The sequence below is a fragment of the Papaver somniferum genome, chromosome 7, assembly GCF_003573695.1.
Source record: "Papaver somniferum cultivar HN1 chromosome 7, ASM357369v1, whole genome shotgun sequence".
In the NCBI taxonomy this organism is placed as follows: domain Eukaryota; kingdom Viridiplantae; phylum Streptophyta; class Magnoliopsida; order Ranunculales; family Papaveraceae; genus Papaver; species Papaver somniferum.
The window spans coordinates 36,408,307-36,480,395 of NC_039364.1; the positions used below are offsets into that span (position 1 = coordinate 36,408,307).

Below are 72,089 nucleotides of genomic sequence, written 5' to 3' on the forward strand. Positions count from 1 at the left end.
CTCTATCTAACCTTTGTTTTATGTTAGCATTCCCTTCTCTCTTGTTACTCCAAGTAAATATATTCCCTTTAAAACCTAAATCCTCTAAGCCTGTATTCTGAATTAAGTTCAATATGGGTTCTATTTTTTTTACTGTTAAAGGGAAGTCCTCCCTCTCTCTTCACTATTGAAGATTATGTTTAGGTCACCTATTACTAGCTAAGGCATTGCCTTTAACTTCACTCTTTGTGTTATCTCTTCTAGGTAACCCATAGTTTATTCATGCTTTAGTGCTCCATAAAAACATGTTAAAAGCCACTCCTTAGAATAAAAATTGTTTTTAACAATGACATTGATCATGTTAAGGTTCCATTGAACCACTTCAAAGTGAATTCCATCAACCCAAACAATTGCTAGACCTCCAGCTATTCCATCTGGATCTACAATGTGGTTGTTTGGAAAGTAATCTAATATTCTTCTCACCAAGCTCCTTTGAGACTTGGTTTCAGATAAGAACAGTATGTCAGATAATTGGACTGTAATTTGACTTAAGTTGTCGGTTTTGTTAGAATTAATTCTTGTTTGGTCGTAGTCCCATATAGTTATTTATTCATGGGTCTAACCGGAAATTAGTATTATTCTTAGGTCCACAAGATGGAAAAGACCCGGCTTCCCCTCCGTGATATGTGTTAACGTCTTCTCTCTATTCGAAGTTCGAACCCACTGATTAGCATAAAACCTTCTATCTTCGTCTCGTTTTTCCTTTATCTTCTCTGTTCTAAGTGAACCCGTTACAGTGCCCAGAACAATTAGATTGCTCTTCCCAAATCCTGATTCAACTTGTTTAGCAGCATCGATGACGTTTCATGGACAACAACCAACACCAGGGCATTATAGCAGGTAAAATTCAACTACTAAAACAAATATAACAATACATATATGATATACTCTCATAAACTAAAAAGCTACACTAATTGAAACCGGAAAAAAGACTCCGAATTTTCAGTACATGACTGCCATACTGATTTAAAAACCATGCTTACGCTTACATATATAAAATCCAGTATAGTTGTTATGCACTGCTAAAAAATCCAGTACAATTGTTATATATTGTATATGTTTTATTCTAGTTTCGAACATACTGCATTGGGTAGTAGTGCGGAGATTACTAGCCTCTGATTTTTCAGTATACCAAATATACTCGCATCAAAAATTAACAACAATTTCAGAGCCAAAAGCACAAACATATACAACCAAAAGAAACATAGATGTTACACAACTATGAATATATCAGAACCGAAACCGTTTCAATTCAGTATTTCATATATGTACTGCTAGATCATATGAATTAACTGAGTAAAACTATGAACACAACAGAATTAAAAGCAATTATTTTCAGTATTATATATATGTACTTCTGATTCATAAACTAAAAACCAACTGCATGTCAAAAGTAACTTATATATCTATGAATCTAACAGAATTCATATATGTACTTATGGATGAAACCACAACAAGTGAAAAAACTAAGAATAAAACAGAATCCAAAGTAGTTCGCATCAGTATGCCACATATGTACTGCTGATTCATGAACTAAAGCAACTGCATGGAATGAATCTATAAAAAAACAACAAGTGGATCAAACAACAAGTGGTAAAACTAAGAAATAAAACAGAATCAAAAGCAGTTTGTATCAGTATGCCACATATTTCCTGTTGATTCATGAACTAAAAAACAACTGTATGTAAATAATCTATCAAAAAAACATAATCGAGAGAGTCATATTTCAGTATGGAAGATATGTACTTATGGATCAAACAACAACAAGTGATAAAATTAAGAATAAAACAGAATCAAAAGCAATTTGTATCAGTATGCAACATATGTATTGTTGGATAATCCCTCTGAAACAACAAACAAGCACGATTTTGATAAAATAAAGAAGCGAAAACAATTAGATAATCAAATCGAAAGTTCAAATATGTTAAAAACATCATAATATAACCAAAAAAATGAATAATTACGATCAAGATTCCTAAAAAACAAACCAAAACAAAAATAAACCTAAAAAATAAACAAAAACAGAAACAAGAAAGTGAAATTGTAATCAAAACGATCTAATCTTCACAGGTTCAGTTGAAGAAAAAAAACAGCAACAGAAAGAGATAGTACAAAACATACCTGTAAATCTTCAAAGAGATCTCCAAAAAAACTCTAGCTCGTAATCCAAAAGCAGCAGCAGAATTTGAGCAGAAGCAGAAAGAGAGCAGGAGAGCAGAATTCGGATCTGTAAAAAATGGTGATTTTTTTTTTGAAGAAATATATATGTATTATCAGATAATGAGTAGTCTGGATATTTTTAAAAGTGGATTATAACATCCCGCACGTGTACAGGACCAGGGGATAAAATTTTGGGTCCAATTTTCTTTTTTCTTTTTATTATGGACCACCGATTATTGGACTCTTAATGCGTGGACCTACTGGTAATTCCTACAAACATTCGATCCAGATTTGATCCAACCAGTTGGGTTTAAAATCAATCGTAAACCCGAAGAAATAACCAAAGTTATTTGAGGAGATTAAAGAAGTAACCCAAAGTTAGTTTTTCAAAAAAAAATTTATCAGAATTTTTTTTTTTTCAAATTTATTGGAGGCTGTTAAACCTGGCATTTTTAGGGGCGACCCCAAAAGAATTAGGGGGGACACTAAAAGACAAAAAAGATCACCCATACGTAAATCTAAGCTACCCCTTATCTCCGAAATTTTTAAATGACAACTATGCCCTTTCATAATCGGTAGCAAAAAACGTAATCGGTAGGTAACAGGTGAATCGGTAGGTTAAATTGAAAGACTACCTACCGATTAGTATGTGGATCTTTCGGCTAATATTCCCTTCTATAATCGGTAGATTAACCAACTCGTATGACGACCGATTATAAGTAGCCCCATATTCAACCTTGGCCAAATTCCATAGGTTTTGGCCAGCCATAACCACTTGGTTCGTGTTCTGGATGTAGCCATAATCGGAAGATAAATAGGTCACAAACACACCCAATTATAGGTATCCCCAAAATGAGTTTTTTCTAAAATCCTTTATGTAATGAATTTTGAAATCTGCTATAATTGGTAGCTTATCCAACTCATATACCTACCGATTAAAAGTAGCCCCGGATTCAACCTTGGCCATATTCCATAGGTTTTGAGGGGTGCAGAGCCAACCATAACCACTTGCTTCGTGTTTTGTATGTATCCACGGAAGCTAAATAGGTTACAAAACCTCTGATTATAGGTTGCCCCAAAATGAGTTTTTTTTTTTAAATCCTTCATGGAATGAATTTTGAAATCTGCTATAATCGGTAGCTTATCTAACTTTTATACCTACCGATTATAAGTGGCCCCAGATTCAACCTTTGCCAAATTGCATAGGTTATGAGGGTACAGAGCCAACCATAACCACTTGGTTCGTGTTTTGGATGTATCCACGGAAGCTAAATAGGTTACAAAACCTCTGATTATAGGTTGCCCCAAAATGAGTTTTTCTAAAATCCTTCATGTAATGAATTTTGAAATCTGCTATAATTGGTAGCTTATCCAACTCATATACCTACCGATTAAAAGTAGCCCCGGATTCAACCTTGGCCATATTCCATAGGTTTTGAGGGGTGCAGAGCCAACCATAACCACTTGCTTCGTGTTTTGTATGTATCCACGGAAGCTAAATAGGTTACAAAACCTCTGATTATAGGTTGCCCCAAAATGAGTTTTTTTTTTAAATCCTTCATGGAATGAATTTTGAAATCTGCTATAATCGGTAGCTTATCTAACTTTTATACCTACCGATTATAAGTGGCCCCAGATTCAACCTTTGCCAAATTGCATAGGTTATGAGGGTACAGAGCCAACCATAACCACTTGGTTCGTGTTTTGGATGTATCCACGGAAGCTAAATAGGTTACAAAACCTCTGATTATAGGTTGCCCCAAAATGAGTTTTTCTAAAATCCTTCATGTAATGAATTTTGAAATCTGCTATAATTGGTAGCTTATCCAACTCATATACCTACCGATTAAAAGTAGCCCCGGATTCAACCTTGGCCATATTCCATAGGTTTTGAGGGGTGCAGAGCCAACCATAACCACTTGCTTCGTGTTTTGTATGTATCCACGGAAGCTAAATAGGTTACAAAACCTCTGATTATAGGTTGCCCCAAAATGAGTTTTTTTTTTAAATCCTTCATGGAATGAATTTTGAAATCTGCTATAATCGGTAGCTTATCTAACTTTTATACCTACCGATTATAAGTGGCCCCAGATTCAACCTTTGCCAAATTGCATAGGTTATGAGGGTACAGAGCCAACCATAACCACTTGGTTCGTGTTTTGGATGTAGCCGTAATCGGAAGCTAAATAGGTTACGAAACCTCCGATTATAGGTTGCCCCAAAATGAGTTTTTTCTTAAATCCTTCATGGAATGAATTTTGAAATCTGTTATAAATGGTAGCTTATCTAACTTTCATACTACAGATTATAAGTGGCCCCAGATTCAACCTTTGCCAAATTGCATAGGTTTTGAGGGTACAGAGCCAACCATAACCACTTGGTTCGTGTTTTGGATGTAGCCTTAATCGGAAGCTAAATAGGTTACAAACCCTCCGATTATAGGTTGCCCCAAAATGAGTTTTTTCTAAAATCCTTCATGTAATGAATTTTGAAATATGCTATAATCGGCAGCTTATCCAACTCATATACCTACCGATTAAAATTGTAATCAGAAGCAAACTTTGTAATCGGTAGTCTAGGGTCTATATATTAGTGTTTGGAAAAAAAAACTTGGGTCATTGTAAGATAACTTCCGATTGAGTGAGAGAAGAAGAAGAAAAAAGAAGAAGAAGTGGGTATATGTTGCCAACTTCCGATTGTTGCCAACCTCCATAAACATGGATGGGTATGAAGAAGAACGTGAAGTTGTTCAAGTTCAAGGTTCACTACCGTTTAGAGATGGCGATTTGGGGTATATGTTGAATGATCCAAACTTTAATGGAGATGAAACCCTAGACGACGCTTTCATGGAAGAAAATGGAGAATCACCCGAGATCGAAGCTAACGATGCATCAAACATACATGTATGTTGTTAACAAACTCTAATACCCATGTTATCAATGTTATGTGCGTTTGTGTGTGCTTTTGATCGTGAAAATTTGATTTCTGCATGCATTGAATGCCATGAACGACTTTTAGTCGGTAGGTAATTGAGTACAATACCTACCGATTATCGACAATCGGATATCTGTTGATGTATTAATCTGGCGAATATGAAAAAAATCCCCAAATTGAAAGCTTCAATTTCCCACAATCGGAAGTTCTATACATCAACAAATGTCCGATTGTAAAACGTCGTCCCAAATACGAATTTCTCCAAAAATGAAATATTCATAAATCTTGATATTTCATAATCGTTTGTTTATGAATTTCTTTTTCCTCCGATTATTGAAGTTTTCTATACAGAAGAATTGCACATTTGTCTATTTCGCTAATCGGTAGATTATGGTCGTACTAGGCTACCGATTAAAGCATAATCGGTTTGCTTGTGTCCTAATTGATTCCCGATTAATTTATAATCAGGTATTTAGTCGATGAAATTGCTTCCGATTTATAATGCATAAGTTGTTGTTATGGTGCGTAGGCAGTTGTAGCGGTTGATGACGATTATTATTTGAGGCCTGATACTTCCATACACTATGCAAACGATTTGGTATGGTCATGAATTATCTTTTCTTTTTCCAATCATGTATGTTAGATGGTTATGCTTATTATTTTTGTTATATGCGCATTTAGATATTTGGAAGTAAGAAGGAGGCCAAGGAATGGCTTATGAACAAGGCTAAAGAGAAGATGTTCGTGGTAGTTCAGAACCGTTGCGTTAAGAAGATTCGGTTTGAAATGATATGTGAGCGAGGTGGGGTGAAGACGAATCACGAGGGAAATAATAGTAAGTATGTAAGGAAGACGGAGAGAAAGAAATATCAACCGATTATACAAGCTTTTGTAAACAGACTCAATCAATATTATAATCGGTTGTTAACTTTTCTAATTTAGCTTCTGAATGTAAGTCTGACAAAAAAACTGAAATTGTTTCCCCATAATTGGTAGATAACAACCAATCGGTAGATAACATATTACATAAACATCCGATTGTCACCAAACTTTGACAAAAAAAACTGAAATTTTTTCCCAGAATCGATAGACAACATATTGCATAAACTTCCGATTGACAACAAACTCTGACAAAAAAGATGAAAATTTTCCCAGAATCGGTAGACGAAATAATACATAAACTTCCGATTGTAACAACCAATCAATATTTATACTGTTGCCACGGACTTCAGGAATTCATAACTTCCATCATAAGTGAATTTTTCACCCTTTTCCACTAAGTACTGTCTTTTTGCGAGTGTCTCCTACATAAACAAACACAAAATAATGTCAGCTTCATTTTAGTAAGAAAGATTAGACACCCGGTGTTATTTAAAAGAAGTATGCAAATATTTACAAATTGTTGGATCGAAAAGCTTAAGTGGCTAGTGTTAAACATCCTATTTTGTACCGTTATGTAATCATTTACCCCTTTTTGGATAAGTCGGAAACGATCATGAACTTGTTGGAGTGATATTTGCTTTGGATTTCCATACTCTCGCACAAATTGGCTATATACCCTCGCCCAAAAGACTTCGGGTGTTAACCTTCCTTCTATGACATCTTCACGTCTTGTTTCATGATACCATGTTTTCACAATGACCAAATCTTCACAAACGTTGACATGCTTGTAAGTTGAGATATAGAATGAATTCACAAGAGTAGACGATGGAAAATCTATTTTTGGAATACACGATGCTATATATGTGTTGTTTGCTGCATAAATAAGAAGAGTTTACCCTCCTTATATAGATGAGAGTCCCAACGTCTCTTTTTTTTTGAAAATATGGCCGTTGATGCGTACTTTTACAAGACTGTACTGAAATTACGTACAATTATTCCATATAATCGGTAGGCAGTGGTTGAACCAAAGCAACCGATTATGAATAATCGGAAGCCAAGGACAGTTGTTCACTACCGATTATAGGTTGTTTTGTCAACAGAGTTTTCAGTTTCATTCGAGTATTATAATTGGAGGTTTATCAATATGTATTATCAACCGATTGTGTGTGGTTTTCGAGGCACGAATAGTTTCTTTTGAACGAAATAGCCGTTGGAGTATAATCGTTAGTTAGATAAAGAATTAAAACTTCCGATTTTCATAAATATTTTGAAATTCATAAAAATATCACCTACACATCATCATAATTTTACATTGAACTTCCACAATTCTATTACAAGGTATTGCGATTAGCGTCGTGGACGTGTTGGATGAATCCTAAACGGATTAAATCTTTCCATCGCCCTAAGGATTCTAAAATGAGCTTCATAACGGAAGCTTGATCTTTTCCATCTCCGCCATTCCCTGAGAGATCGTTCTATAACCTCATCATTGGTTTCACCCCTCAATCGATATTGATTCACAAGATAAGTTAAATGGACGAATTCTCCGACGTGTCCGTTTATTGAACCAATTCGGCAGAAAAGATCAGCGGAGTGACGGTTGTTTGGGTTATCGGTGTCGGCGCAGAATTTTTCGTGAATTCTCCCCAAATAACTCATACTCATTATGCCTCCTTACCTACGTTCTTCTCCTCGTATCGGTTAGAATTGAACATAGCGCCTACATAAAGATAAATCTTCTTCAATCGTGAACTCCGTAGGGTTAATGAATGGTTGGGCCATTATGTTGAAGATGATGTTGGAGAGAGTTTAAAGGTATTTGTGTTCCATAGAGGGTAAAAGGATACAATTCTTATATAGAGTTTAGAGTTCCAACGGCTCTATTTTGTTGGGGCAACTGTATAATCGGTAGTCAAATAAGGTATTTTCACTTCCGATTATACAGTTGCCCCAAATTTTGTTTTTGCAGAAATCTCATATCTTTCGAATTTGGGAACTAGAATAATCGGTAGTTAATATGACTTCCGATTATAAAGTTGCCCCAAATTTCTTCTTTGCCAAAATCACCAATTTTGGGTATTTAAGAGCTACTATAATCAGTAGTCTCATGAGGTTCTTGGTCCTATCGATATTAATCGGGAGTATAATATCGTTACTAAACTTCCGATTGCTTAATCGGGAACAAGATAACTTTCGATTATGTAAGGGCATCAACATATTCTCCGCGTTTTTTGACATCCCTTAACGTTGTGTATGGGTTGGGAATAAAAAAATCGTCCCTAATTCTTTTGCCTCGCGTTTTTAGGGGCCACCCGAAAGGATTTAGGGGCCATCAATTTATACCCAGCCAAAGACTCTAGTTAAGGGGTACCCTATATGATATTGAAGTTACATAAATGCCCTTCTGGTAAAATTGTATAAAACCAAATCAAAAAATTCTACTCATTTCAACTGTATAAGAACGCGAAGAACGCGTACCCGGCAATGTAGTCGGTGGTGGTGATTCCGATAGTCAAACAGTTCGTCAACTTCAAATGGCCCCAATTAGGTAAGAATCTATCATTTTTGGGGTTTATTTCGCTTTAATTCGTCGAATAGAGAAAAAAAAATTCTAGGGTTTTCGGTTATTTATCCAGATTCGGGCGATATTCATGCTTATTTAATTCCGAATGTAGTCGTGTTCTTCATTTCTCAAGAACATCGATAGTATTCGGGAGAAAGATTTGATAATTATCTGCCGAATATTGGTGGTCATATCTTCCTGGATACAAACTGCTAATAATCGGTAGTTTAATGATTTTTTTGGCTACCGAATATATTTAAGTAGACACACAGTATTCGGAAGAACACTCACTACCGAATGTATATATTGAAAAAATCTCAAAATTTCTGATATAGGAAAAATCCCATTTTGGGGCCAGTATTTGGGCCATCATACATTCGTAACTTTACAAAAAACCTATCCTCCGAATATTACAAGTTCAAAACAAACCACGCCATGGCTCCAGGTGGTTCCAAGGGCCAATATTGAAGGTTAGACAGCCCATATTCGGAAGTTTTGGTAACTAATTTAACTTCCGATTAGTTCAAAGACAAAATTTGAAAAGTATAAGTTTTTCCCAAATTCTGATTTTTGGGCCATCGTACATTCGGAACTTTACAAAAAACCTATCCTCCGAATATTACAAGTTCAAAACAAACCACGCCATGGCTCCAGGTGGTTCCAAGGGCCAATATTGAAGGTTAGACAGCCATATTCGGAAGTTTTGGTAACTAATTTAACTTCCGATTAATTCAAAGACAAAATTTGAAAAGTATAAGTTTTTCCCAAATTCTGATTTTTGGGCCATCGTACATTCGGAACTTTACAAAAAACCTATCCTCCGAATATTACAAGTTCAAAACAAACCACGCCATGGCTCCAGGTGGTTCCAAGGGCCAATATTGAAGGTTAGACAGCCCATATTCGGAAGTTTTGGTAACTAATTTAACTTCCGATTAATTCAAAGACAAAATTTGAAAAGTATAAGTTTTTCCCAAATTCTGATTTTAGGGCCATCGTACAGAACTTTACAAAAAACCTATCCTCCTAATATTACAAGTTCAAAAAAACCACGCCATGGCTCCAGGTGGTTCCAAGGGCCAATATTGAAGGTTAGACAGCCCATATTCGGAAGTTTTGGTAACTAATTTAACTTCCGATTAATTCAAAGACAAAATTTGAAAAGTATAAGTTTTTCCCAAATTCTGATTTTTGGGCCATCGTACATTCGGAACTTTACAAAAAAATTATCCTCTGAATATTACAAGTTCAAAACAAACCACGCCATGGCTCCAGGTGGTTCCAAGGGCCAATATTGAAGGTTAGACAGCCCATATTCGGAAGTTTTGGTAACTAATTTAACTTCCGATTAAGTTTTGGTAACTTCCAACTTAATCGGTAGATAAGAATTTAAGTTTTCCGCCGAATGTCTTATTCGAGGGTAATACGTGTATCGTTAACAACCGATTGTAGTGCACCAATGATACGAAACCTCAACGACCATATTTTCAGAAACCTCAACGGCCATATTTTCAAAAATTAGATCCGTTGGAACTCTAATCTATATAAGGAGGGTAACCCCTCTCAGTTATTATTGAGTAAAAAATCGGAATGAAAAACCTTTTCAATGGCAAGTCCATCATCAATCGACAACATACTTCGAAGATGCAAGCGAACAACTACATCAATTGCAACAATGGAAGAAGAAATACAAAAAAGGAACAAACAACCCAAAAAAATTAAACCATCGTTAGTGGCAACGGAGGAGGAGGAAGAGGAAATCAAGGCTAAGAAGCGAGGTCAAGAACAATTCCATCATAGAGAAAGATTAAAACAAGTTGAGGAAGAGACCGAATGGATAAAAAATTATTACATTGTGAAAGATCTACCCAAAGAACAGCAGGACGATCGTATATTTTGGATTAACGTTTCATTGGGTCATTTTGTTGGTAAGTACAAGAAGCCACGCCACAATTATGAACCATCGCATGTTTCTTCAAGGGTGCACCATGTTATAAAATTGTGCACTGAGTACAACCGTATTCTTGCTAGGCACAGAGACGACAGGTTTGCGGCACAAGATGCTTATTCCAAGTGGAGAGGAGAGTCGTTTCTACATTTCGAAGCCGCGTTGATTGTTGCATCTCGGACTGGGAAAAAAGAATAACATGTGATGTTTGAGTGCTGTAAATTCAAATTTTTAATATTAATCGGCGGTTTGATAAAATATGGAATTCCCGAATATGATTAATCGTATTGAAGTGTTATAATACTGTTGTTCCGATTACATAGTTTCAAAAAAAATTATAGTAACTCAGCCGATTCCTCTAAAAAAAACGATCAAACATCGTCATTATCCGAGGGGATCAATTCGAGTAACTCAGCGGGAAAGTTGTTGTCCATAACACGATCCCAATCAACCATGTTGGACTCATATTGTTTCACCCAATCCTTGCAATGGTTCATCGGGAAGTAATCGTGCCACTTACTCAACGGAGGTAACGGACAATCTTTCTTTACTCTTAAACCGATAAAATGCATTTCATTCACAAATGCCATTACGATTCTTCTACCTTTAACCGACTCGTCGCAAGACGTTCTTGTGGGTGCAAACGTCATGCTAAGTCCATACATAGGAGGAACAAAGAAATGTACCACGCAATTCAAAACGTCCGCTAGGAGATATCCAAATTTAGGCATTGTCATCCAATACTTGGATCCGATTGTCTTCAATCCCTTTCGACACTTCACACGCGCAACTAAGTCTTTGAACTCTTGTTCTTTGTCGTATCTATCTCCTCGCCTCATCATCTCCATATAAAAACCCTTGTCCTTCACTAGTTGTACCTCCATCTTATTCCTTAAATATTGGCATTGGGTGACATCTTCGATATCCGCCTCTCTAAAGTAACCCATTTGTTCCGTAGCAACGTGAAACCCACAATTTCCATCCCCATCAACCTCGTCGGTCGACAAAACAAATGGAATGATAAGTGGAGGGAGTTGTTCCAAATACTCTTTGTATATTGTATATGTGGATCGATTTGGTCTTCCATTAAGATCTCTAGGGAAACGAAGAGTACCTTTGTCCTCTTTTATAATAAGAATTTACATTGGTTGGGTTTGTTGCGAGGCGTTCATTTGATCAACAACTTCTTCAACAACATTGGGTTGACTTACTTGTCGGGTGGTTGGTCCACTTTGATCATTTCTTGGACGACCTCTTTTCTTGGGTGAATATCATTGATGTCAATCACTTCAACATACCTACCCAAATTATGACGACATGGGAGTCCAATACCTATCATATCCTTGCAAACACAAAACGTATTCTCGTCATCATAAGTTTTATATAACTTCAATTGTTTCATCATGCGATTTATTTCCCATCTTGAAACTTTATGAACAACTCCCCTTAGAATCAATTTTTCCTTAATATGTTCCATCGGGAATTGGTGTACACTAAATTGCATACATTTCCTAATCTTTACGAGATCATGATTGGTGAATTCATGGATTGCTTCTTGGATCGACACAACTCCATTTTGACTACCAATTAGTATTTTCTTTAGTCGACCATGAGACCCCTCAGCAATGCTTGTCGCCTCGTTCTTGAAGTTACGATATTCATATGTCCATGCAAACACAAACCTCTCCTTAATCGTTAACCATTGTTTTTTACAATACTCAACCGGTTTTGGGTAGTCCGTGCCGTATTCATCCTCAAATTTCTTCAATTTACATTCGTAAATTTCCTCGGTCATCGACCAAACAATTTTGTCCCATGCTTTCATGAACATTTTCCAAATTATTCCATCCTCCTTCTACTTTTCTTTCAAATAGCCTATCCTCTTCCTTACGTTCTTCCACGGTTAATTTACTAATGCGCTCATCCTCTTCCTTTGACCTCTTGGTACCCTTCCTTGGTCTTTTAGCTTGGAAATGATGATGGCAATTGGTTTTGAGATTGCATTGAATGTGCCACGTACATTGCAAGTTTTGGGCTTCCGGAAACACTACCGCTATTGCATGCATTAAGGCTTGATCGTTATCCGTTACAATAACCCTTGGAAAATTATCACCGTTATAATGAACCTCAACGTCTCCAACATCCAAATGAAACTCACATTGTTCTCATGATCCATTAAACCCCATGCAATCGTAAACGTGTTTTTTTCCGAAGTATGGCAAGCAATGTTCAACAACGGCATGTTATACTTGTTTGTCTTATAAGTAGCATCTATCAACAAAATTTGATGAAAGCATTGAGCCAATTGGATCATTTCGGGATGTGCCAAGAAAATACGAACCACTATACCATCCTTTTCTTCCCTTCTCAAGGTGTAGCCGTGTAACTCCGCTAACCACTCCGATTGTTGCATGACCGTTCTACCATCCCAATCAGTCCTTTTGATCGTAGTTAGGGCCAACTTAATTGTAGACAAAGAAGACAAGTTATCGGGATCGTCCGCCTTTATTTTACTTAAGATCGCACTCGCTTTTTGGATCCGCATAGACCTCACCGTCTGCATTTGATGTGGTTTTAACTTGGCAACCATTACATGTCCAATTAAATCCAACGGATCATCATGGTTGTGACAACCGTTATCAACTTTATACATTTTATACTCTTTACCTTTAATACCATCGGGCTTATAGAATACAATCTTAAATGGGCATCCTATCTTCTTGGTATTGCTTCGGTATTTCCTATTCGTCTTCCGTATGTACTTACTATTCTTTCCCTCGTGACTCTTTCGCGTCCCACCTCGCTCACAAATCATTTCAAATCGATTGTCACTAACATGATTATTTTGAACTACCACGCACATGTTATCTTTTGCCTTGTTCATAAGCCATTCCTTTGCCTCCTTCTTACTTCCAAATGTCTAAACGTGCATAAAACAAAACAAATCTAATAAGCATAACCATTTAACATATAAATTTTGAAAAAAAGAAAAAAGTAGTAATGAGTATACCAAATCGTTTGCATAGTATAGGGAAGTGTCAGGCCTCAAATAAAAGTCATCAACAAACTCTTCAACGGCCTGCATATGAAAGCAACAAATTATTGTACAATAATCGGAGGTTATGAAATAAGTCAAACTTCTGAATACTCTATATTCGGAATCCTATCGGTTACCCAAAACACCCGATTTATGCAAATGAATGTACACAGTTTACTGAGTGCAAAAAATGATATAATCGGAAGCTAAAATATATAGTAAACCAGCCGAATATAAATAACCGGAAGATAACTTTAATCGATAAACATCCGATTTTCAAGTTTTCGGAAATTTTATTTCGAGGCCACTGTTATATTCGGCAGTCAAAGAATGTTAAACTATTACCGATTGTAAAGGATAAGAATACTGAGTTTTGAAATTTTCTGAGGAATTCGTTTTTGGGGCCATTCGGGGGTAAATAACTCTACATAACTACCGAATGTAGATATTTTTGGAAAACCAGTTTGGGGTTTTTTCTCATCTTCGGCAGTAAACTAGTATCTTGTAACTACCGAATATACATATTTGGTACTCAGTGTGTTATATTCGTAGGTTTATTCTACAAATTATCTACCGAATCTGGGTAGTTCATGGCATTCAATGCATGCAATAATCGGTTTTTCTTGTTTACAAAAGCACACAAACGCATGCAAATCGAGTATTTGAGTTTCTTAACACAATACTTGTGTTTTACATGCATCGTTAGCTTCAATATCGGGCGATTCTCCATTTTCTTCCATGAAAGGGTCGTCTATGTTTTCCTCTCCACAAAAGTTTGGATCATTCAACATATGCCCCAAATCGTCTTCTCTAAACGGTCGTGAACCCTCAACATTTTGTTCTTCGTCATGATTCTCACCTTCTTCTTCATATCCATCCATTTTTGTAGTGATAAAATGGGTTTTCTCTTTTTTTCCTTCATCTTCTTCTCTGTAACTCTAACAACTCAAAAATGAAAAAGAAATAGAAAAAATGAAACACAAATCATTCTAATACTGCACCGACTACAATCGGAAGTCTGAGAAATATTTTGGCTTCCGATTGCAATCGGAGAATAACAATGTTATCATATCCTCCGAATATATAAGGGTAATTTCGCCATTACGAATTACGCGAGATAAGGGCTGGCTACATTTTCCCTTTGGGTGACCTTTTTTGTTTTATTGTTGGCCCCTAAAAACGCGAGGTTCTTTTGGGGTCGCCCCTAAAAATGCTAGGCTGTTAAAGTCACGTCTTGATTTTTCTGTTAGAAAAACTGAAACGAACACCAAATTTCCAGTCAATGGATCCCTGTAAACCTATTATTGGAATCATATTACCTTTTAATCTGATTATTTCTCTTCCTATTCTCCCAAACCAACACGCTGCAAAACCACAAAAGGAGAAACATAAGCTCTAGCAAGAAACTACCTAGTATTCTTGATCTCAACAAATCCTAAAGGAAAAGAAATAAAACAAACGCTCTTCAAAAATCGGCATTTTCATCCTGAGACGTCTCAATTTCGGTAAGGTTACCAAAGGATACCATAAAAGAAAGTTGTGCAAGAAAATCATCATTAGCCCCCCTAGTTAGAGAAATACTTACTAACTAAACTATCATCACCATAATCCAATTATAGTACAAATGACAAATGTGGTCCAACAATTCATCAAAATGTAATAGTAACCTTTAAGCCAATATATGATCTGTTCAGTTTTACAAACAATTCACGAGGATAAGGAGCACAAAACACAGTTATTACAAAACTAACAGCTACAAGGCTTGATCAAAGTTCTCCTTCTCATTCTTTCCTCTGAAATCTGCTAAAACAATCTCTACAAGCCAAGGAAAAAAAAAACTAGGCGTCCTCTAAAATGTACGTTGAGTACAACCTCACAACATTTGCAGATGAAGATCAGCTGCCTGCTGAGCGAGCTCCACCACCATGGCTTCGTCAAAGAACTTGTTGATGCTGACATCCTCGCTCATTCCCTGCCAAAAGAAAGAAATGAAATTCCCAATTAAGTGCTATCCTGCGAAGAGGACACCCTAACCTAATAGGTTTTTTGATAATGTGGCGTGATAATGTTAATGATGGTTATTCCAGTGAGAGGGCACAAATACTTAATGTTCAGTTAATAATTTCAATGAAAAACTAAATGCTGTTTTTAAAACAATTTATTATCAATCTACAATTACAGACATAATTATTTCAGCCAACGATGAACACTGACATGAAAATGATAAATTCAGTTTCATGGTTCAAATCAAGACCTTTATAGACAATGCAACGAAATACTCTCAGATAGAATAGAAGATAGCATACCTTCCGACGCCTTGTCTTCACCATGAACTCCCGAGCAAGGTGCTGAATGGGTGCCGGCTCAAGAGGTCTAAGCACAATACTTTTGTCAAGGGGATCACCAGGTACTATAGCCCAGTGATCGAAGACAGAGAGACAGAAAGCCTGACCTTGAGTGTGGTACCTCAAGTCAGTCTCGAATCCGAAGGACTCAATTACTGGCAGAAATGCCTAGAAAATATAAGAGAGATGGATCAAAATACGGACACTTGTGAAACAACTTTAATGGATGCATTTATATGAGAAGAAAAGAAAACAGATAACCCAAAACAGAAAGAACGGTTTACAAGCAAACAAAACAGTAGAGTTTTATAACCGACCTTTACAATATAAGCTGGCGTACCAGGCTGAGGAACATCAGCCGTAACATGACCACGTCGACGAGACAACACTGTGTAGATGGCAGATACACAATCTATTGGGGTTTGTATCTGAAACAGTACAACAAGTTGGGGCAGAAATGGTTAAGAAAAGGATTTTATAAAGAAACGGTTCAAAATGATTGATAGGATTTCACCAATTATTTTATTTTTCTGATCGGCCCAATTATTTATATTCTTATTTTTATTTTTCTTTGGAAAGTTCCCAAAATAACCAATCGTTACCTCAACATAGTATACAGGTTCCATAAGACGTGGGGTTGCCATGAGGAAAGCTGAATATGCAACCCGTCGAGCTGTTGGAATAATCTGACCAGTGCCTCGATGTAAGGGTTCAGGAGCAATCTTAGCATCAACAATCTTGAACTTCACATTTCTGATAGGTTCGTCACAGAGAGGTCCCTCACGTGCTCCCCATTGGAACCTGTAGATAAAAACATGTAGACATTATTAATAATGACAAAAAGGTTCATCCTGAAGGAAACATGGTGCAAAGTATTTTACCCTTGAACAATGGAATCTTTGACAGCATTCAACAAGTTCTTATCAACTTCACTGGGAAGGCAATCATCTAAGAGGATGTTGGGTCCCTACAGAAATAATGTCAATCACAGAACATATAAACAAAAGTCAGAATATCAGCACAAATTTGGATGTAGATCCTCCAAAATTGGTGCAAGTGCACACAGTACGTTATAAGTAACTAGAATTACAGGTTGAAATTAGCTGTGTTCTATGACAAAATAGAGACTATAACATCCACATTACCTGCTTATCTGGCCCAAAGGCCCAAACACCTCTTGCTGCAAGAATATCCCAGCTATAATTATTTGACATGAAGAAATTGGTAAGTCTCTTCCGAGGCCAATCAATGCTTACAACACCATTTTCAATATCCTCTGCCAATCCTTTCTCTAGTGGCTCAGCAATCTAAGGACAAAATAGGCAAATGTTACACAGCTGTAGAGTATATATGTCGATCTGAATCATGATAAGTGTACCAAGAGGGGTGGGGGGTGGAGAGAGTGGCTACCATGGTTATCTTGTTCTTTTTGTTGGGTGTTTCAGCGAAACATTTCATCGAAGAGGACTCCACCACTGTCTCGCAGAATGAAACGACAGGATCTGCTACCTGCACACCACCAACTAGATGTGAAACCACAAGAAGTAATTCCTAAAAGTAGAATGAACGCAAGATTTCTTTCATAAACAACAAGGAAATGTATAGGAAGTTGAGCAAGCATACCTTGACTTCCACTTCAGAATAGAGCTCCCTAAGGTCCTTCATAATGCAATCCAAATATAACTCCCCAGTACCTAATATAGTATGCTCACCGGACTCTTCAACTTTAGTGATGGCAAGAGGATAGCTTTTGCTGATCTTTCTAAGACCTTCCACCATTTTGGGCAACTCACTAGGGTTCAGAGGCTCCGTGGCTGTCTTAACCACAGGAAGGGTATTGAATCTGAGAGGCCTAAATATATATATATCTTCATCATAATCCGCATGGCAAAGGGTTGCAGTCTTCATAATCGAAGCATCAACACCTTCAATGAGTACCCAAGAACCAGCAGGAGCTTTGCTTACAGGTATCCGATAACGAGCTTGATAAACCCACAACTTCGTTATTTCTTTTACAGTCATATCCTCTTCATCATCTGGAGAATAACCTTCTCCCAGTACACGCACAGTCTGCCCAGTCTGAATTTCACCACTGTAAACTCTACCGAGAACATCAAAGACACTGCAATCTGATTTAGGGTAAAGTTTGGTCACATTAACCATTAGAGGTCCAGATGGATCACAACTTTCCATTGAGTCAAACACCGATGAATCCCGAGGCCCACTATATATATGCTCTACTTTCCTCGCTGCAGCTTCCTTGGCAGAAGGGATGTGTTGAACTAGCATATCAGTGAAACCTGTGGCAGATCCAAAAACGGAGCTACAAGCCAGTCTCAGCAAAGGCCTAACATTCAACCTGTATGCAGCATTTGGAAGCTTAACACCAAGTTCCTCAAGAGTTGCCTCCACACTCTTCTTGTGCTCTCCGATTACTTGGCTATATATTTTGTAAAGAGGTTCAAGGATGAACTGCACAAATGACCTATCTCCCCCTTTAGCAGGAGGTTTCCTCTCGAAAACCCTAGTATCAGGATGATAATATCTATCTCCCCAGAGTCGTGATGCAAATTTTGAAGCATCAAATGGAATCCCATGAAGCTTAACATACAACTTGGCAAACGATTGCAGAGTGAAGGACCAACCAGCGCTTCCACTTGCAAAACAAACATTACCAGCGGACGGATCAAGGGTCTGCACACCTCCAGCAGTTGACGAGACCGTCGTGATGTGGATATTGACCACTTCTAATATATTTTTCAATTTGTGGTAAGCATCATTTGGGGGCAGTTTAAGTTCAGTTATAAGCCTATCAACCTTGCAAAGGGGTTAAGATGACTCAAGATCAGTAAAAATTAATTCAACAAAATATTAAGCATTTTAATACATAAAAACCAAAATATGTACCTTATTGATAACGAGAACAATAGGAAGCCTGTCTTGGATTGCATGACGTATAGCCCTCTCTGTGTTTGCCTACATACGAAAATAAAGCGAGAAATTACATTCAGGAAACTACACAAAATCGCATGCCCACTATGATCAACTAATATAGGTTAACCTACTAACCATTCGCAATATAGACAGACCACATAAATGATACCCGCCAACATGGCTAACATGTGACTGCCTACTTGGCCAACAAAACATGCATCCCATACATTTTGACAAAGTAAGTACCTTACTACTGTGTCCATGTGGAGCGAAAAAAGGCCACACAGATTGATGTTTAAAAAAGAGTGTGCAGATCCTACCTCAGTATATAAAGGATCAAAAGAGTAATTTCTGCCAAAGACAGAAATGATACGAAAGAAAGTACAATAAACAAATCGTCTGCTCTTTCTAAAAAACATAAATAACGGTTGCAACAACTTCAAAAATTGGAAGTACATTCAATAGTCTTCCCTATAAGAATCATAATCGCCTCAACAAGTGACATTTTACCTAGTGCTCTCTACATTAGACCTATATGATTAGCCTTGTGATGATGCATGTAATAAAGTGTTGTTTCTTTCAGTGTTTTAGTGCAACAATTTATGTATAAAGTAACTCTTTATTAAGCTTAATTATGGCTTCACTAAGGAATATGATGATTAAGTTTTTCTGTGTACTTTCTGTTTTGGAAATACCAATGGTTCCATATCTAAGTTCGCTAATTCAAATGCTCGGATACTAGCACTGGTGCATAATCTCTATTTAGTAAATCAATGAGAAACTGTTCTGCTTGATTCAGTCACAAATAAGATAATGAAATACGCCATAATTTAAGAAAGCAATAACATCTTGGAGTCTCCCCGAAAGCATTGAAGCAAAGTATCAAAAAACAAAAATCAAGACAAACCACTTACCATAACTCCTTCAGCAGCATCAACAATTAAGACAGCTCCATCAGCAAGTCTAAGAGCAGCAGTCATTTCATCAGAGAAATTTACATGACCAGGAGTATCCATGATATTGCACAAGTAAGACTTAGCTTTACTATCCTCAAGAACAAGTGACATAGGTACAGCTTTAATCGAAATCCTTCTCTCTTGTTCATCAATCCTAGTATCAGTATACCTCATATGTTTCTCACTGTTAGAATCAAAAGTCGAAATATGATGTGTTTGTTCCACCAACATATCCATAAAAACAGTTTTACCATGTTGAATATGACCAACAAGAGCAACATTTCGAACTAATGACGGATTAGACATTAAACCTAATAGAAATTGTGTCGAAACATAAGTAGAAGAATCTTTAACACCAACTTCAAACTTAATATTTCTAACAGGTTTAACAATTGGCATTTCAAGTGGTTGTTCATCTTCATCCATAACTAGGGTTTCAACATCTTCACCATAAACTTCTTCCGCAGTCGGATAATACTTTTTATCTTCAGCGAGTACAATCTGGTTTTCCATATCAACATCATTAGAAGCTGTAATCCAACCATTAGAAGCATCTCTATTGTCTTCATCATCAGAATCAGCTTGTTCTACTTCCGAGGGTTTATCAGTAAGATCTTCATCATCTTCTCCTTCTCCATCTGATTCTCTATCAGATTCGATTTCTGGTCCAATGTAGTTCCCGAACTCATCATACAAACTATCATCCATCGCTACTTCAAACCCTAGAAATTTAGATCACACTTGCGAAAGAGATCTTAAACGAAGAAGAAGACGGGTTTTAGTAGAGAGTAGAGACAGAATTTGAAACCCTTGATAGTCAAGTCGGTGAGACTCAGTCTCTCTCTTTTTATCCCCGTGAAAAGGTGAAGGGTAGACTGGTAAAATCAGTCTTTTTGCCGAACCCTTAAAAACGGACAGGGTAGATTGGTCAAATTGGTATTCCGGGAAGGCAGAACAAGTAGTGAGAACACTGAGAAGATTAATTTCCCGGGATGGCGACACCGGCAGAGTGGATTAATGGCGATGAGAGTGCAAAAGAAATGTTATCTAGGGTTTTAACAGAACGTCCATTCTTACTAATTCCTCCTCTACATCGTGTTCCGCTACGAGTTGGTAATGTAGTTGAGATTGTTGGTCCATCTCCTTCTGCCAAAACCCAAATCTTAATGCAGGTTCTTGTTTTTCTTCATCTTTAATGGAGCTCAAAATTAGTATGGTAGAATTTTAATTAAGGTTATTTTTTGTTCAATTTGTTTAGCTTATCGGTTTTTGTTTAATTGGATTGATTTTTTTTTTTATGGTTTACTAGGCTGCAATTACTTCTATTCTTCCAAAGGAGTGGAAAGGTGTACATTATGGTGGCCTGGAGCGTAAAGTACTGTATTTCGACTTGGATTGTCGGTTTGATGTTGAACGTCTCGCGCAGTTACTAAGGCACCACATTTTGTCAGCTAATAGTAAGTTACGGTACTCCATGTATTGGCATACTTGTTTTTGTTTGTCTACTTTCACTTGTTGAAGCCCGTAATGGGTGAATTATAGGAATGTAATAATTAAGGACCAGTTTTAATTGAAAATGGAAAGTGTCAAGACAAAGTGTGTGGTTGCTATCACACATCTATAGTGAGTTCTGGTTATTAGTCAACTACATGGAATTGTTTAGATATACGAGGATGTGTGTGTTACTGCTGAATAGCTCAATGGGATGAAGTGTTTGAATAGGTCCATTTTCAGTGGTAAAATGACTGCTTCACTCAATGCTGTTGAATTTCAGCAAATAATAGAATTGCACCTCGTAAGTGTGAGTTCTAGCTTTCTATAAGTGTGGAAAGTGGAAACTATTTGTTTCAATGAAAAGCAATTATGTATCCTTTCGCAGCAAATATTCTTTTCTTCAGATCTGGTAATTATTTACGTATTAGAATAACAGGAGATAGTTGTAAGAAACTAACAATCTTCTTAAGCTTACCAAGTTTAATATAAATTTCCCCATGCACTATGTTTAGGACCAAGTAACAAAATCAGTACGGAGCTGAATGAGAATCTGCAAGAGCATGATGACACGAAGGACCAAACAGCTAATTACGATGAGGAGTTATTTCTAGCTTGCATGAAACGCTTCTTATACGTTCGTTGTTACAATAGTTTTGAGTTTTTGGCTACTCTTAAGGTAAGCATCTGCGTCACATTATTTGCACTTCCCCTTTACTAAATTTGATCTTGCCACATTTTGCAATTGTGAAATGAAATTGTATGCTGGATCGGAAAGTTTAATTGCTATGTTTAACCTCTTGAGGAGTCTGAGTGTAAAATTGATGCATTATCAAGGGTGCAGGACATTGTGGAAGAATTTTCTCTTGGAATGTCAAAAGACTGATGTAGAAAAGCTAAAAAATTTCAACTGAAGCCTAGAATAAAAGTTAGAACAATCTTGAGCTTGTTCATTAGTAACCAAACTTCGTAAACAACTGGGATGGCCTGCTGTAGCTTTTTGTAAACGTTAGGTGTTTTAAGGAATCTTAACAAAATAGCTTAGGATATCTGATTATTCGTACGAACCTTTAAGCGAGTGGGTGTGGAGGTTTTGTATCACATTCTTTAATCCAGAAAGGTAGTAGAGATGGATAAGTAAGAGTTTATTGCCTCGAAGACATGTTCTTCTGAAACGTGCCACGAGCCTTCCATTTGACTGTGGTGTTTTTCACTGATATCATACTATTATGATCCCATTATTAGCAGCATAGAGAACATTGATCGTCATGCACTTTTGTTTATTTTATTATAGACACTGCGCTATCGACTTCAAAAGGAAAGTAAAGGAAAAAGTGTTGCTGCTCATTTTTTAATGATCGACAGGTTTTCCTTTAAATCCTGAAATTCATATCATTTTTATTACTGGCTTCTCATTGATGTCTATGTACGGGTGATTATGGTTCTATGTTATTCTTTAGGTTCCAAATCTTTTGTTTTGAACTTGGCTCCTATCTCTTGGCGTATTTTATTTTTTACGAATGAAAAAGTGACACAAAATTTGAATAGATTTTAGCTTCCGGTAGAAAAAAGAACCAAGAACGAAATAGCATGCAACATGAAACTAGAAAAGGAATATATCCATTAGATGTCAAAAGCGCGGATGATTTTGTTTCAAAAAGTTGTTTTCTAGCGAAGTTGCCTTTTTTGTTCGTTGTGACAGGTGATGCCATGTAATTTCCTTAACGTGTTGCTAGTTTTTAATTTGCACTGGGTCATTTCCTGATAGTTATAGGCAGACTAAATATTTTCTTCCCCTGATAGTTTAAATACCTTTGACACCTGTCTTTGTTATGCTAATGAGCTGGGTCCAGGCTGAATACAATCCTAGAAAGTAATTAAGGATTAATCTCTAGGGATGAATTCCCCGAACGTTTCAAGTGTACTCGTGCTTTATCTAGTGTTTCTCATATCTGAAGGATATTATTCTTTCTTCTACGTTGCCAACATTTTCCTAAATCTCAAACTCACACACTAGATATTTTTAAGCAGCATCTTCCAAGGAGGTCAAAGTGGGAGATGGAAAATCCGTTTCCCCTCATTTATCTGAGGCAATGTGTTATCATCCATCTGGTTGATCGTTGTACCTATGTGAAAATTTGGATCAATTTCAAAGTAGGGGACATTGTTTGGAAGATTAATCAGAGATGTTTCCTTAAAACATTGTGTAGCTAGGATTATGTCTTTCTGTAGGATTAACTATACTGCACATATTACAAATTCCCTTGGGATTATTCGAATTTCAAAGCTATTGACTCAATGTTTTTCTTGTTCTATTCTCTAGGGATTCTCTAGGGCTTAACTAGTTAGGATATCATGATTTAGGGAATCGAATGCTACAAAAGAGGTCAATATTCTGATACTGATTGTATTCATCATCTGCCTCAGTATGAGCTGATTTTTTGTTCTGTGACTGAGAGAATCTTTTTTCTTTCCAGCATTGGTGCTTTTTATTGGGCAGACCGAGCCTCCACTCCCTTGCCAGTGGGAGGTGATAACAGGTAAAGTAAATATTTAAGTATTTCTTTCCTTTTCTTTACCGAATGCCGTTATTAAAGTTATTTCCTCCATATCTCACTGTTAATAGGTCAAGGTTTCTTGCTTACGCAGATAGCTCATAGGCATAGTGCTATAATCAATTCAACTTTCTGTGTCCCACCTAAGTGCTCTGCAATTTGCATTTGATGAGAGGCTTGAGTCTCTTCACTATACTTTTGCATTTATTATCTAACCTTCAAAGTCTTGGTCCATACTGATTTATAGATCAAAGGTTTATAGGTTTAGCTAGGTATAATACCAGATCAAGCAAGTTCTTCAATACATACTTGAACATTTGCCCTCTTGGCACTTCTGGCTCTGATAGATTCTTAACAAGCACTTATTCAAAAGCTTTTAATAAATAAAGGTAGATCCTTACTATAACGACAAGGTAGCAACAAACACAAGTCTGTTGAAGAATCTTTTCACAAACTATGGTAATATATTGAAGGAATATATTTAAGGGGAAAATATTAGATGAAATGTGCTTGTCCACACAAAAATGTGGTCATTGCTCTTGTGTTAGGGACTACTATGGCAGTTTAGGCAGGATAATGGTATATGTGAAAGGAGGATCAAGATTGGAAAACCCCTACTATTTTAGTAATTAGTATTAAGAGGATGGGATTCGCTTTGGAAGGATCAGTGTGTAAGCTAATTTTGTCTCTCTTATCAATCTTTGAAATTAAAACTAGTTGCTGAAATCAATTGAACCATTTCATTTGCTAAATTATACTCAAGTTTATCATCTACCTTCTTTTCTTTTTTGACAGAAAAAGCTTGTCTCTTCAAAGTGTGGTAGAAACTGTTGTGAAGGAAATCCAAAAGCTTCTACTGGTGCAACCTATGCTTCTTCTAGCCACCAAAGCAACCATATTAGGGGGTGGTGATTTCAAAAGGTAAGTTATGAAATATTTTAACATCTTATAGTAGCTCTATTGTTAAAATTTAGAGTTTTGGTGCTTTCCTTTTTATATTTAACATGATTATGAATCTATGATAGTCTTTAATCTTTTCCATTAAGCTTAACCGGTATACATTAATTTCTTCTTGTAACCCGTGTTATTATAATGATCCTAGAGGCTAGAGCTCTGAATTTTCTTGGCTTTAGATCGATTAGATATACCATATATGCTTCCACTTAAAATCCACAGATGTTCCTGACTATATGTTCTATTGTAAACGTTAAGTCAAGAAGGGAATAAGATTTTATAGTATTAAATTTGAACTGTTTTTCTGAAGAGGAGTTGTAATGTGCCTTTGCATGGTGTGTAGCGAATATGTTTTGATTAGTATAACTGCCCATATTTGTGGTATGCTGATTTGTTTTCTTTTTTCCACGTCTTATCCAATCATCCTTGAATCCACCTCGAAGAAGCACAAGCTTTTCATTGTAGTCTGGAATTTCCAGAATTTTGCAAGAGCCACTGATGAAATTAATCTTCTTTTCTTGAGTAGATGATCGTTGTTGTATTGGAGCTTACTCTGAAACTAAGTAGTTTTGGTATTAAGACTCTGTTTTTCTCAGTGCAACATTGTGGGATTGTGATTTCCTGAGACACTTATATGTATCTTGAATTGGGTTGTGCACATGCATGGTTTTCACTACAATTTTCAGTTGTTACTTGATCCCAGCAACCATACAAGAACAGGAACCATCAACTTAATTTCTCTTGTGTAGAAGATTCTGTGAATTGTATATTTAACTGAGCAAGACTTTGCCATATAGGTCATTTGGAAGGGCCCCACAGGATGCCTCTGATTTCAGGACTACAAGAAGTTCACAGAATCATTCTTATCGCGAATACATGCCCTCGGTTTGGCAGGTGATAGCTGCTGAATAATTAATTTGCTCTGCTGTTGTTCTGTACAGATAATTATATATGTTTACACATCGAATCCCTGAATGGTGTCAATTTATCAATTTTATGCTTTGTGTAAAGACCATCATATTTATAAAATTACAAGATTTTGTTTTGGGAAGTATACAGACTTATTATATATAAGATAATTCAATAAAAATGTGAAATACTTTTTCCTTTCTTTGCTGCACTGCTGTAGGATAATGGTTTAGGCAATTGTGATCTAAAATCTTTGCTCCTTACATCTGATTCTTGCAGCTGTTTATTACACATAGGATACTCTTACAAGTTTCAGGTTTGAGATTCTTTCTCTGGTGCAGTGTAAATTCCGATTGCTGTTATGTTTGTTGATTCTGTACTGAAAGCAATTCATCCTGTGATATGGAAACTGTTCATGATTTTTTGCTCAATTTGCAGATGATGATCCTGCTGACAGCGGATATCAAGATGCTTCAACATATGCGTGTGAATGGCTGCTTCCATCACTCGGTTTCTCTGAAAAGTTTTGCGTGACCGATGTAAGAATATGAATTCCAAAAAGCTTAAGTCATTTCTCTGATTTTCATAATCCTTTTCTGTTTCTGATTGGAATTCTTGTTTTCTGGCGTGACCCTTCAGCTCGGTCTTTTCATGGTTACTTAACAGCTCATTTATGACAGCAAAGAATAAGTTTGCCTGCTATTTGCTTAATCTATTCTGTCAATCAAGGTTTTGAGAACTCTTCTCTGATTTGTTCTATTTTAATGTAATCAAAGAGGCGGAGGCAGAGCCGTCTTATAGACAAGGCCAGCTAGGCTATTGCCCAGAGCCTCATATTGTTAGGGCCCAAAATTTTAATCTTTTTCTTACTGCTTGATTATTATTATTATTTTTTTTTCTCTTGAACTTGAAGCACTAGAATGCCGTTTGTATGTAAATACAACTTTCAATTGCGTTAAACGCATGAATACAACTCCCTTTTTGTGTTATTAGAACGCAACCTAATTATTTTTTTCCAAATTTTTTTGTACACAACCGAAAATCATGTTGACTGTTTCTTTTTTCCTAGTATAAATTTCTACTAATCGACCGGTTGAATTGAAATATTTTTAGTAGACCTTCCAATATTTTTGATCAGGTTATGGTAGGTAGTCGCCTTCGTAATATATCATTTGGTTTTTATGAGTCCATGATGTTGCAACCTGCCAAACTTGCTGACGAGATGGTACAACCAGAGATCTTATGTATCGCATCAATTTTCCTTCACCCAAAAGAACCGTTGCCTATATTCTACACTTGGGTGCTCTACTTGAACTCCCATAGATTTTAATCAAGTTGGTATTATTGTGGTGCGTTAACTTTGTCCATCAACTTCAGCACCAGAAGATTATAAGTTATCTAAACTTGCCTACACCTTGTCGAATGGGTTTGACCTAGATTTTGTTTTGATTCATCTAACTGTTTAGCTTCAATCTTCATGGATCACTCACGAAATAATTATTATGATTAAGGTTTGAATAATATGTGATTTAGTAAATAAGAAACAAAAATGCTAATTAAAATCTTACGGTTATGGTAACCATAAAAAGAAATGATTATGGTGGGTTTGGTTGCAGAATTCACAATTCCAAGTGGGATTAAAAATCTTGTGATTCATGCAAATCCCTCGTGTGTTTGGTAACTCAGTTAAAATACCTAAAATCCATAAAATTTCCGTGCTTTAAATTTACCCTCAGAATATTAAAATTATATATATATATATATATATATATATGGAATTTTAGGATTAAAAAAGAACGCGCGATTGGATATAAAAAACAATTGGGGGATATAGGAAAAGGACAAAAACGGGATCCAAATATCAAATCAGGGTCACCCCTTATCTAAGTATTTTATGTAATTCTTAATCTACCCCTCACTAATCAGGATTAGTAATTAATAATAATTAGTAAAATCTTAAGATTTTTGATAAATGACTAGTGTGTGTTATTATTTGTGTTCGGGTGAGTGGGGTGAGAGTAGAAGGAGGGAAAGAAAATTTGAGAGGGAATTGTGAAAATGGAGGATGATTGTGAAGAGAGAATTGCTGCGGCTGAATCTTTAGCTCAACTACAACAAGGAGCATATCATGAATCTTCATCCAATGACAACAACTCATAATTGCAAGTTTTTGTGGAACCAACACCTTTGGAACATGAATTTTATGAGCATGAAGTGTTTCGTGAAGAACTAACCCAAGAGAGTAAACTAGCTCAATATATAAGCACTCCCAAATCCCAATACTCAGGTAAAGCTGCGAATAGGTTGAAAAATTGATTTTTTTCTTTGAATCCACCATTGCTGCTGCTGTAAAATCTCGGTACCGGCATGGTCAAAGTATGAATACCATGCCGGAACCACCAATACCGGCATAGTATTCATACTACGACCATGCCGGAACCTTGATATCCCCCATTTTGAAACTAAAAGCGGCATAGTTTGCAACCAAAAAACTATGCCGGTACAGAAGTTACTTTTTACCTACCACGAAATACTCTATCGAATATGCTGCCGGCATGGTTAAATTCTAAGGTTACCATGCCGATACTGCATGAAAAACATACAAGAAGCAGTGTCTTCCGAAGCTAAATATCGGCATGTAAAATTAATTAACTACTACGCCGGAACTGTGTACTGGCGTGGAACCATAGATAACGAGCATGCCGGAACATTCGCCCGGCGTTGTTCAATTTTAACGTTACCATGCCGTTACCTACAAAAAAACATACAGGAAGGAGTGTTTTCCAAAGATAAATACCGGCATGGTATATTAAGTATGGGCCACCCCGGAACCTCCTACCGGCGTGGTAACTTAGACTACGAGCATGCCGGAACCAGTATTTCCGACATTGATTTCAAATATATTGTTAATGCAGGAAGCGTCTCAAAATTGGTCTTCAGTTTCGGTGCAGTTTGACTATGTCGGGAATGTGATCGAGCATGCCGGAACTTCATACCGGCATAGTATTAATTTTTTCTTTTTTGGAACTAATTTATTTTCTTTTCGTTCGATCCTTAGGTTGTGACATATATTGATCCAACAAATGCAAAACCGCTCGGTCGGGATACGTCGGAATACTATAAAATGTCTCTGGTATGTTACCAACTTTTCATCTAGTATCTTGAATATTACCAATGGATTGCTTGTAATGAACCTTATAATCTCCCATTGTTGTCTTTATGTAGGGAACAAAAGATCCAAAGGAAGCAATTGCTTGGGATAAAGAGACTGCTCTTAAGAACATGTGTGTGTTGGTGAGGAATACCCAAGGTTCAAAAAGCCGTTTTGGGATGGTTTGCGAGAGAAGTGGGCAATACAAGGAGAAGAATAGCCACAAGAGAAAGGATTGTGTATATCCAAAGAAGACTAATAGGGTATACAAGACTCATACGAGGAAGGATAATTTCCCCTTTAAGCTTGTATTCCGTTTAAATGACAAGAACAATGAATGGGATTGTGAGGTTTCATTCTGCCGTAATAACCACCGGGATCCGAAAGATTTTGTTGGTCACTCCCTAATTGCGAAGCTCAAACCTCATGAAACGGAGGATGTAAAGAGATTGACCAAAGTATTTATCAAACCGAGACAAATTCTCAGAGGCTTCAAGAAAAAGGATAAGACGAACGTGTCTTCTTTAAGTACAATTTATAGCGTACAAGCAAGTATTAAAAGGGTGGAATGGGAAGGGAGGAGCGTTATGCAAGAATTTGAGAAGATAGTTTGGAATTAGAACTACACGCGTATCATTAAAAGAACGCCGGACAACAAGCCCCTTCAAATATTCATTTCGCATCCTTTGCTTTCACAAGACAAATAAATACAATATGATGTTGTTGAACATCGTGGGGCACACATCGGACAAGGCAACACTCACATTGGCTTGGTGTTTAATGGAAACCGAGAGGGACTATAATTATCATTGGGCATTACGTCAATTGAAAAGATTCTTCCAGGAAAATCAACTTCTGAGGGTCATCATAACCGATCAAGATGATGCATTAATGAATGCTATATCCGACGTCTTCCCGGATGCACAAAATTTCCTACGTACATACCATATACGTAATAATGTGATAAAAACTTGTCATGCCTTGTTTGAACCCACAAAGGCGGATATTAAGAAGAGAATGATTGTTCAACTAGAGGAAGATGTTCGCAAGAACAAACTATAACCCGAAGAAGAAGAAGATGTGAGAGGCAAGATCAAAGAGCGAGTGGACAAAGAACATGAGGAAAATCATAAAAACTGGTTGGAATTTTTAAAAAATTGGGAGAAATTTTATTGGTCTCTTACCGAGGATATGTATGAAAAGATATTGGACAAGTTTATTGCTGATTGGAATGAAGTTTATCCGACTGTCTCCTGGTATTTTCGGACCCAATGGTTGGATAAGTTCAAGGAAAAATTTGTGCGTGCATGGACAAACCGGTATAGACACTACGAGAATGAAGCAACTAGTATAGCGGAGGCCGCTCATGGGAGATTTAAAGATCTAATCCGGTCCGTCCAAGGAAACGTGGTTACGTTCACCGAGGAAATGGAGCAATACTTTAAGAGTGATATCGATAGGATCAAGAAGGCTTTTGAGAAAATCTCAATGAAAAGGATGACTTATATTTACCATATGTTAAGTTGCTCCAAGGAATAGAGTTCAACGTCTCTCAATGGGCAATAAAACATATGATGAGACAAATAATATGGGAGATACACTACGGCAAACCGGGTGATGTGTGTATTTGTCCCGACATGTCTTCGTTGGGGCTTCCGTGTCATCATATGCTTGTGAAGTATGAAGAAGTGATACCTATTGAGGTTATCGATCCGTTTTGGAAGCAACTATCTTTCGACCCTCCCCCTACGGAAGATCCCGGACAATCACCTCGGGATACGAACGAATCAAAGGAATTCTACGAAGCTTACTCACGTGGAAACTCAGTTAGCCTACAAGTCTTGTTGAGCCAACTAAGGCTAATTACACTCCCATGGACAGCACAAAGTGAAGATCCAGCAAAGGTAGATCCTCCCGGTAGACCATAAAACATAATAGCAAGGAGAAAACAAAGGAAAGAATTGAAAGAAATGAATCAACGTGAAAATGAACTCAAGGCAAGTAAGAAACAATATCTAACCGGATGTGAGATTTCAGAATCAAGGTTCGCGGAAGCGCCGGTTCTAAACAAAAGGGGTAGGCCGAGAAAGGAGCCGCTATCAAGTCAACAACAAACGACGGATTCTGTATCCACACCAAAAACCAATAAATCGGAGGTTCCAAAGAAAAGGGGTAGACCGAAGAAGGTACCCACATTGATCGAACAAGAACAACAACATGAAAATTCTGAAGACCCACCCATAGTCGTTGTAGCGGAGGTTCCAAAGAAAATGGGTAGGCCGCCAAAGGTACAAACACTACACCATTTTTTCCGACTCGAAACGGTTTTTGAGCGTTCGAATCGGGGTTGTAACGGTTCCTGACCGTTACGAAAAGGGGTGCTACAATTTTTTCGCAACGGCCCACTAGCCGTTACGAATTTTTTTCGTAACGGCCCTTGTAACAGCTTAGAGCCGTTACTACATGGCACCGTCATAACATGCTCAAGCCGTTACGAATTTATTTAGTAACAGGACGTTGTAACAAGTTAAAGCCGTTACGAATTTTTTTGTAACTGTAAAAAAATTACTGCCGGTCAACCTTGACCTGGTCAGAATCAGTCGGCAGTGACTAATTTTGACCAGGTCAAGGTTGACCGGCAGCTCATTCTCGGCTGGAATACGCCGGAATTCCAAATAACCACCTGCATACACCTTCCATTTATCCTTCACAATCAACAATATTTTCTTCAATCAAATTCATCTCCATTCAATCAATTCTTATCACATTCAAATGGATTCATACAAAGGATTCATACAAAAAAGAACTTAAATTCTTCTAAGTATCAAATACTAGGGGATGTATACAAATTCTTCTAAGTATCGGTTCATAGAAATTCCTATGTTCATAAATTTATCTAACTTAGAATGTACATAGAAACTTACGGCAACCTAATGTCTGCCTTGTTCTCCAACCTTTTCGCTCCAAACTTTTCGCAGCAGAGCATCATCCAATGAAACAGCAAACACAAAAAACATATATTTAGATGGAAGTATGCGCAGAAAAATCATCCCTAAGTTATGAGGTTACTGCCGCAAGTAAGAGAAGTGGGGGATCATACTACATTAAGTTCTTGTTCATATCGTAGAAACCTACTTAAGTTCCTAAGTTCATTCCACTTCGTAGAAACCTACTACATTAGGGAATACATGGAAACCTACTTCAGTTCCTAAGTTCATTTCATTCTCACTTGAAAATCACTATAAGTAGATACTGCAGAAAGTTACTCAAAACTTGCAGCTTCAATCAATTGAACCGGTAAGCTATGATAGTTATCTCATTTATGGTTTTTCAGAATTATTATACATACCGAGGCTATTACGCCACCTAAGGACTTAAATAAGAAAATCTGGAGTAAGCCTTCAAGCACAACAACAACTAGACCAACTTGAAGCTGCAAATTTTAAGACATCAAGTCAGAAATCCATGCATAAAGTTATAGATGAAAAGTATCTGTTGAGTTTAAACTTCATAGGCATATATACCAACCTATATTAAAAGCAGACAAAACTTCAAAAAAATATAAATTGGGGAGAAGAATAATGAGAAATACTTATTGTGGTTTTGTAATAAAGAACAAGGTTTATGGGCGACAGACAGTTGCCTATATGGTTTAGGGGCCTAAAGCTTACCAAGGTTTTAAGTCCACCTAAGCAGTAACAGACAAGATCCATATCTTGGAATTTAGGCCTATGGTGCAGTGTTCACGACCATAAACTCTATAGGAAACTAATAAGGGAAACATAAATTTATATATGAATTCAAACTTGCTAAATAAAAGAACACAAAACATACCTTGGGGAAAAGTGTTTCATAAAGCTTCTGGTATTTAGCTTCAAGAGCATCCCTCTCCTCAAAAAGATTCGCTTCAAGCTCATCATGTTGGCCCTGCAAAGTATGCACCAAAATTCTTACTTCTCCTTAAACTCAACTACAAGCTTACCCCCACCAAGTTCAAGCTCATGATCGAAATTGATAGCAAGCATTTTATGAAAAATACACAGAAAAAGGAGTCCACAGATATAATAAGAAAAACAGATGAAAGGAAGAACTACCACCTTCACAAAATAAAAAAAAGATTATCTTGGATACGAGACACAACTGCCATACCTTTAAAGTGAGACGTAAAGTGGTGTTTCTGAACAATCTTCACCGAACGGTTACCACCTACCCTGAAATCCAAGTGAAAATAAGATAAAAGAAAATTATGGGTGTACAACGATAACGTAGTGAATACAACTGAAATGCTTACAAGTTACAAGCAAATCCTTCTCCTAATGTTGCCTCAATTGACTGGTCAGAACTTTGCCATCTGTTAATGTGCAAATGGAAAATTCTGTTGAGATTCCAGAAGCCCGACCACTTACTTAGACCATGTAAAAATAGAATTCATCTCCAAGAATAAGTAATCCAATCCTGCACCAAAAATTTAATGTGTAATGCAGTTATAAGGAGAACCAATGGAGCTAAACTTGTCAGATATAGGAAGTATTGAACCCTGCAAATAAATGGCAGAAATAAAACACACACAAGAACGCCAAGTTCAGATAATACACATACCCTGTATTCATCTCAACAAATCCTCATTTCAGAAATATCACCTGGCAACTCAACTTACCTTGGAATACCTTCATTAATGCAGGAGCTTCTTGCTCATACGGTTTCACAAACTTTTCTGAAAAGAAGGAACATCTTCTATATTCTACAAGCCCTTCAAAAAAAAAGGAGGCACCCAAACTACATCAAAAGGGATGGAAAACAAAACCAAACAACTTTGAAACATGAAAACTTCAAAAGAACTTAAGCAGAAGAATTAGAAAAACTCAAGCATTAAAGTGCGGCATCACTGGACTCAAACAACAACCTAGCATAGTACACCCTGGGAATAATGGCGACATCTGTCTCTATTAAAAAAAGTAAAAATTAGTACCGTCACAGGGTAACACATTGTTAACTGAACAAGGTAAGCAGAATCACTACCAGTGGTGCTGCAAAGCTAGCAGCAACTTTAATAGGAACACGGGTCTTCAAATACGGAGTGGTCGGCATCTAAGTATTGATAATACATGGAAGCATGTATCCGTCTGGAGAAAAGCAGCTACTTCATAATAAATATATTTCACATTTATAAAGTCTATTGTGTTCGCGTGTCCACATTTTCTAATTTTCTAGTTACTGCCTTGCAGGTACTAGTCACCTAACATAACATGCTTTTATGAGGTAAAGACAGTTTACCTTAAATCAAATTCCTAGCTAGATTGAAGTAGTTGATTTTGATTCCTTGTTATGACTCAATTGAACTTCTGAATCATCACTTCAACCACTAACCATCAATTTCATCTTAATCACCATCATCTATACTCAGAACCAGAAAATAATTTCCAATTCCTTGTCTCTAATCAAAGTTCAAAACAACAATTCACCTCTCAAACCACCAAACCAAGTCTTTCATTTCTTCTTATCTATTACAAAATTGAACCTTCAATCGATTTCCAAACCCTAACTTCATCTCTCTGAAATTAAACAATGCAATTCATACTAACTGAAACCCTAAAATAGAAATTAAACAAATCAATTCATATACCTTCAACTTTAGTTCTTCAAATTCAATCTTTCAAACCCTAAAATGAAATCAGAAAATCAGATTAGTATATATACTTCAAACCATATATCTTTCAAACCCTAAAATTTGATTTGACAAATGATGAAGTAAATACCTCTCAAGTTCTTCAACAGATAAAACTCTAAAAATGATTTCAGAAAAAGAAATCATATAAGCTTTATCAGATAAAAAAAAACCCTAAAATGAAAACTCTAATGAAAAGAAAACAAACGATTGAATTAACGCGAATAATGAAAACCCCAAATGGAAAAAAAATTATAATTGAAAAAACAGATCGAAACTGTTGTAAAACTCTAATCTCTAGTCTCTTTGATCGATTTATCATATGATTGAATTAACATATCGAAACTGGTTAAACCCCAATCTCTACAGGGGAGGCGATGAGAAGAGAAAAGATAGAGAGAAAGGGAAAAAAGAAATGGTGAGCTTGGTCGATGGTATTGGATGAAATATCCCTTATCTCTTCAGGGGAGGAATTATCCTCAAGCAAAAGCAAAGTTGGGTGGGAAAAAACGGCACACAACTGAATGACACGCACACAATAAACCCATGTTACCGGCTCTAGTGTGACCAAGCGTGTGATTAGCACACGTTAAAAATTAGCATGTTACGATTCGTAACAGGGACACCCTGTTACGAATCTGGAAAAAAATTCGTAACGGCTTCAGCCTGTTACATCTAGGTTGTAACAGTTATTTGTAACAGGAAAATTTGTAACGGCTGCTGGGCCGTTACGAATTTTAGTTGCGATTCCAGAAAAATGGTGTAGTGAAACATCAAGCAACCAAGAAAAAACAAAGTGACGAGGCGGGGGTGCCAAACAAAAAGGGAAGGCCGAATAAGGAACCTACATCAAGTCAAATAAATCAAGGTGAAAATTTCGAAGCCGCCCCAAAAATAAGTGATAGCAAAGGTAAGCGACCCATATCTAGTCAACAACCACACGATGGTGGGAAATCCGTAGGCACGACCAAAGTTGATGTAGTTTCGGTTCCGAGGCGAAGGGGTAGGCCAAGGAAGTACGGACTCCCAACACATACTAAAGACATTGGAAATGTAGAGATTGCAGAGGATGGAATGGATATAATTAAGCTAAAAGTTGATAATATGAAGATGTTTAAGGATTCCAAAAAAGGTAGGACTTATAGACATTACCATACCAAGATAGAGTCTTACGTAGACTAACTTCCTGAGACTATTCGCGAGTTTATTGTGTATACGGATGATGTCGATGGAGATGGAAATTGTGGCTATCATGTCGTGACAGAACAATTAGGAATCTTCAATACGACGGTTAGTAGAGGAATGACACCATGCAGATATGCTAGAAAGAGGATGGCCAAACAACTTGTGAAAAATATGAGCTTTTATGAGCAATTGGTTGGTAAAGGAGAGGGGTTTGATAATATGTATTCTCAAGTGCTAGGACCCGAGCAGGAGATGAAGTTTCTTTCTTCTGAATATTGGATGAGAATGCCGCTTTGTGTGCATCTAGTAGCGGATACACTTAATTGTGTTGTTCATTATTTTACCCCCACCGTAGAAGTAACATTTACACCAAAGTGGAAAAAATGCGAAGGATCCCTTAAGAAGAGAAGAGTTGTTTTGGCGTTCGTGAACGGTAATCATTTCGTTATTCTAAAACTCAAGGAAAATTGTCCATTGCCACCTGTTTGTGGGATGGTTAAAAACAAGGATGATTATTTTGAGGTGATTGATAATACTAAGCTGCTCTTCGGGAATATAAGTCTGGTTTATCAATTGGTTCTTGTTCACCTTGATTTATCAAAAGATGGAACAAAAACTCGTAGGTATTTCTGTGGGAGATAGATTTATCTATTACCGTAGACTTTTCTGTGTGATACAGATTTGTTTATTAAAGTCTTCGAATTTGGGTCGTAGCAACTCTTAGTTGTGGGTGAGATCAGCTAAGGGAATCAAGTGCGTAGTATCCTGTTGGGATCAGAGACGTAGGAGCGCAACTGTACCTTGGATCAGTGTGAGATTGATTGGGGTTCAACTACAGTCCAGACCGAAGTGATCCCAATATCTGGAAGGGATGTATGGCATTGTATGAGGAGAATCACCAATTTTGGGATGTGTTGGCCTTATCAAAGAAACCTCTCCAAGAGGAGGAGATGCAACTTCATACGTGTGGAAGCGATGATGAGTAATTTAGATATATGTGGTTCACTAATACACAACATTTTGTTTTCTTTTTGGATGTGTGAATTGCAAACATTATATTTTGGTGCCAATGACGACATGGTTATGTTTCATTATTACAATGCCGAGACTTAGGTGCCTGCGCATAACTTACCTTTTGAAACAGTGCCGGAAATGCTGAAAAACATCCAGAGATATTAGTAAATGTGCCGGCATTGGAAGTAGAATAAAAAAAGTGCCGATACTCAGACAGAAATATTTTTCACCTGGAGTTACGGACTGCCGGCATGGTAGGCCAAAATACATTCAATGCCAAAACTCTGCAATTTTTGGGATTTTGAAAATTCTGAGTGCCGACATTGATATTACGCTTTTCGAACATGCCGGTACTTAAGAAAAACTTGGAAATTTGTTAAGTCTTGGCACATTCAAACTCTGTAAAAGAGGTAATTTGACACTAGTTTATCAACATAATAAATCAAATAATAATTATAATGCGGTAACTAAAGCAAAAGAAAACAACAAGATTTTGTTAACGAGGAAATTACAAATGCAAAAAAACCATGGGACCTAGTCCAGTTTTGAATACTCTCAGAATTAAGCCGTTATACAAAGACTACTACCAACTTCGTATAGTTGAGACCAAGTAAACTAACCCTATTACTTAGTTTCCTTAGTATCCCTGTGCCTGCAGCCAATTAGTCCAATGCATGTGATCCCTAAGATGGATTCCACTGTCTTAAGTTGTTTCACCAGTCGTGAAGACTTCTTACACTCAACTAATTTGGATCGTATTTCGAAACAGTAAAGGACTGATTTTTATTCAGTAACTGCTCTATCAATCTCAATAATTAAATCAGAGATTTAGTTGAGTCAAACAAAGGTTCTTTCGTGTTAGAGCATAGCTCGGTTAACCCACCAAGCGTTGGTATGTCAAGTTTGGTTGTCATATTTTAGTGAGCCAAAATTCATTTAAAGAGTCGCTTGGTTATTTACTAGAGTCAACTTCATATAGGTTAGCTTGAAAGTATTAGGATATGAGACATTACAAGTATTACGAGAAGACTTGAAGAATGTGAAGAAGTAAGGAGCTACAATGATGACATCATCCTTCCACTTGAGTTTAGTAATATTTGACTTGAACTGTTTCATTCCTTAACGTATTTTTCAAGTCGTGCATATTGAAAACATAATTGCGAAGCTATGAATGATTATACTCTAGTTAGACATAGTATTAAGGAATACAATACGAAGTATAACGCTTATCTTTTGAACTTCGTATATAAGACATCGACATAATCGTATGAATTCTATTGTGATTATGTATGGGTATGAGGCGAAGATTTCGTCCTAGGAAACATCGTTTTACATTCGTTTAAAGGAAGTACATTCATAAACTTGTTTTGTGAATCAAAAGGGAAATCGCTAGGCTTATTGGTATTTTTTATTCATTGCAAATCTTTTGAATTACCAATATGATTGTTTAGTATAACCTCTCATGACTTGCTTATGTTTTTGGTAAAACTATTCACAAGGCCTGACTTTTGTATTGGTATGACTTTTACTAGTGAAACCGATCTTAAGTAATCACCTGAGATGGTATGATCGATTTGTTGTAATTGGTATGACAAACTCTAGTCATTGGGGAACCGATCCTAGTAAGAGGTTCAACCGATCACAAAAGGGGAATCGATCCTTGTAAGAGGTGAAACAAGTTTCTAGTTATTGGGAACCGATCCTATGAACATTTGCAACACGTTTTTAGTTATTGGGAACCGATCCTATAGACATGTGCACCAAAAACAAGATAGATACCATATATATATGGGAACCGATCCTAGTACCTAGTCAACCAAGTTTTGGTAACTAGCGTGACTAATTCTAGTACCCACATGGAGGTAGAACCGAAACTTGTTTTGGTAGAACCGTGAAACCTATGTTTGGTGATTTGATAGGATAATCAATCACATAGTTCTTGGAAGTAAGATGAACCAATTCTAAACTCGTTTTGGAAGTTTGGCAAATCGGTTCCAAGATAGTAAATACGAAAAAGGATTTACTAAGTAAAGATGTCGACATACTTTGAACATGTGCAGTAACGCTTATCTTTTATTGTTCAAAGATATTCTTTAATAGCTAAAGGAGAATCCCGGATCGAAATAAATTGAGAATCTTTTAATTAAGGTTTTTAGTTTTATATGCTTTTAATTTCCAGCAATTAAAATGCATATATTTAGAAAATAAAAATTGGTAATGTGCATTTAATAATTGGAGATTTTCTACTGAGATTTCGGTCATTATTTGGACAAAGCATTTCCAGGAATTATGGAAACCGAATTTGGAAATATATTGCAAAACTTAAGAATATTTTCGGTTTTGGAAATTCCTTGGTGTCCAAACTTCCTTGGTCTGTAAATATTGAAGTTTGCATTTCAAGCAAACTAATCCTCAGAGCCAGCAAAACTACCTAGTTGTGTTGTTACTGGTGGAGCCGCCTATTCAGAGAGGAAAGTAACCTAATTAGGCGAAATCTCTTACGACCGCTCGGTTTAAAAACTTCTTTGGGATTGAGAAGCTCTATTAGTACCGTTAGTGGGAAACTAGATAATTGCAGTTTATTATTAGTTTTCAATTGATTTGATTGACTATTGTTAACTTTGATTTCACCTAGTTTGTTTAGGCTTGAGAATCTTCTCTTCTGATATAAGATTCACTCAAACTAGATCGAAGTTTCGACGGGGATCTTTAGACTGTTTGTAGATCTAAAGACGTCTTGTGATAATCCATTGTTAACAGACTCCGTTCCGTGTGTGATTGATCACAAGAGATTCAATTTGATTGTGTGCAGGTGTTTATTGAAGATCAAAGAAGATTTGAAGACAAATAAGATATTTGGGTTCATAATCTTTAGTGTGCACAATATTATTTCGGCTGGAAAAGGATCCAACTATAATCGGTTTATCTTTGTGATAGATTTGATTGATTAGTTGAGTAGATCGGTATCAATACAATTCTTTGTGATTCAAAGTATTGATTGTAAAATCTTGACAATTACTTTGGTAGTTATTATTGGATAGATCTAAGGACCTGACAAAGGAGTTTATTGGGATAAACAGAAGAGCCTTTTGTCGAACTCATATCACTTGGTTGAAAAGAGTTGTTACCGAACAGATTTGTTGTTCCTTTACTGTTTGGAATGCGAACCAAAGGAATTGTTCCAAGTGCGTGACTTATTGCAAGTTGGAGGCGCAGGGATACAGATAGAACTAGGTGAACTATAGGTTTAGTTGCTTGGTCTCAACTATACGTAGTTGGTTTATATTTTGTATAGCGGCTTAATCCTGAGATATTCAGTTCTAGACAAGGTCCCGGGGTTTTTCTGCATTTGCGGTTTCCTCGTTAACAAAATATTGTTGTGTCTTTTACTTTTGTATTTCCACAATTATAATTGTTTTATTGTAATTAGAAATAAATACACAAACGTTAACTCCTATTTACTTGATAGCAATTTTATTGTGTTTGGTTAAGTCCGAACCTTTTATCAAGTAAGCATACTTCGTTGTTGTGTTGTCTCGATCTCCTTTCCATAGACGATCATACGAACTGTGAACCGATTAGTTGTATTGTCTCGACTCAGTTCATACACAATCACTTTCGGAGAAAGGACTTATAGGTGGAAAAGTTTTAGATTGAGGTATATTTGGGTACCCTCGTCTTTTCATTTCGTTTAATCTAATAAACTCATTTTCTTAGTTGGTTCAACCAAGGTCTAGATTATCAAGATAATCAGATCTAGGTTTACAATATATCAGATTTGGATCCTGTAGAAGACCACCAAATGATAGATTGTCGATCTATACGAATAACAATAAAATGTCTATCAAAAGGTAAACAAAGTTAAGTCGGATCCCAGCTGATCAAGTGTGTGGACGAAGTAAATCACAAAGATCAGAAACCAATAAGAAATCTTCTTGAATACAATAATTACTTTAGAATATTATCCAAAAACCACTGTAGCTTGTGTTAGTTCACTGCTCGGTCGAACTTGCAAGCGTTGCTATCTCAAGCTTTGTTTTTCAAGTTTAGTTTCCAAAACTATAAGTCTTGATTTATAGTCTACTTATAACTAAGTCTCGGATTAGGATATAATATGTAGTTGAGCTTTAGACTTCATGGTGTTCATCGATTGAAGCCGAAGAACTACTAAGGGGAGCTTGTGGAACTTCACAACAAAAGATATGTGGAGACTTGGACTCATCTATCACTCAAAAGTCTATCTACTCGATCTCCTATTTGAGACAAAAGTTGTATAGCTATATAGACTTCGATTATACACATTTGATATTTCAAGCTGAGTTTAACTCGCTTACATATTTATCGAAATACGTGTTGGTAAGCTTTCGATTTAAACAAGTTGATCTTATATTCTTGACGAAAATCAAAAGATGATCATGTGAAAATCGCCTGGTAACATCTTATATGATTTGTGTGAGGCAGTCATTTGCTGTAGACTTATAATGTTTTGTATTGATCATTTGATCACTTGAGAATTGCTTTGAAGCTAATAGTTTGTGTGAGACAGCTATTCCCGTCTTCTAAGAATGTTTGAATGATTGAAATGGGAGTTTAAAACAATTAACCATTGATTAGATATAACACAGTATGTGTACGTATGTTAACTGTTGCAAGTTATTCCAAGTCTGGGAACCATAGTATGCATACCTGTGTGCGTACTGGTTGGTTAGTTGAAGTCTGGGAACTTAGTATGCATACCCATATGCGTACCGCCGTAAGTTCAAGTCTGGGAATTCAACTGAGTTCGGTGGTGTACGACAGTATGCGTACCCGTTCGCATATTGGTGAACCCATACCAAGTCCGGATACTTAGGTATGCGTACCCGTTTGAATACTTGAGTAGGTTATTATAAAGACCCTCAACTTCGTCAACGCTATTAGACCAGTCAAATGACGATTTAGCCGCTAATGACTCGATTAGTTAATATAGATTTTTATTAATAGAAATTAATCTAACAACGATTTAGATGCGAAACTAGTATCATTAGAAAGATCTCGAAAAGTTACGCAGATTAGACTACTCGAACGTGTCGATCAAATACCGGACGAAGAAGATGTCATCAGATTTGTTTGAAGGGCGTTTAGCCACATTGGCTGCCCATATCCAAGTGATGGGTACCTTTAATATTTTTGGTCGGCCTTATCCAGAGAGATGATAAACTCGTTTTCTTTTCTTTTTTTTCTTCATTCTTCTTTATTTACTCTTCTTGTTCTCTTTCTCTTCTCTTCTTCTCTTCTTCTTTATTCTTCCTCCAGTCGTTTCTAAATCGAGAATTTGAGAGTGATGAGTAAAAATTGATTGATGAGAATCAGGTTATGAGTTGTATAGATGATGGAGGAGTCGAGGTTGTTGTTGATGAAGAAGAAAAGATGAATCAGAGTTAGGGTTTTCTGAAGGATGAAGTTTGATAGAGGTTTCATGGAATTGATTAGTGTATTGAGTTCCTGATGGATGGGGATTGAATGGGTTGACGTTTAATTATAGTTTTGAAGTTTATTCATTGATGAATCGAAGAATTAGGGTTTCTCATGACAACCTCAGAGAGGAAGGAATTAAAAGTTCGATTTGGTGATGGTTAAGATGGAAGTAAGTATGGGTTTCATGATTATAACACGGAGAAGATAGTTTCGTTGATTTGAGGAATTTAGGAATCAGAGGTTCTGGTAAATTGAATTAGGGTTCAAAGGATTTCAAGAGTTGTATGGAGAATTAGATTGTGGTGTTGTTGCTGAGATAAGAATTAGGAATCGAGAAGATGTATAAATGGAAGAACAAAGATTTTATTGAAGAATTGGAGTTAGCTGTGGTTGTAGTTGAAGCTCAGGAGATGGAGTAAAGTTGCTGTTGTTGCTGTTGATTGAACTGAACCGGTGGGTTTGTTGTTGTCTTAAGATGGCCTGTTGAATCAAGTCAAGCAAGAAAGGGGAGTTTCTCAATTTGTTGGAATGAAACCATTCTGAGGTAATTATTCTTTCTCAAAAGTAGGTAAGGTTATTCCGTTTCATGGTTGAGTTTATATGAATGTGGAGATAACTATTTAGATGGATATAGAATGAAGTTGGAATTACAGTTTGGATTGTATTGAATTACAAAGTACTGTTAAAGGTTGGATTGATATAGGAATTGAACTTTAGAGCTGGTGTTGTTATATTTGATTGTGCAATGAACTGAGTTTTAGTTGTTGTTATGTTTGATGTGAAGTTGAAGGTGTTGCTTGCGCTGAGATGGAATTGCAGGTGATGTTGGTTTGTAGGTTATAGGGTTGTGTATAAAAATGGATAAGTTGTATACGAGTTGCAGATAATGAATTTGGTGAAGTATGAATGAGATGAAATGGTGTTTGAATCTGTATGAATTGATGAGGGTGTCGATTTAGTGAATTTGATGGTAAGAAGAATGTTGTCATGTTGGTGGTTGTGGATATGAGATGTATGAGCTGTTACAGGTGAAGTGGGATAGAGTTGCAGTTGTTAACGGTGGTTTTTAGTTTAGGGTTAAGATCGTAAAACCTTGCATCTGACGTCACTCTGCAAGGAAACGGTGCCGTGAGTGCTAACCTCTTCACCGACATATTTATTGAGCCATTGAATATATTTACATGAAATTTATCCAGACTGGCGAATATAGCAACCATCCCAGACACTCTGTAAATTTCGGCACCTCGCCAATGCAAGACTCACTGAGTACTTTCCTGTGTTGTGTTCCCCGGTAAAACCCTTAATATCGATATGGCATGACGGATTTATGTTCACTCGCAGCGGAGTAGCATGAACCTCCAAGTACCAAAGTTAAGGCTATCGCACGAAATGCTCAGACGGAAAGCACACTGCATTCTGTAGATAAGGATTTTTGTGGCAGCATACAAAATCCATCCGATTATTGTGATACCTTATAAAAACTCATAAACCTGACTAATTTGCAAAATTAGGGTTTCACGTCTCGCGCAGTACACTGGACCCCGTTGGTCGAAAAAACTATGCTTAGACAAAATAAAGCGATTAAATCTGCCACAACGCACTGGAAGTGTGACCACGCCCTAGCTTGTCGGCCCCACTTCCTATCGACCAATCAGGTCGCTTTAAAATCCGCCACACTCACAAAGAAATGTAGCCACGCCCATGCCTGGCCGGCCCTCTTACATTAACCAATCAGGTTACCTTAAACTCGCCACAATGATGAAAAAACCGCGCTGGATGGCCGCAAAGCCAATTGGTTTCCCAAAAAACGCACATGCCAGGCACACATGCCAAACACGCCAAACATGGCCACTCGCCCCATGCGACGTGCTACATAGGCTAATTAGGGTTTCAACAAGCCAAAACCTAAGCAAGATTTCCACACCGACGTGCCAAGGTTTCAATGGCTATGGCTACACAGCCGCGTCGAAGGCATGCACGAGCCATGCCAGCCATGCCGCATGCCGCTAACACGAGTTGAAGGCGCCACTGCCAATTGAAGGTAGCCATGATCGACATATATCTTTCCTCCTGAGATGCAATCTCAGCCATCCAAGTTCGCCACCAAACTAACGGGCTTGTGGCAACTTTTGAGCGACAATGCCGCCAATCCCTACCCTTGGCCACGGCGCCAAGCCCTAACCTTGGCCGTGCCGCCAAACCTTAACTTTAGTCACAGAGCCAAATATTAAACTTTGGCCATGCCACCGTGTCTCGGCCACTGGCATGCCACCGTGCCACGGCCACTAACATGCCACCGTGCCGAAGCTACTGGCATGCCACCATGCTCTACTATTGGCGCCACTTCGACTAGCCAAAACGAGCCTAGCATCACATATGTTATTTACCTACGAAAAGCCTCTCAATTCTAAACTTTCCACACGTAGAAAAGTGCTACATGTTTTCCACGAAAACACTCGAGACATCAAAACATGTCACAAACTGGGGGATACTCATCAGGATATTGGTCTGGCGGTTTACAGCATGCGGCGTGCAATACACCCATTACAGAAAGTGTCATAAAGCGGAGCGGTTAGTAATGGCAAGAAATAATGGTGTAAACATATCCTTCATTATGGGAACATAAATTCCAGGCGTTACCCGTTACTCCCTTCTTCCACCACTAAATCGTTTCCACTTCCCACGAGACCAGGGGTACGTTTTGTTGCAACTTGTATAAATAGGTCTCACCTATTTTACACCAAAAACAAGTTTTGTTCATGAGAAGAATACAACATCCATAAATCATCTGATAGCTTTTCATTAAGCTAGCCAATTCGAATATCTGATACAAGTCACGAAACACCCACACTTATAGAATCAATTATTCTGGTCTCAATACTTTCTTCGCTTCCCTCCCTAAGACCAACCCTTCTCCTTCACTTTGTGACCGAAGCAATCCTGGAACGACCATTTCTTGGTTTAGGCCAGGATTGTACAAATTGATCTCTCGAATCAAAAGTACTCCCATGCAGTACATTGTTTAGGGTTTAGACTCGTTTCTCACCTACACACACGAAATTACCGAAATCAGCAGAAACAGTTTTTCACCCACAAACAATTGGCGACCACAGTGGGAGATTAATCTCTCGGTTACAATATCAGTCTCCAATTCCAAATTTCATTCTTCAACCCGGACATCAGGATGGTAGATGCAAACGATCCTCACAGGTTTCAATGGCTCGGTGGTCAGTCATTACACGATGACGAATAACTGGGTACTTCTCACAGTCACAATGACGTCGCCCATAAAACTCAGACTTACGCCCGGAAGATCCATTTTGTTGGGGGACCCTAAAAGAGAGTAAGTCATGTCATACAAAGTACATAATCTACTACTTCAAGTTTTCACGTTGATAATAGAAACCAATAGCCACGTTACCCCCATTTCATCCCATCCTTTCTACCATCATACAACAATCACGGTTCCATGACTCTCCTGGAATATGCATGCTTCTAACAATCATGACCAAAACGACATTATTCTAAAATTCATTTCAAGGAATAATCCAAAACCATCATAGGTAACAATTATCTATCAGTCCAAAAATATCAAACCATAAACCAGGCGTTTCGTTTGCCTTTCAAAAAAAAAAACCTAAGCAAAGGAAGTTCAGAAGAATAAAAACATTCAAGGAAAATCTCCTAGCAAAGGCTCGTTCTTCTTGGAGAAAGCGTCCTTCATGCTTTGAAGAGCCGCCTGCTTCATCTTCAACTCCTGGGACAACTTCTCGACTTCTGCCTCCTGTTGATTAATCAAATCCGCGGAAGGGCCATCAACTGCTTCAGCCTGCAGCCTTTGGATCTCGGAAAATCCATCACAGAACCAGGAGGCATTAAACTCAAAGTTTACACACAAATCTGATGGAATTCCAAGCTTTTGACTACATCACCAGAAACAGTGTGTCCAGTCACGCCACACATGTGATGATTGAAGATAAAGTTTCCTCCACGCGCTTAACCAATGAAAAGCGACTATCAACCTTCCTGGTTGTGGAAATGTGCCCATACCTCTCCCATATCTTGGTATATAGCTCCACATACTTCACGGGCACACTGAATCCTCCAACCAACACATGACCTTCGAAAGGAGCCTCGAATGGAGGATCAAAAATGACACCTGCGGCTGGATGTTCGACTAGCAAAGATTCTTTGGAAACAATCACGCACGTCGTTACGACAACATTTTCCTCCATGGGAGACACAACAACATCTTTATGATGATCAACCTCCATCTCCAGATTACCAGCGGGTACGGTTTCCATGATAGGAGACAATGTTGCATCTTCATTGCCGTGAACCTCCATCTCATAATTACTTTCATAAGCGACCTCCTCCTGTAAATACCACCAATTGAATATTTATTCGGTATAAGTAAATAGTCCAAGAGGAAAACGTGTGAGAGACTCACCGACTCATCTGTGGGCCCACTGGGATTGGAAAAGGACTCGCTGCCCCGCTCTGAAGAACTTTCTCCATCACCGTCAGACTCTGAGTTTTCTTCTTCTTCATCTTCCTCTTCACTGCTGAGAGGCTCAGTATCTCCAGACTTTTCTTCAGAAAGCATCACCTTTTGGCCACTTGCAAGTTTGGTAAAGGCGTTTATCTTGTTGAGACCCTGAATCAAAAGGGAAGAGATTTTCAGTGGCAACAATTCATAATATTTATGCAAGACGACCAAATCAGGAAGAAAATCATACATACTCGCATATTGGAAGAACTAAAAGTCGGAAGAGCCGTCGAGTCCGACTGAAAACCACCCGCACGATTTTTAGACCTTCGCTCCTTATTCTGGGGACTGTCCACATCCGAGCCAGGAGATTTTCGCTTAGCAGTAGAAGGCTCCCTCAACAATGGATGTTCCGCTAAAGTCGCAGGGGAAGGCTTGCCACGAGAATTTTCCACCACATCATTCACAAATCCATGGATGACAAGGAACTCATCCTGCCAGAACACGTTGTACTTGGAGGTTGTCACTGGACTTCGTTTTGAGAGCAAGAAAGGAAGAATTTTACCTGGCGCGAGAACACGGGCATCAAGGACAGCTGACAACAATTCTTCCGGAGCAACCGGCTGGCGAGTAAATGGGACCCCTTGGTCAAAACCCATATGCCGAGCCGCCCTGTCAATATTATAAGGGGCTGTCTTGAAAGACCCCCGGAAGAAAGATGGCATGTGTCCGGGGATACAACTTCGCATAAATACGACCTATCCAACACTCACATTCTCTCCAGCATAAAGCAAAGTCAAGTTCAGAGCAGCGGCGAAACTGTTCGGCTGAACTATGGACGCATGGACTGGAGCCCAAGGACGAAAGATAACGACATAGGCATTGTCAAGGAATTCGATGAGCTTTGATCCAGATTTTGGGCGCTTATTCAACCAACGCAGTATTCTGGAGCCGCCACAAGACTCGGGAAGTAAAGCCAACGGTTTGGGAGCATATTTTACGAAATGCTCCCACAAACATGCTTGGAGAAAAGCAACTTGGACATACGAATCCACTTTCATATAACTATTTGAAGCGACCAGATGATCCAAATGGGTGTACAAAGAGACAAGAAACAAGCCGCCAATGGGAAGAACGACACCTTTCGCCAATTTAATGGCGAATTTAATGAGCTCCTGTATTATCTTCTTCTTACCAGAGCCATCATCGAAAATATCTCTGGATAGCCACATAACTAAAAATGCAGCGACATGGAGTGTATCGTCCAGCACTAGATCTGACTCCGGCTCATCAGGGAACCACTCAGACACCCACCAGCTATAGAAGCACTTCGTCTCGTAATCTTTCCTAACGAATCCTTTTGAATTCTCGTCAAGAGTGGCACGCATTTTTTCTTCATCATCGGACAATGTGATATCAAGATTCCCTGTTATGGGAAGGTTCAGCAAGATGGCTACACTCTCTAAAGAGATGGTCATTTCACCCCACCTACATATGGCCATATGAGTATCTGGAAACCATCTGGAGATAAAAGTGATCAAGCCCGGGATGTCTTTCCTGATTTGAAGTGTTGCAGAAGCCATGACAACATCAATGATTTGTGCCTTGGTCAAATTGGTCTTTACACAGTCTTGACTTATCATAAATTGCATCCATTTATCAAAAGAGCGCAATGGACTTTGACAGATTTTGAAGTCGATTGGAGAAGCAGGATACTCTTTCCTCTGAAGGCAAAACCGCATTACGCGCCCCGGCCGAACCGACTGGACCTATCCTTCATTTTCTGAACCGGTCAAAAGGATCGCCACATACTTGGGATGAGATCTTCTAAGTGTAGAAGGCTTTGTAAAAAATTCATCATCCGTATTCGGCTTGGAGTTGTTAGCATTTCTTGATGCGGCGACAGAACTTCTTTCAGGTGACATCTTAACAAAAGTCCTTATGCTACTTTTACTTTCGAAGTAACTACAACGGAAAAAAAAACAGAGAGGTTACTACCTTGAAGGAAACCACACATGAGGATCTTGCCAAGAAATTAGGGTACAATGTTTAAGAGCTGACAACAAATTCTCTGTGGGAAATTTTCTTTGGCCACACGTCGCGGAAGTCGCGGTCAAGGGGAACGGGGACTGGTGTTCACTCAAACAAACACTTGCCGTGGAAAGACATGCTATTGGCTGAAACCGTGTCTTGCCGCGGTAATAGCGCTCACGGCCAAACACAAGCTAAAACTAGGTTTTACGAAGAGAGGAGCCTACGACGACCATCCATACGTGCTTGCTTTACACAATAATCTGCTCCATTGCTATTGTTGTGGCTAATGTTACTACAATACTACCGGCGGATAAGAATCATTCATATTAGAGGATTTCTACAGGTTTGTGGAGGACAGGCCTATGGCTAGGGTTTACACCAAAACAGACGAGAAAACAAATGAGAAGAAATGTTAAGAAACATACCTAAAATACGCTCCCCTACTTTCGCTGCTCTTCTCTCCAATGGTCCAAGTCTTTGCCTCTAGCACCAAGGTGAGGAAACAAAACCAACAATACGAAAGTAAGGAAGATGGGTAACGCCTTTTATAGTGTTTTGGAGTTCATCTAGAGAAGGGTTTCCCTTTTGGGACACGCACAAAAGAAGGCAGTTGGGCCCGCGGTGTTAACATTTCGCTCCATCGGCTACTCAGGCTAGCCACGTCCATCCGCTACCCCAGCTAGCCGCGCCATCCGCAACACCACTCCAGCTAGCCACTTCCATCCGCTACCCCAGCTAGCCGCGCCATCCACAATATCATCTAGCCGCGCCATCCGCAATACCAGCTAGCCGCGTTCATCCGCTACTCCAGCTAACCGCGCCATCCGCCATACTATCTAGCTGCGCCATCGGCTACTCAAGATAGCCGCGTCCATCCGCTACTCCACGCCCCAGCCAGCACCAACAACTTGCATCCTCCCAGCGCTAGTTTCTCTTCTCAATAGACGATGCACCTGCGACCTTCTCAAGCGCCAACTTTTCCGCTCTTGAGAAGTGCCATCCACAGCCAAAATCAACGCCATGAACCATTCCTTAACCAGTAGCCGATGATGCCGCACTGGTGCCAATATCCCATTCCAAGACAAAATTATACAAAATTGGCCGACACAAGGATCACAGATTCCTCATGCCTTCCACCAAAAGGTTAGTTGAATTTCCCTGGCAATCTCTCCACGTTTTTACTCTTTCGATTTTACTCTTGTCTGTCACTATCTCATGCTTACCCCGCAACAATGCCACTGTTACGTGCTAAGCAGGGGACTTAATGTTGATGGTGGTTTTTAGCTTAGGGTTAAGATCGTAAAACCTTACATCTGACGTCACTCTGCAAGGAAACGGTGCAGTGAGTGCTAACCTCTCCACCGACATATTTATTGATCCATTCAATATATTTACATGAAATTTATCCAGACTGGCGAATGTAACAACCATCCCAGACACTCTGTAAATTTCGGCACCTCGCCAATGCAAGACTCACAGAGTACTTTCCTGTGTTGTGTTCCCCGGCAGGATCCTTAATATTGGTATGGCATGACGGATTTATGTTCACTCGCAGCGGAGTAGCATGAACCTCCAAGTACCAAAGTTAAGGCCATCGCACGAAATGATCAGACGGAAAGCACATTGCATTCTGTAGATAAGGATTTTTGTGGCAGCATACAAAATCCAGCCGATTATTGTGATAACTCACAAAAAACTCATAAACCTGACTAATTTGCAAAATTAGAGTTTCGCGCCTCGCGCAGTACACTGGACCCCGTTGGTCGAAAAAACTACGGTTAGCCAAAATAAGGTGATTAAATCCTCCACAACGCACTGGAAGTGTGACCACGCCCTAGCTTTCCGACCCCACTTCCTATCGACCAATCAGGTCGCTTTAAAATCCGCCACACTCACACATAAGTTTAGCCACGCCCATGCCTGGCCGACCCTCTTACATTAACCAATCAGGTTACCTTAAACTCGCCACAATGATGAAAAAACCGCGCTGGATGGCCGCAAAGCCAATTGGTTTTCCAAAAAACACATACGCCAGGCACACATGCCAAACACGCCAAACATGGCCACTCGCCCCATGCGACGTGCTACATAGGCTAATTAGGGTTTCGACCAGCCAAACCCTAACCAAGATTTCCACACCGACGTGGCAAGGTTTCAATGGCTATGGCTACACAGCCGCGCCGAAGGCTTGCACGAGCCATGCCATCCATGACGCATGCCGCTAGCAAGAGTTGAAGGCGCCACTGCCAATTGAAGGTAGCCATGATCGACAGATATCTTTCCTCCTGAGATGCAATCTCAGCCATCCAAGTTCGCCACCAAACTAACGGACTTGTGGAAACTTTTGAGCGACCATGCCGCCAATCCCTAAATTTTGGCCACGGTGCCAAACCCTAAATTTTCCACGACGCCAAGCCCTAGCCTTGGCCACGACGCCAATCCCTAACCTTGGTCGTGCCTCCAAACCTTAACTTTAGTCATAGAGCCAAATCTTAAACTTAGGTCATGCTAAAACACCACGGCCACCGGCATGCCACCATGCCACAGTCACTGGCATGCCACCGTGCCGCGGCCACTGGGAAGCCACCGTGCACTACTATTGGCGCCACTTCGACTAGCCAAAACTAGCCTAGCATCACATATGCTATTTACCTACGAAAAGCCTCTCAATTATAAACTTTCCACACGTAGCAAAGTGCTACATGTTTTCCACGAAAACACTCGAGACATCAAAACATGTCACAAACTGGGGGATACTCATCAGGATATTGGTCTGGCGGTTTACAGCATGCGGCGTGCAATACACCCATTACAGAAAGTGTCATAAAGTGGAGAGGTTAGTAATGGCAAGAAATAATGGTGTAAACATATCCTTCATTATGGGAACATAAATTCCAGGCGTTACCCGTTACTCCCTTCTTCCACCACTAAATCGTTTCCATTTCCTACGAGACCAGGATACGTTTTGTTGCAACTTGTATAAATAGGTCTCACCTATTTTCCACCAAAAACAAGTTTTGGTCAGGAGAAAAATACAACATCCAGAAATCATCTGATAGCTTTTCATTCAACTAGCCAGTTCGACTTTCTGATACAAGTCACGAAACACCCTCACTTCCAGAATCAACTATTCTGGTCTCAACACTTTCTTCGCTTCCCTCCCTAAGACCAACCCTTCTCCTTCACTTTGTGACCGAAGCAAGACTGGAACGGCCATTTCTTGGTTTAGGCCAGGATTGTACAGATTGATCTCTCGAATCAAAAGTACTCACGTGCATTACATTGTTTAGGGTTTATACTCATTCTTACCTACACACACGAAATTACCGAAATCAGCAAAAACAGTTTTCACCCACAAACAGCAGCGTATGAACTAAATCCTTGGGTGAATATTGCAGGTGGTTGAAGTAATTGGAATTGAGTCAGTCTGACATATATATGAAGTGAGTTTTGCCTGAGAGGATGTAACTGGTGGTGTAGAGTATTGTTGTATCTTGAGTTGGGAGAGTAGATGTTGTATAGGATTGATATGTAGAATCAAAGTGGGATAGTCTCTTTGAAAGCCTGTTGCTACTGCATTTGCAGGTAAACTTGGTTTACATTTGCAATTGAAATTCAAAGTTGTTTAAGAATGAATTTATAATTTTATTTGGTAGATTTGAAATGTTAATGAAGTAGAGTTGGAAATGAAACTATGACAGCAGAGAGTTTGGCATGTGCAAGGGCCTTGATTTGTATAACCTGAATCAGTCTTGTGGACTGAGTCGACTCACCGATTTTCCCTGACTTGACCTGAGTTAGACCCTTGACCGATTTGACTCAGTGGACCATTTGACTTTGACCTTGACTTAGACGTTTACCGCTAGTTGACTCAGCTGACCGTTAGTTGACTAGTTAGATCAGGCCTTTGGTTAGTTGGCCTGTTTAGTGGACTTGGGGTTAGGTTTAGTGTTCTTATTTTGATGTATTGGACCCTTATGGGCTGATTTAGCATTGGTTCCTTCTACAAAGTTGTAGATATTCATAAGACCTAGCTGATAGACTATATAACCAATCTAATTGAATTAGTAAACCTTACATTTGCTAAAATTGGATAAATAAAAGATATAGCACCATAAGTGGGCTTGGAATCATTGGATAGACTTGTATGATTCTTGTGTGAGCCATTTTGGCTAGATTATTAACAGTTAGTCTTATTAACAACGATCGATTCAAAGGATGAACCAATGGATCGTGGATCTCGAGGTAGACGTGGCTTTTCACCAAAAGATGTGAGTATTTATATTTAACTATTTTGTGATTATTGTTGTTTTCTTTTACCAAAGTTTATGTTTAGCAAAATCGTGCATTGTCTGATTATGTATTCCTTGCATTGTTCAGTTTTAAATTTCGAAAGTTCTGTTGCCTCTTTTAATCTTTCCATGGTTTGGAAAGGAATTGTAATACTTTTTTTGTCTTTATGAATTATTTGGGAAATAAGAATTTCCATTTGTATGTTTGGAAATGAGAATTTCCATCTGTGGTATATAGGATTCTGCTCCTTCTTTTATATCTACATGAATTCAGTTTTTATGCACATGTCTAGGGCGATACACCGCAATATTATTATTGAGTGTGGTTAGCACAAATATTATACATTGTTTGATGAAGGAGTTAGTTCCACATACGTGATTGTTTATTTCTGTGAATAGATTGTCTTTTAATGTTTAGGGAAAACGTGTACAGTTTTCTAGATCATTCTAGTGATTACTTGAAAGTTAAATGTTATTCCTACTGGGCACCCCTTTTAGGGATGATGTGCTCACCCATTCCCACTTTCAGTTTTAAAGACCATATTCAGAGTTGCGCAACTGAAGCTTCGAGGAATTGAGTCTGTTAGTCGGTTAATTTCGGCTATGTTTATTATGTTGCATATTGTATTTGTAAACCTAATAGCTATTGTATATGTATCATTCGAGAGGAGTTCTTGTATATATATGTTTCTGAGCGGGGCTAGTTTTTGGGTTAAGTTTCGTAGCAGATTTATTAATTGAATATTTAAGTAAAGGATTAGATTCTTATTGCCTCTTTATTTAGTTAATCTCTTTGATTAGACAGATGCTAGCTTAGGGGGCGCTGCAGTTATGTTCTAAAATCTGTTTGATCATGAACTAATACATTTATAAATTAAGGAATGCAATATTTTGCAAACCGTGGCTATAATGTTCATGAATTGATTCGAGTGAATCAAAATCGATTTTGCTTCAATTGTGTCTTGTATACTTCTATGAGAATGTAAACAATTGAACAACTCTATAACTAGTTTCGTTCGAGTCATTTGAACTAGCTGTGATTAAGATGAACAAGGTTGATATGAAAATGTTCATATAGCTTACTTCGGTTAACTATTGATGATCCAACAAGGTGTACACATTTAGGTATACGGTTACCCATATCTAAATGAAGTCACTTTTCATTTGTGTGTAGCAATCTAAGTTCAATATAACGGTTGAAAGATATTAGCTTGAGTTTAATCAGGTTTTCATCTAACGGTGAATGTTGAATCTTTGTTACATAGGTGACATTGATTGCAAAACCTGATTTGAAGATTACATAAGGGAGAACTCTAGCAACTGGGAAACCTAATCCCCACACCTATTGTGTGACACTAGTTGTGACTAGAGTCGATTATCCTTTAACCTAGGTTTTTCCTAAAACCATTATAGGTTAACGACTTAAAGACTTCATTTGGATTGTGAAGCCAGACCCAACTATTGTCTCTGCAGTTGCGTGTTCTGATCTTGGTTTGTTCTATCGTATTGAGTACTATCTTCTCTAAGATTTGCTCGAGATTTAATCTCCAATAGGCAAGATAAAAAGTAGTTACAAACATCTTCGTCTCATCGTTTGTGATTCCAAAATATCTTGTTTTACTACCATACGATTAAGATTATTGTGAGGTGATTGATATTACTAGGTTGTTCTTTGGGAATATAAGTCCGGTGTATCAATTGGTTCTTGTTCACCTTGATTTATCAAAAGACAGAACAAAACTCATAGATATTTCTGTGGGAGATAGATTTATCTATTCAATAGACCTTTTTGTGTGAGACAGATTTGTTTATCAAGTCTTCGACTTTGGGTCGTAGAAACTCTTAGTTGTGGGTGAGATCAGCTAAGGGAATCAAGTGCGTAGAGTCTTGCTGGGATTCAGAGGCGTAAGGAATGCGAGTGTACCTTTATCAGTGTGAGATTGGTTAGGGCTCAATGACATTCCAGTCCGAAGTTAACTTGCAGTAGGATAGTGTCTGTAGCGGCTTAATACACCGTGGTGTTCAAATCTGGACTAGGTCTCGGGGTTTTCCTGCATTTGCGGTTTCCTCGTTAACAAAATTTCTGGTGTCTGTGTTATTTGTTTTCAACATTATATTTGTTTATATAATTGAAATATCACAGGTTGTGCTTAGTTCAATCAATTAGATAATCCAACCTTTGGTTGTTGATATAAGTTGATTGACACTTGAACATTGGTCTTTGGTAACGTTCAAGTTGTTTCTCATAATAATCAGGCTCACGGATTCTATCTGTTTGATTTGCTGATTACATTGAGAAACATAGATACAACTCTTAAATATATTATATTTCCATTGATTAAGTCTGACTGTCTAGTTGATTCTCTTGGAATTATATTGGAATTTGTCCATACAGATTGCCTAAACAAAATATTGGGTGTGGTTGTTAGACCCCCGCTTTTTCAGCTTGCACCGTAAAACCAACAAAGAGAGCAACTGAGAGTTGTTGTTCCAGACTAAATAAGTTTCATCACTCTACTCAACACCACCTTACTCATGACATGTTATGAGCGGGTAGATGAAAATTTCCATCTTCTACCAGTTTAACTAATTATTGTTTTACCTTAATTATACAGATACCAAAAATACGAATTGAAGATCGAAGATGAAGCATGCATGAGGTTCATCATTCGAGATTACCATTGATGATCCACTGGTAGAAGATGAAGCACGCAGAATTTTTGAACGCTCCTGTCATTTAACAGAAGTTAAAAAAGAGTTGGTTGTTCCAACCAAATGAAAATAAACGAAACAAGAGTATTGATATGGGTTCATAGTTTGTAGTGGCAGAGGCGTTAAATGGTATCCTTGGATCTTTAGCATATCTTTCTTGTTCCTCATTTTTCCACCTGTCATCATAGTGAAGGTTTTACCAAAACATGATCCTCCTCCAACTCCAGACACGTACACGCTTGCTCTAAAAAAGTCACTACTATTTTTTGACGCACATATGATAAGAGTCTTTATGTGCTTTCTTATAACTTTTTTCTTTAATTTCTTCATTTTAAGAAGCTTTACTACTGCATTTACAAGTTACAATGTATAACCCATCAACCTAAATTTTACGTACAGCTGGGAAACTGCCCGCACTACACCAAAACCAGGATTTTTTCACAGTGCAACTTGTCACAGTTTATTTTTCAGTCACTGATACGCCTGTGATAATTCTTGCAACAGTTATAACTGTGACAAATTTTGTATTCGTGATATATTAAAAAAATTTTACTAGTCACAATAATATTTGTTGATAATTATCCAAACAATCACAATTATAATCTAAAATTATAATTCCGCCCAAAACTTTCACCACATCTAAAACAACCCCAAATCAACCACTCTTAGGATTTTGATTGTCACAACTTTGCCAACATTTATACAAACTAACAATTTAATTTCTAAAAATGAAAATCTATTTTTATTTTTCTTAATATTAGAAAACTGAATTCAAGACCAAGTCAACAATTCGTGACCTAGTAGGAAGTTTGACTTGGACAAATTCTAACCCTTTTCTCTTGATTTAGTCGACACAACACAAGAGAAAAATATCCTTCTCCCTTCTTCTTCGTGGGTGTCGCCATTAACCCTCTCTAAGAGTGTAAAAATTTCTAAGTGAGGTTAGCCGTTTCACCAAAACTGAATCTGAGTTTCAATTTTAGCTAGGTTATATATTCTGTTAATTATGTCCATCGATTTGACCTAAATCGATGAAGAAGATGGTTCAAAGTTGATGGATTTTGCTGATGATAAATTGATTTTTCTGTGGGAACGTTGAAGATGGTTCAGAGTTGATTCTGCTGATGATAATTTCGTTGGTCATCTTTTTCTTGACGAGGTAAGTGATTGAGTTATCTATATCTTCAGAATCGTTTGATAATTTAGTTATATGAAATTGGGTGAAAGATTAGGGTGAAATTATAGGGTATTTTGAATGTTTAGATTGATTACAGAACTGATTTTTTGATGTGGGTTCTTTTAGTTTAGATTGATTACAGTATGAGATGCAGAAATAGATAAATTGTTTTTGGAGATGAAGTTTGCTATAATATGTTCTTCAATCAATTGCATGTTTAGTAGAACTAAGTTGATGTCCATATAGATTTATTATGTTGAAAGTTATTTGTCCAAGAAGTTTATAGATGTGGATGCAATGATGAATAAGATTTAGCTTACTGATCTTTAATAAAAACATCACCATGGACTATTGAAACAAAACTGATGTTATTACTGTAATATATGCAATTATATGCATACACAGAGCTGCAGTAGTCGAGGGTAACACCGAATGTTGAATGGTTCCCTAGCTAGTTGTCTTATTTGATGAGTACTTGCTACCCATTTATGTTATTTCCTGTAAGATGACTCAGTGGTATGTTAAATGTTGATACAGGGCTTATCCTGCATTACAAATGTGTTAATTACAATGGCCTGCAAGATTCAGGTTAGTGAAGCAGACTAAAATTTCGATCTTTATGATGGTGTTGTGGTTACTGAGGCATATGTCAGAGCTGATGTGCTTTGTTGGTTTCAAGATCAATGACTCGGTTGTGCTGTAGGTAGAGGACGACAGACATGATGTTGGTGGTGATTGTTAGATTTAGCGGTGGTGGATGAGCTTCTTGGAACTATTCCATTAGGACGGACTATTGCTCGGTTAAATGAGGTGAGTTAGTTCGTCTTGACTGTCCAACTCTGAATAAGTACAACTCTAGTTGTTTCTGGTGACTACTTAGGCCTTTGTATTTTTATATCAGGTTGTTTTCCTATGAAACTCCAGTCTTCCCTAAATGATTGGATTGGAAATTGCACTTCTAAAAGTTTTTATACCTCCAGGCGGTACTGTAGTGATCAACAGTTTCGATGCCATACTATTAATTTATCTCACATTTTTTTATTTTTTTTTCATTATTAATTATTATTATTTTTATTTTGTTAACATCATTTACTGACTAGGTATTGATTTGGACCTGGGTATTTTAGCAGGGGTAGTTAAGTGGGTTTTAGTGGCTTATGGAAGGAAGTGTAGACGGTTTGCAATGACAACAAACCAACTAGAATTAGGTTGTTTAGACATGATACTGTAGATAAGCTTTGTATTCACTAGCTAGATCGAACGATACCTCAAGTGACCCCAATTAGATGAATAAGGTGCTTTGAGTTTTCAGTCAAGTATAGATAGCTAGAGAGAGGACAAAGAAAGATAAGATAAGAAAGAGGAAGAGTAGAATTGTTAGAGGAAGAAGAAAAGGTAAGGGCAGGTTAGGATCGGGATTTCCTTAAGGTAATAATTGACTTTCTTTCATTGCTCAGATTTATCTCTTTTACTTATTAATATTTGAGTAGTGATTAGTTTTTATTTGAGGAAATTTATACTATTAGGCCAGTTAGATAAGCTAATAGATTCTTGTTGATGGAACGATGGAAACTAGGTAATTTTCTTTAGTTTGGGAAAGAAATATGTATGAGAATTAGTGAATTAGGATAATTTTCGATTTCCATACTTAACAGAAATTTCGACCATCTTACGTTCCTATTAGCTTTAGGTTTATCTTGTAGAGTTTATTGCTCGCGCCAATTATACCAAAGGTATCATTTGTCGAAAACCATTGTGCAGCCAGAAAGTTATAGTCAAATTGGTTGGTATAGAATATTTTGAGAATTTTGTAAGTTGACTGGACTCTTGTTTTATCTTTAGTTTAGCTTCTCTGTGATTTCGACAACTTCAAACTACCAAGCAGATCAAAGAGCTTAAGGTTTGCGTAGCAAAATTAAGGTGGGAACTTATGCAATTTTATTGCAATCATGGTTGTGCATTTCTTATTGTTTGGGTAATTTATTTATGGAAGTCATTCATATATGTTAGTCGATGTTTGAACTTAAAACTCTTTGAAATGTTCCTGTCCAATTATTTCTCTCCATTGATTGGAAAGGAGTAGGTATATTTATTGATGCTTGTTGTGTGTGGGAATGGAATTCCCAATTGTTTGAGCGTATGTATTGGTACTTCATCGATATTACGGGATCCAGTGATACCGATATATAATCTTATTATGCTATGGGGACTTCACCATGTTTTCCGGTATGGAATGGTGACGAGGCCTGGCTAGTATTTATTAATTTTATTAATAGAGGAAGTCGCAATATATACATGTTTGCCCAATGTTTAAATTTCTGTCAGTAAGATTATTTTTCGGCACAAGGTTATCGTTGTTAGAAATGTTTTAAAAATCAATTCTGGTGATTTCTTCTGGACTTTATGAGTATTCACTGGGCACACTTGCTCACTTTAAATTCCCTTTCCATAGTTGGAGAAGCAGGCGAGGGTGAGTATTACATGTTGGTTGACTGAAGTTTCTTGGTAACCTGCAAGTTGGGATATTTTTTTGAAAGTTGTACGCCTTTATTTATTTTTTTTTTTAGCGGTTTACCATTTCGATGATGAGGTCTTTATTCTATTTCCCATTTTTAAACTTCTTATCTGACATTCACTATCCTGAGGTCTTTATTATATTTCCCATTCCAAATATTCATGGATGCACTAATAGCTTATGCATTTTTGATCTGCAAACCTTTATAGGGACAAGCAGTGGCAGCAGCTGGCTGCAAGGGAAGCCATAAATGGCTCATTTCAGAACTGTGAGTGCAGCTGCCACAGGTGTCGTTGCCCATTCAAGAAAGGTACTCTCGGTGACAGGGTTATCCTATTCTTGACAGACTATGTTTGCACCTGGACCATTTCCGGTGGGTCATCAACTTAGAGTTAGGTTACAGTATAACTTTAATAAAACTACTTAGACAATGCTCACTAGAAAATACTTACGTGATCAAACTTAGACTTAAGTTTGGACTTATTCTGACTGTTTTGTGCGGGGATTTCTTAGCTTTCCTGGATATTTGACTTTTTAAACAAAATTTCCAGTCTTTGTGTGCTCAAATACCTAACTTGTAGTGCAATGGTAGCACATCTGACCTCCCGTCAGAAGATGTGTGTTTGAATCACGCCAAGTTCATTCAATATTGTCTATCATTGCTAGCCTCTTTCATATCTTTTGCAACATCAAGATATGAAAGTTTTTTGTACATTTCCTCTAAATGTTGTTTGGTGTATGTGAACCGCCTTGTCTATGTACAGAAACTACATAAACTTCTATAATAAATTTCAGCTTTTTGTTGTCTGCAGTTTTGGTGTTCTGCAAGATGATTTCTCAAGTGGCTAGTCTATGTATGAGTTTTCAAATTTTTGTGTATTGCTCTGTAGTATCTTGCAGTTGGAAATGTTTTGTTTCCTTTGTTTGTCAAGTGTATTGAGGTCTGCAAATCTTTTGCACTATTTCTACAGCACTGTTTAGGCAATGTTTTGTTTTCACTTTTGGGTTTTTTGGAGTCTTTTTTTCTGCTGTCTTTGGTTGTGAAGTTTACTGCAGTCTCATCTATACTTGTAACTCTTGTAAGCCTGGCCTTGGCTTGGCTCATTTTCTCTTTAGTACAACCTCTGAAATGAAATAGATAAAAAAGGAAATGAAAGAGAAGAAATGATATGATAAGAGTGTAACAAAGATTAGATGGTAATAGGTCATGAAGAACAGTTTGAGAAACAAAAAGACATTATATTTCTTAGTAATTATAAGAGTACAAGTAATTTTAGAACTTACTATCAAAAGAAGCTTCACATCAGCACTAAGTTCACAAAACAAAAAACTATACCAAAAAGTAACTTGCTCTACAAAGTTACACATGTAACGAAAGCTGCACTAAGTTCTCAAAACAACCAAGAACTAAAACCAAAAGTGATTTGCTCCACACCGTTACGTATGTAACTTAAACTGCTCAAAAAGATACCATCACCCACAACATATTCATTCATCCACAAATTCCAGCCGTTTTAAAGGTCATACTAACCATCCAGATATACCTAAAAAGTCCTTCAAAGTCATATAATCATCCCCCTGCGGTGCATCATATACAACACAAGTCTCATACAAGATGGTTTCAATCTACACTCTCCTCTCGTCTGCTGCAAGGGGTTCTCCATGAAACATTCTGCCCTCTAGTCCCTGCATAATGTAACCCTTACTAATAAACAACATAAGTACATAACAAGCCTTAATATGAATGTCTGGCTCTCAATTAGCACTTTACACATACTTGGATAAGCAAAATGGAATGCAGATTTGAACTCAATAGTTTGTATGTACAAACAAAAGGCTAAAAGAAAAACTGAAAGCAGCATTAAGGGTTGTAATTTGTGGCGATTATTCAAATCATTAACCATTTCAATGCTAAGGGCTCTAACAGTGTTTCTATGATTATTATACCAAAACAAAAATTGAAGTCTGAATAAACAGCAAAACCTAACAAGAAAAGGAAAAAAACCCAATACTTGAAAAATATTGTATAAACAAAAATTGAAGGCAGATTTGAACTCAGTCAAGATTTCCCCAATACTTGTAATCCCTAAAATTTGTAATAGCAAAATCTAAAAAGAAAAGAAGCCTAATCGTTTGAATACCTTTTAACTAATCTGTATGAACACCTTTCGGAGTGAAAGAAAAATACAATGGATGATTTATAAGTGAGATATGCAACAACAGGTGAAGCTGAGATGGTGTGGTTTGAGCAGGAGATTCAACACCTATTATATAGAGATTTTGATGGAAAATTGGGGGGAATAATTGGTGGGAAACTGAAATCATAGGATTCAAAAGATTTTGAAATCCTTTCAGTGACATTGACAGAATTGGGATGGAGAATGGAGCGGGAATGAAGAAGGAAGGGAAGAAAACGAATGGTGAAAAAGAAAAAATGAGTTTCTTCGATTTTGTTTTAGATGTAGGTTTTCTCTATCAGTACTTGCACGTTTGACACGTTTGTTTCCACGCATGATTAAGTCATAGTCAACTAAATCATGTGGCTAAAAACGTTTTAGCACAATTTTCTTTTCTTTATATTTTTTTTTTAATTTTGAAAAAAAAAAGAATATATATATAAAATTTTGTTAAAAAATCAATTTTCGGAAAATGCCCAAAGTGCGATCTTCCTTTAAAAAAATATATATATAAAAAAAATAATAATATTATTATTATTAAAGAAGTACAATTTAAAGCAAACAAAATAATAATTATTATTATAATAATATTAAAAAATATATATATTATTATTATAAGATTAAAAAATAATAATAATAATTTCTTAAAAAATTACCCTGTTGGCCGAGTCTAGAGACAATCTGCGCTCCCACTCCTTTTTGAATATTTACACAAGAATATCAGCAGGTTTCAAACCATTTTCAGTATCCGACAAGAAACCCAAATATACTTCCTTCCTCGCAGTCACACCAGCTTTATAATTAACATATATCCGCTAATACATCTCTAACCATATCATGCCTAAATTTGGTACCCACATCCTTAGCGTAGTGTACCGCATGATCTCCAAAGATATCCATGGTATACGATTACAACTGGGACACTGACTTTCTTTGGAAACGAATGGGATGACTAGACGATACATAAGCACAAAATTGATGTTTAAGTCTGATATATTTCGTCTGCAGTTCATCCGAATGTGAAACTCAAGTCTAACTGTAGTAATATTTTAACCTGTGATGTTTAAGTCTAATATACTTCGTCTTCAGTTCATCCTAACGAGAAACTCATGTCTAACTGTAGTAATCTTTTATCGTGTGATGTTTAAGTCTAATATACTTCGTCTTCAGTTCATCCGAACGAGAAACTCATGTTTAACTGTAGTAATCTTTTAACCTGTGATGTTTAAGTCCGATATACTTCGTCTTCAGTTCATCCGAACGAGAAACTTAGGTCTAACTGTAGTAATCTTTTAACCTGTGATGTTTAAGTCTGATATATTTCGTCTCCAGTTCATCCGAACGAGAAACTTAGGTCTAAATGTAGTAATCTTTTAACCTGTGATGTTTAAGTCGGATAAATTTCGTCTGCAGTTCATCCGAACGAGAAACTCAAGTCTAACTGTAGTAATCTTTTAACCCGTGATGTTTAAGTCTAATATACTTCGTCTTCAGTTCATCCTAACAAGAAACTCATGTCTAACTGTAGTAATCTTTTAACCCGTGATGTTTAAGTTTGACATATTTCGTCTCCAGTTCATCCGAACGAGAAACTTAGGTCTAACTTTAGTAATCTTTTAACCCGTGATGTTTAAGTTTGATATATTTCGTCTCCAGTTCATCCGAACGAGAAACTCAAGTCTAACTGTAGTAATAATTTAACCAGTGATGTTTAAGTCTAATATACTTCGTTATCAGTTCATCCTAACTAGAAACTCATGTCTAACTGTAGTAATCTTTTAACCCGTGATGTTTAAGTTTGATATATTTCGTCTCCAGTTCATCCGAACGAGAAACTCAAGTCTAACTGTAGTAATCTTTTAACCCGTGATGTTTAAGTCTATATACTTCGTCTTCAGTTCATCCTAACGAGAAACTCATGTCTAACTGTAGTAATCTTTTAACCCGTGATGTTTAAGTTTGATATATTTCGTCTCCAGTTCATCCGAACGAGAAACTAAGGTCTAACTGTAGTAATATTTTAACCCGTGATGTTTAAGTCTGATATATTTCGTCTGCAGTTCATCCGAACGAGAAACTCAAGTCTAACTGTAGTAATCTTTTAAGCTGTGATGTTTAAGTTTAATATACTTCATCTTCAGTTCATCCGAACGAGAAACTTAGGTCTAACTGTAGTAATCTTTTAACCCGTGATGTTTAAGTCTGATATATTTCGTCTCCAGTTCATCCGAACGAGAAACTTAGGTCTAACTGTAGTAATCTTTTAACCCGTGATGTTTAAGTCTGATATTTCGTCTGCAGTTCATCCGAACGAGAAACTCAAGTCTAACTGTAGTAATCTTTTAACCCGTGATGTTTAAGTCTAATATACTTCGTCTTCAGTTCATCCGAACGAGAAACTCAAGTCTAACTGTAGTAATCTTTTAACCCGTGATGTTTAAGTTTGATATATTTCGTCTCCAGTTCATCCGAACGAGAAACTCAAGTCTAACTGTAGTAATCTTTTAACCCGTGATTTTTAAGTCTATATACTTCGTCTTCAGTTCATCCTAACGAGAAACTCATGTCTAATTGTAGTAATCTTTTAACCCGTGATGTTTAAGTTTGATATATTTCGTCTCCAGTTCATCCGAACGAGAAACTAAGGTCTAACTGTAGTAATCTTGTAACCCGTAATGTTTAAGTCTGATTTATGTCGTCTGCAGTTCATCCGAATGAGAAACTCAAGTCTAACTGTAGTAATCTTTTAACCTGTGATGTTTAAGTCTAATATACTTTGTCTTCAGTTTATCCGAACGAGAAACTTAGGTCTAACTGTATTAATCTTTTAACCTGTGATGTTTAAGTCTAATATACTTCGTCTTCAGTTTATCCGAACGAGAAACTTAGGTTTAACTGTAGTAATCTTTTAACATGTGATCTTTAAGTCTGATATATTTCTTCTGCAGTTCATCCGTACGAGAAACTTAGGTCTAACTATAATAATCTTTTAACCTGTGGTGCCTAAGTCTGATATATTTCGTCTTCAGTTCATCCGAACGAGAAACTTAGGTCTAACTGTAGTAATCTTTTAACCTGTGATGTTTAAGTCTAATATACTTCGTCTTCAGTTTATCCGAACGAGAAACTTAGGTCTAACTGTAGTAATCTTTTAACCTGTGATGTTTAAGTCTAATATACTTCGTCTTCAGTTTATCCGAACGAGAAACTTAGGTCTAACTGTAATAATCTTTTAACCTGTGATGTTTAAGTCTGATATATTTCTTCTGCAGTTCATCCGTACGAGAAACTTAGGTCTAACTGTAGTAATCTTTTAACCCGTGATGTTTAAGTCTGATATATTTCGTCTCCAGTTCATCCGAACGAGAAACTTAGTTCTAACTGTAGTAATCTTGTAACCAGTGATGTTTAAGTCTGATATATTTCGTCTGCAGTTCATCCGAACGAGAAACTCAAGTCTAACTGTAGTAATCTTTTAACCCGTGATGTTTAAGTCTAATATACTTCGTCTTCAGTTCATCCGAATGAGAAACTCAAGTCTAACTGTAGTAATCTTTTAACCCGTGATGTTTAAGTCTAATATACTTCGTCTTCAGTTCATCCTAACGAGAAACTCATGTATAACTGTAGTAATCTTTTAACCTGTGATGTTTAAGTCTAATATACTTCGTCTTCAGTTCATCCGAATGAGAAACTTAGGTCTAACTATAGTAATTTTTTAACCTGTGGTGCCTAAGTCTGATATATTTCGTCTTCAGTTCATCCGAACGATAAACTTAGGTCTAACTGTAGTAATCTTTTAACCAGTGATGTTTAAGTCTGATATAATTCGTTTGCAGTTCATCTGAACGAGAAACTTAGGTCTAACTGTAGTAATCTTTTAACCCGTGATGTTTAAGTCTGATATATGTCGTCTGCAGTTCATCCGAACGAGAAACTTAGGTCAAAAAAACACGTAATTCTCGAAAGAACACACATGCTTCTCACACACTCCCCCTTAATCCGTATGAGAACATCAACAAAATGTCAATCGTCCATGTTTTTTGATGGACAAATCTCAGCCGTTAAACCTTTCCTTCACTTTTCACTTCGTTATCCCTCTTCCTTATCCTCTTCTCTTTCTTCTTTTTCTCTTATCGCTAACTCCTTTCACTTTCTCAGATCCAAATCCTATAGTCACTCTCAAAACCTGTAACGAAGAAGAAAAAAAACCTTCTCGTCTTTGTCAATTCCTCAAACTAAAAACCCAAATCTTTCTCAAATCCTCTCTAAAAAAACCTTATCTTCGTCTCCAACCTAATTTATTCGTTATTCACAGACCTAATTTCTCTGAATCCTAACTCCGATTTGCTCAAAAATGTAAGTTATTTCTTACATATCTATACGCTTTGGTTCAAGTTTAGTGTTTTATTAGTTGACATTTGAGTATTTGTGATTATATCCTTGTTTCGTTCGATCTGTTGTCTAAGAATTAGGGTTCTTAATTTTCGTTCAAAGTTTTTAATTAGGTTTGTTATGCTATTTCAATTAGGGGTTCGAGAATTAGATTGTTGATATTCAGTTATTCAAAAATTTGGGTCTGTTTCTAATATCATTAGGAGAGAAAAAAATATTTGCATATGTTGTTGATATTCGGTTATTCAGAGTTCTGAGCATGTAACAATTAAGTAGAGTTAACGATTGAAAGTGCAATGCAGGAGTTCTTAGCATGGATTTTTCCTTGCTTATGTGATGTTTGTTATTTTTTATAAAATTCTTTTTTCTGATGAGTACAAACTGATACAGGGCAAGGTACATTAAAGGGTCTATCCAGGAGGACAACCTCGTGAATGAAGCAGTCGGGTATGCCATGGAGTACATGGAAAAACCACGTGATTCCAATCACCAAGCCAGTTGGGAGGCCTCTGTTGGAGAAGATTCAGAGTATACTGATGTAAGTCATGTGTGTGAAAGAATGTTGTAACAACTATTGTCCTTAGAAGCATTTTAATATCGTAGCTGCTTAACCTCATTATACCTTGTTGATGGAAGTTTAACTCATTTGTTGTAGATGAGTAAAGGTGAAAATTCTACTTAAGCAGCTCGCCTTCTACCAAAGCCTGCTGCTGATCCTCAAGCTGGGATGAAGTCATCCTCGAGTGAACCTTCCGAAGTGTTGACATATTTTCCCCTTGGGCCAAGGGTCAAGAGGTTAAATGTTGTACCTAGAGTAGCACAAGAAATGGCATGGGACCATCCATCACCTAAATGAATATGATGTGGCTGATTTCTCTTTCTGAGATCCTTAAGTTACATGCTTAACTGTATTTGTGGAGAAAATATATTATGGTTTAGTTCTTGCTTGTTTAGATACATGTGTGACAGTGCATGTATTTTCTGAAACAAATGCATTTTGGCATAGTTGTTCCGTGCGGCTTTTTTTCTTTCTGAAAGACAGTGTTTGTGCTTTTATTTTAATTACGAAATGTAGTTTCTTTATTTTTATTGTCTTTGTTGATCACACCCTTTTTAACTCCGCCATTGCAATTGCAATGCCGGTCCCAAGCCCGGATAAAGGAAGAGGGAAAAAGGTGTGCTATTTTTTACAGGCACATGGTTGATTCAAAACATCTCCGGGGTAAGCTTGATTTGCACTCGATTTATATATATCTTTAGAAGAGTAATTGTATTTACTAATCCCTTACTTTTTCTTTTAAAAGTAAGATTAACCAACTCCATACTACTCATTCTTGGGCGTCCCTCAAAGTCGGTGCTGCGTTGTACAACCAACTCATGGAAATTAAATCCTAACCTGACGTGATCGTCGACATTCCATGTTTTCGATCCTTCTCTCACTTATAAGTGGCGAAGGACAAATATACATATTGATGGTTCTATTTTCAGAATGCACGACTCCATTAGTCAATTTAAGATGGTAAATTTCAATAACCTAACTTTGTATGCTTCACTTTTACAATGATTATGTTCACCAATTTATTGTTGCCTTGTCAACCAAATTTGTCAGGTACTTGGATTTGGATGGACAAAAGGGCTCTAAACTCTACATGTTTAATCGCATTGCTATGTTCCTGTCTTGGCTGGTGCTCTTTACCCTCTTAGGGAATACTATGTTTTTAAAGCGGTTATTCTGTATAGAGTTTACGAAATGTTTTTCTAATTGCATATAAAACCTAAACTTTAAGTTCTGCTATTGCAGTTGGTGGGTGTTCCCTCACATTGCTTGACATTAATTTCCTTTCCATCTCATAATGACGGATGCAAGCATATGCGGCCTTTGAAGTTTTTATACCTCAGTTTGCAGTTATCATAAAGATCTTTGTAGTGGCATGATCGATATTTGACTGTAGCAAGTTTGTTTTATATCAGGTTGGAAGGATCTTTCTGTTCATCTATCTCATCGTCCACATGTTTCTCCATTTTGACGAGGTAAATATTTAGAAGTTGTGGAGTAAGCTCTGCAATCTTATAAAATGATTAAATTTGACCAGGAATGCATTTTTGTGACATTTGTATACCTGCATAAACTGCAAAGAAACCTGTGGATATATACAAAGAATTAGTCCAAAAATCATAAATCGTAGGTGTTTGTAACTCGCGCAAGTCTGTCATGATAATAGAGTTTGTAACTCGCAAGTCGGTCATGATTTTATAATGTTTGCCTGATTAATTTGCAGCCTATTGAGTTGTAGTATGTACTAGCCCTTGAAATTTTATGAGTTGAGAATGAGAATTTGAGTTTTATACTTGAAATTGTAGGTATCTGGCCTGAGTCAGAGAGCTTAAATGAGGAAGGATTAGGTCTTGTTCCTAAGAGAACTACTTATTGAAGGACCACTTTTGTGCGGTCACCTCGTGATAACAATGGCCATGGACCAGTGTGATCCACAATATTTAATAATGTGAGCTTATTTGGTATTGTGTCCTATTAAAAAGTAGCCTTTGTATCCTATGTGTTGGGTTTAATTTGTTACGAATGAAATTTCTTACCAAACTGATTTATTTGGAGCAGGTAATGAGAAAGAAGAGAGCTGATATACCTGATATTAAACGAAAATAATGTTTGTGAAGTTATGTATTCCATTATGGCATGCAGCTGGTCCAAATGGATCAGTTAACTATACTTGGCGAAGAAGTAAGAATTTTTGTCTACTTACATTTATGGTTATATCTTTGCGTAGCTCATGTGCAATTATGTATGCTATTTGTGTCCTGTCTATCAATGGCCAGGAGATGTATTTTCTTTTATTTTGCTTGGCAGGGAGGATTAACAACTCCCCTGTCTATCATTGACGTATTTTCCTTCCCTTGCTCGAGCTGGCATAGGGAGGATTTACAACTGCCCTGTTGTTAGCTTCATTAAACTAACGTACTGGTATTATACTAAAACCTGTATATTTTAACAAGTTGAAGGCATAATCTAACAAAGAAGGGTTTCAGAAAGTAAAGTCAACCATTTGTTACCAAGTGTCTGTCAAACTCTGATTTATGTGGTTAGCATTTCAACAGGATAACACAACTATGTACTTTAACTAAGATTCTCTATCTGTTTAATTGTTATTGTTATTTCCAATAAGTGTGGTCTGTGTTAGTATGTATTTAACTTCTGCGCAATAGATTTATCCATGTCTACTTTAGAACCTGTTCCAAAAAAGTTGCATTGGTAGCATGCAATAAAGGAACATAAATTGGTTGTTTTTAATCCTGAAGTTTCTCAGTATAACATATGAAAAGCACTAACTCCAGCTCTTAAACTCCAAAACTGAAGAAAGCACAAAAAAAATGTCAAAGTTGTAATATATCAAGTAATTGATTAAACTTACCGATTATCTTTGAACTGAGAAACAACACCATTTGGTTTTCGCTGATCCACCATTGTAGACTTAATTTTACCCCAACTTTCTTTTTGTAGGCACTGCAGTTACTCAAAGAAATAATAATCAAAAGCATTGCAAGATAACTGAGACAAATTGTCCGTCTGCAGACTTGGTTGAGGCATTTATCAAGATAATAGAGGAGAAGGCTGACACGATGTAAGTTTTATCTGCTATTCATTCATACTTTTGCATTACAAGATTATGTTTGTTAGTCCAGTTTTCTATTCTACTTTCGATTACAAGGTGGTGATTCTGGAGGAGGCTTTGATAGGTCTGAGTATGGTTATGAACTTCCACCATTTCCTGATGAACTTGTTCCTAATTTTAACCTTCACAGCGACAGTATTAGTCAGGTGTATGGCTGCATAATATAGTAACAAGGAAGAGATCGAGTATGTTAATAATTTTCTTGGCCTAGCTATTTCGCAACCATCTTCCTAAAGAAGTTAAAAAACTAGTGTAGATTTATTTTTGATTTCACCAATATAATTATTTGTTGATTCTGAGCGTCCTGTTTATTTTATTCTTCATCATTCTGAGCAATGCCATATGGTGTATGTGCACTGTCTAATTTATTTGGAATTTCAATGGGATGGGCATTTTACAAATATATATCATGGATGATGAGTGCCTCACGGGCATGGTTATGATTTCTCACTAATGTAATGCATTCTTTTAAACAGTGATAAGGTAGATCATTTGGAAATATGGATGCCCTCCACCGCCAGCGAGCAATCTGTGAACTACTTGGCTCAAGTAAGAATCTTTATATCATAACTTTGATCACTACTTTAGATGGTACAAGATGGTCAGTTTCTGTTTTTTCAGAATGTAGGCAATAGATTACTTCACTGATAGATAACTTCAGGGCGGTGTGATACTAATCTGATGTGAACCTTCTATTGTTGGAGTGTTTGAGAAGAGTAGTAAGCCTTCCCGAACAAAAAGACTTTGATATGTTGTATATTGACATTTAGATGAAAATTACGCGGAGCCTAGATTAGGTGCTACCTAGTTAGTAGTGACTAGCATTTCTCTTATTCTCCAGTAATGCCGAGTGGCCAAACCTGTACCAAGTCATTTCAGTTGCCACCAACACTAGGACAGCGTACAATTACTGCTCTTAATAAAATCTTAAAGAACAATGTGTTTTCACTTTCTTGAATGATTGAATCGGTCATCATGTCAGTCATTGATTTTTGAATACCATTTTTTTCATCAGCTTGGGTTTTTAAATACTGAAGGCTTGATGGCGAGGCACATGCTGGACAGATTACGCGTCATTGAAGGGCTGCATTACTAATGGAACGATTCTGTTGTACTTTGAATAGTTTTGGGTTAAATTTCATAACGAATGGAACGATTCTGTTGTACTTGTATTCCTAATGAATGTATGAATCTTCTTTGAGAATGCATGAACTGATGAAAAATAAGAAATTGCAGGCCTGGGTTCCAAGTTCAGTTTTAATTGCATTACAGGCCTGTAAACTGGAAGTCCAGGTCCATGAAAATGTTCTGGGCTACCCATTTTTATTTAATTGTAATAGAAAAATTTGTCACTTTTATAACTGTGACACAAATTGTGAAGAAAAAACAACAGGCGTCATCATAAGACGTGAAAAAAGGAAGACATGTGTCCTCTGAGTAACTGTTACAAATTAATGCAACAATAACATATGTTACTTTAAGCGTGACAACAAAGGACACGTGTCGCCAGAGCAATCGTTGCAAAGATTCAGTAACAGTTATAAGCGTTGCTGTAAATGTGACCCTTAAAGACCCGTGTCAAGCTCTGAATTGTGGTTAGTAGGGAATAACAGTCAAAACCGTTACGATAAATGTGACAAATAAGACACGTGTCGCTATCATAAAATTAGGGCAATTGTGGGTATTAGACATTGTAACGCTTTTCAAATGTGACTGTATCTGCGTTTTGTCACAGATAAAACCGTTACAAAATACAATCCCAGTTGTTAATAACGGCCTAATTGGTACGGTTATAACTGTTACAAATTAAATAAGTAACAGGTATGGCCTGTGACAAAATCATGGAAATGGTGTAGTGCCGAAGACAATAAGTTCCTTGGATAAGGAACTCAGGTATGAAGATTGTATCAGTGTCGGTCAAAGAAGGGCTAACTGGAGGGTACTACGATGCGATATACAATGTGAAATCCATTGTCCCTATGGATTTCTCCATGACTGTAATTAGTTGGAGTTTGATAGATTATCACTGTATCACCATAAGTATAAAGCATTAGGTGAATATGATCACCTAAGGGGCATCATCAGATGAGGCACTGATTATTTACTCCACACTTTTGATTCATCTGCAATGTTGATTGAGTACATATATTGTCAGGTACGGTATTAAGCTTATTTGGTAAACTGGCAACTAAAAATAAAACTACATGGGCATCATAGGGAATAGCTCTCCACATTAAGTCCTTCCCGAACACAACACACAAAAATGGGGAAAGAAACCAAATCCAAACATCATTTAAATAGTACGTATATTTACCTAGGTACGTTTTTGTGATATTTGTGATTCTTATGCATATGTATATATTTACCCTAAGCATACTAAAAGAAGAAATGAATTACCTATTTAAGGTAGACCTCCATATAAAAATACTTTTT

General features: G+C 37.3%; 3 protein-coding genes and 1 long non-coding RNA gene across 5 annotated transcripts; 3 read left to right on the plus strand and 1 right to left on the minus strand.

Moving 5' to 3' along the window:
* Window positions 1-15,132: 15,132 nt before the first annotated feature.
* LOC113296984 (110 kDa U5 small nuclear ribonucleoprotein component CLO-like) lies at window positions 15,133-20,607 on the minus strand. The gene is made up of 10 exons (XM_026545358.1): window positions 19,757-20,607; window positions 18,816-18,884; window positions 17,532-18,725; window positions 17,319-17,417; window positions 17,054-17,215; window positions 16,790-16,875; window positions 16,511-16,709; window positions 16,226-16,336; window positions 15,870-16,076; window positions 15,133-15,535 (listed from the first exon to the last, which is right to left on the minus strand). Exons 1-10 carry the CDS (start codon window positions 20,504-20,506, stop codon window positions 15,437-15,439), a joined length of 2,976 nt encoding a protein of 991 aa, XP_026401143.1. The 5' UTR covers window positions 20,507-20,607; the 3' UTR covers window positions 15,133-15,436.
* Window positions 20,608-20,752: 145 nt separating this feature from the next.
* Window positions 20,753-26,696, plus strand: LOC113296985 (DNA repair protein XRCC2 homolog). Of its 2 annotated transcripts, none has more exons than XM_026545359.1 (10): window positions 20,753-20,970; window positions 21,108-21,255; window positions 21,805-21,968; window positions 22,584-22,654; window positions 23,767-23,829; window positions 24,640-24,765; window positions 25,596-25,692; window positions 25,928-26,023; window positions 26,146-26,246; window positions 26,347-26,696. In XM_026545359.1, the coding sequence occupies exons 1-9, from the start codon at window positions 20,791-20,793 to the stop codon at window positions 26,239-26,241; spliced, it is 1,041 nt and encodes a 346-aa protein (XP_026401144.1). In that variant the 5' UTR covers window positions 20,753-20,790; the 3' UTR covers window positions 26,242-26,246; window positions 26,347-26,696. The 2 variants fall into 2 exon arrangements, with proteins under 2 accessions (XP_026401144.1, XP_026401145.1); XM_026545360.1 differs by having other exon boundaries at window positions 25,987-26,023.
* Window positions 26,697-41,968: 15,272 nt separating this feature from the next.
* Window positions 41,969-43,513, plus strand: LOC113296986. The gene is made up of 2 exons (XR_003333234.1): window positions 41,969-42,723; window positions 42,964-43,513. It is a non-coding gene; the product is annotated as an uncharacterized LOC113296986 (long non-coding RNA).
* Window positions 43,514-68,631: 25,118 nt separating this feature from the next.
* Window positions 68,632-70,752, plus strand: LOC113294520. Its single transcript, XM_026542913.1, has 4 exons — window positions 68,632-68,707; window positions 69,485-69,605; window positions 70,133-70,205; window positions 70,672-70,752. The coding sequence occupies exons 1-4, from the start codon at window positions 68,632-68,634 to the stop codon at window positions 70,750-70,752; spliced, it is 351 nt and encodes a 116-aa protein (XP_026398698.1).
* The last annotated feature ends 1,337 nt before the right edge of the window (window positions 70,753-72,089 follow it).

Coding starts and splice junctions, on each gene's coding strand:
- LOC113296984 (XM_026545358.1), bottom strand. CDS start 20,506: ATGGATGATAGTTTGTATGATGAGTTCGGGAACTACATTGGACCAGAA. Junction 18,726..18,815: donor TTGTTCTCGTTATCAATAAG/GTACATATTTTG, acceptor CCCCTTTGCAAG/GTTGATAGGCTTATAACTGA. Junction 17,418..17,531: donor ATTCTGAAGTGGAAGTCAAG/GTATGCTTGCTC, acceptor GGTGGTGTGCAG/GTAGCAGATCCTGTCGTTTC.
- LOC113296985 (XM_026545359.1), top strand. CDS start 20,791: ATGGCGACACCGGCAGAGTGGATTAATGGCGATGAGAGTGCAAAAGAA. Junction 21,969..22,583: donor AGTTTTTGGCTACTCTTAAG/GTAAGCATCTGC, acceptor ATTTTATTATAG/ACACTGCGCTATCGACTTCA. Junction 23,830..24,639: donor CCAGTGGGAGGTGATAACAG/GTAAAGTAAATA, acceptor CTTTTTTGACAG/AAAAAGCTTGTCTCTTCAAA.
- LOC113294520 (XM_026542913.1), top strand. CDS start 68,632: ATGTTTGTGAAGTTATGTATTCCATTATGGCATGCAGCTGGTCCAAAT. Junction 68,708..69,484: donor TAACTATACTTGGCGAAGAA/GTAAGAATTTTT, acceptor TTCTTTTTGTAG/GCACTGCAGTTACTCAAAGA. Junction 70,206..70,671: donor CTGTGAACTACTTGGCTCAA/GTAAGAATCTTT, acceptor TTTTTTCATCAG/CTTGGGTTTTTAAATACTGA.